At 45.7% G+C, this 69,465-nt stretch overlaps 3 protein-coding genes across 4 annotated transcripts; 2 read left to right on the forward strand and 1 right to left on the reverse strand.

Annotated features, from left to right (window-relative positions):
- Positions 1–1,185: 1,185 nt before the first annotated feature.
- LOC131281258 (ribosomal protein S6 kinase beta-2) lies at positions 1,186–30,266 on the forward strand. Its single transcript, XM_058310532.1, has 11 exons — positions 1,186–1,934; positions 27,042–27,082; positions 27,235–27,364; positions 27,454–27,585; positions 27,659–27,792; positions 27,853–28,044; positions 28,140–28,230; positions 28,306–28,554; positions 28,628–28,735; positions 28,839–29,428; positions 29,528–30,266. Coding segments are annotated over exons 1-11 (1,749 nt in total). The 5' UTR covers positions 1,186–1,853; the 3' UTR covers positions 29,529–30,266.
- Positions 30,267–33,728: 3,462 nt separating this feature from the next.
- On the forward strand, positions 33,729–35,110 carry LOC131281259 (tektin-1). Its single transcript, XM_058310533.1, has 3 exons — positions 33,729–33,874; positions 33,949–34,464; positions 34,531–35,110. Exons 1-3 carry the CDS (start codon positions 33,729–33,731, stop codon positions 35,108–35,110), a joined length of 1,242 nt encoding a protein of 413 aa, XP_058166516.1.
- A 1,039-nt stretch (positions 35,111–36,149) lies between these two features.
- Positions 36,150–40,974, reverse strand: LOC131281257 (E3 ubiquitin-protein ligase Bre1). Of its 2 annotated transcripts, XM_058310531.1 has the most exons (5): positions 40,506–40,974; positions 39,011–40,402; positions 38,437–38,953; positions 38,052–38,253; positions 36,150–37,886 (listed from the first exon to the last, which is right to left on the reverse strand). In XM_058310531.1, the coding sequence occupies exons 1-5, from the start codon at positions 40,882–40,884 to the stop codon at positions 37,314–37,316; spliced, it is 3,063 nt and encodes a 1,020-aa protein (XP_058166514.1). In that variant the 5' UTR covers positions 40,885–40,974; the 3' UTR covers positions 36,150–37,313. The 2 variants fall into 2 exon arrangements, with proteins under 2 accessions (XP_058166514.1, XP_058166513.1); XM_058310530.1 differs by having other exon boundaries at positions 38,052–38,243; positions 38,439–40,402.
- Positions 40,975–69,465: the final 28,491 nt, after the last annotated feature.

Raw genomic sequence — 69,465 nt, forward strand, 5'->3', positions numbered from 1 at the left:
ATTACCTTCTCGGAAGCCCAATTGTTACCAGAATTTAAAAAAATAATAAAGTGGGCATTTAAATGACTCACGTTGTGCATTTCTACGAAAGCATACATCTTCCCGGCGTATATTTTCATTTAACCTTGCTTTGTAGACAAAACCGAAGCGATTTTTGAATGGTGTTTGCAACGTTTGCGAAATTCCACTGCTTCTTGAGATCGTCAACTCGTCTTTCGTCTGGGAACGAGGAGGAAAGCGACAACAAGCATGACTCGAACGTACCATGTTTGTTAAACTGAAATAGCATAAACCGAGCATAGGAAGGAGAGAAAAAGCTGCTGCTAAGAAAAAGAAAAGTGGATTTCTTGGTGAAAAAAATCAGTAAATGCGTGAGCTAACGAAGGTAGCGTGGAGCAGTGTTGTTTTGACGTTTAGCTTGCGAAATACCTGACAGTTGTGTGTAGATTAAATTATTTTTATGAATAAAACGAGCGGGCTTCGGGTAGATAGTATCCGTTGTGTGGCATTTATAAGCTTCTACTAAATTAGTCAATAACTCAACGAAGATATAACTAAACAGACCGTCTCCGGAAGCGACTGTTCTGTGCTCCCATTTGAGCTAGCACTTGTGCGGTCTGTTTTGAAGTTTGACGTCATTGACGCATCATAGTGCGAAGGAAGCGCCCGCGGTATTACCTAGGCGTCCCCCCCCACGATTTACATTTCTAAATCCTGTCTAAATAACACAAATTGTACGTGCATACCGTCGAAAAAGTAACAGCAATTGAGCAATTCGATTACCTTATAAACAAGCTCGATGAAGCGGTTTCAATCTGTTATTGTTTGTGCGAGCTTTATCCTGTCGAAGCTTGGTTTGTGAAAAGCAATGGTTGTTATCGATTTTCATTTGCCACAAGTTAGTCGATTGTGAAAATAAAACATGGGTTTTATTAGGAAACAATAGGAAAAGTGTACGCTAAAATCAACCTCGTAAAGTAAATCAACACGACTGTTGTGGAAGGATTCTGTTCTGCGAAACTCCATTTTGCAAAAACAAGACCTTCATTTATGGCGTACTACGCTACTTTTGCGTGTCGGTAATATCGATAGCGTTATTGCGCGTCTTCTTCGCTACGCAGTGTTGTGGGTTCTATCTGGTGTTTGTTTTCTAAATAATTTCTCCTCATTCCAGCAGATAGCAAAATAATCCAGTAAATAATCATCGTGGCAGTCCTTCAGAGTTCAGCGAAGCCGTAGTGAAACAAAGAATAAAGCAAAACAATCGTGAGACAGGTGTCTGGGGAAAGAGGCGTCGGTGATTGCGCCTTTTAAGGCGTTATTCTTCCTCCAGCAATCCTGTGCATTAAATCCATCGTATAAAACTACCTCGCAGTGAAAAATTTCAAGTCTTTGGCCCAGTAACGGGAAACGAGTGGTACGAAGCAGAAAAGGCAACAGCCCTGTGTAAAACCTCTCCAAAGTGCAAAAGGTAGCCCGTGAAATTTATTCACTCGCCAACTGTGACAACGCATTTCCAGTGTAAGAAAAAGAAAACAACAACCAGCCGTAAACAAGTGGCGGTGTGCGAAGAAGCGAAGGAAAACGGCGAGGGTGAGGTGAAAAAATAACCCAAACAAAACAAACTGCACTGCGACGACGCACGTCCTTTCGCAGCGCGGTCCTGAAGGCGTGTGTGCGTGTTTTGAGTGTTTGCACGGGCAATAATAGTAGTAACAGTAGTGTCGTAGTAGCGGCCGGCCGTAGTAACGGTGCAGTGTACAGTTATCCCGAGTAGGCGCCGGAGACGCGAGAAGGATTCTTTTGTCCGCAGCTGGCGTCGGTCGCCACCATTGTTGCACAACATTACCACGATGGCCGGTGTTTTCGACCTGGAGCTGCCCGAGGGGGATAACGTTCGCGATTCAGACGACGACATTATCGAGATCGAGGATGTAAGTGTTTTTTTCCTCCCCATTCCGTTGTTTACTAGGTTTATGGTGGGATTTCGGGGTTTCAAACGAGCCGGAGTGGAATGAACTTATTACCGTCTCCTGTTTCGAGAATGCCCGGTTAATGAACCCTTGCATGGGTACTGGTTCTTCGACTTCTGTTCCTCCCCGAGGGGTTATGTTTGGACCGGGGAAAGAGGGAGTCTTGATGGGATCAAGACTTGTGCCCTGTCGGTCGCCAAAAAGATGCACCCATTTCGTGTCGGGTGGTTGATTCCTTCCTCGTCGCCTCCTTTACCGAACGTTCCATTCGACTGCACCCAAGACGGAGGAGTGCTGAATCGTTCATGGTGGACGGACAAGAATGGTAAATAGAGAGAAGAAATATGAAACGATTGCTAATGAATGCGTTTTGCTTGCCACTCTACCATGGTTTTATTTTTACGCCTATTTTAGCCATGTAATTGTGCCTGCATCCTTGCTGCCAAAAAGGACGCTAAGAAGACGGAGTTTGCCTGTAAAGTTCGATGTCCTTCGGAGCGAATTGTAGAACGTTTCTCGTGGAAGACCGGCGTCAACAACTCCTGCCGTCCAAGAAAACCGAAACGGGAGCAATGCCCTCTTTACGATTGTCGCGTCGCGGCCGCAGGGTGTGGTGTGCGAGTGTGTGTGTACCCTTTTTGCGGACACTTTTCGGTTCTGTTACAACCGTCTCCCCATACTTCGTTCGCAACTCGCTGGGGCGTTGTTCTTGGTGTCTGCCTCTTTGGACCGTCCCGGCATCTCCCTTCGCAACTCCTTCTCTTTCGTGTTGCCCCACCGGCAAGCTGCGTTTGTCAGTTTACCATCACCAGCGGTCAATCATCCCGCGCGAAAGTACCACCGCATGTTCTGGGGAAGAATATAAAACCCACCAAAAAAGAACGTCCGACCAAGAGTTCAACCCAAATCGGTTCGATTGTAAGGCCCGCAAAAGTAAACGCGATAACGAATTAATTTACCCAGCACACACCGGGCGTGAAGGGGAATAGGTGGAGGCCGTCGTGGTTGTTCGGTTCCTTCCATGTGAATTCGCCGTGAAGTACGCGTTGAGTTTAAGCAGTCCAAAGCAATCTCACCTGGCGGAAAAAAATTGAACCCGGACCTTAGAAAATAAAATTCACGAAACAAATTGCAGGCAAATAGAAAAAAAATGTACAAGAAAAACCCCCGAATCGAGAACCGGTCGGTTAGAAACCGGGCACGATGACGGTCCAGTCACCACCGGATAAAAAGAGTATGCCTCCCCACATCGAAAGATTTGAAGCGAAACGCAAGAACACCACCAATTGGCGTTCTTACCATCCATCGCGTAAGACCATGCGAAAGAAGTGGAAGATTGTTTTGAGACCAAGAGGTGGCACGCAGACCAACGCCTTGCGGTGGCAAAAGGGTGACGGAATGACCGGAGCAAAGTTCTTTGACACCTGACGGGGTGTACATGTGTTGTTGTTGTTGTTGTCTTTGTTGTTACTTCTTTGCGGCTCCTGAAGAACGGCTTCCAAGGAGCACCTTCCGACGAAGGAGTTGAACTTTTACATCTTCTGTTTTGACTGCCATCTTCGCCGTTTCCTTTCAGGGTCGATAGTGGTGTGTGTTTATTGATCCTCGGGCGTTATCTCCCGGTTGGCTTCATTCAGCGATATTTTTATTTTGACTTGCTTTACCTTGATGAGCTGTGTTTGTTTTCGTCCAGTTCAACATCCATTTTTTGCCGGATGATGCCACTTTTCCGGCGGCTGCATTCGTGCAAGTATATGATTCGATCTGTAACCTGCGTTGCTTTTATAAATTATTCCATTTCCTGGCTTAAATCGTGCTCGTTTACTACTTCACGATCACATTCCTAATGTCAGGTTTAATGCATTCCGATTTCTTTCCGGTTTGTGACTGCATCTATTTACCACTCGCCAGTCCGATGGAATCAAAGATACGGAATAGATTTTAACGTTTATATCTATTACAATTAATTAATTTTTAGCTTCCTTTCACGCGATACTCACCTGGAACAAATTTCGCGTGCGCTGGATGCGGATGTTCTATGGCGGATTGTTTTCTTTAGCTGTTCACCCTTCTACCACCATTTAAAGGGGATGATTCAGAAAAGTATTGCGATGTTATATTTATCCTCAGCTCCTCCGCGGGTAGACAGGGGGGTCTAAGAAGTCAGCGCCCGTCTGTGCGTGTGTGTGTGTGCGGTTGTTAACCCGGCCGGCACGATGTGTGTAGTATTGTTGTTTTGTTGTCTTAACCATTGGAAAGAAAAGCCGCGACTCATTCACGCCAGCATCAGTCATCCGATCACTGAGGCTCGGTTCTACGATATGAGATGATGTTTTCTTTATTTTCTCTCTCGTTGGCGTAGAAAAAAACGAAAAAGCAAACGGACAAAATGCATTGTTGCATACTTTGAATCTGAATTTTGTAATTGAATGAATGAAACAATTCGGTTCATTTATGTCTTTAAAAGGCCCGCCATACATTCCCGAGCTACATATTAAATACACCATTTATCATCCTTTTGAAGCATCACTCTGTTTCTGTCCGAGAGTTTCATTCATTCATATCATGTGACACTCTCGTGCGTGGGGTGTGTTCCCTCCCGATATCTTCAGATATCTCTCTTCAGATACTCCGACTTCAGTTGGCAATTTCACAACCATATAGCCAACCTGCACGCGCACGCGGGGATGCACCGGTCATCGTCATTTGCACGCATGAGATGCAACGCCTTCGATCCCGACATATCCCGTGGTCATTAAACTCTAGGTAGGCTGACGTGAAGCTGCTTACTCGGCTGACGTCACGCGTCCGATGACGTTCCGGAGCGCGCGAAGTACACGACCGACAGGGTAAACAAAGCCGGATACTCTACACGGCCCTTTGGCGACCAATGCGAACACGGGATCTCGCGCCCCCCCACACCAACATCGTCGGGCCGGGGAATCAATGACGCAGCGTCAAACGAATTGTTTCAGCGTTTCGCGAGAGCAACCAGCCTCAGAACGCACAGTAATCCGCATGGAAAACAGCCGGAGAATTCGATCCGCGAGAAAAACGGAGATCGATTTTCGGAGGAGAGAAGCCCACGGCGTACACGTGGCCTCCGGTCGATGACTGGTGGCGCTTTTTTTGTACCGCAAAGAAGCCATTTGGATGACTAACCACCTGGTACAGAGCATGAGTCAATCGAGCTGGTATGGTATACCACACAAAATCAAGCGATGAAAATCTAACCCTATCGGAGGTTGGAGAACACAGGCTCTGAGTCATGGTCACGGCCCAATAGCTTTCTGCATTTGTTATCGTACCAAAGTATGATGTTTTTAGAATAATATGAATTGTTTTTGCTTTCGAATAGATGGTGGACCCTTCTCTTTGATGATGGTTTATGTTTATAACGGTAACTAATGCAACCTTTCGAGGGGTAGGGACATGTTGAACACATTTTTGTTGTGTAGATAGAATTGCCAATTTTATAAAGATGATTTATCTGTGATTTTAGCCTTTTATACATTACACTCTTAACGAGTTTTCTAAACAGTACTATGTAAGATGTCTCACGTTATATCAACATACTTAGCTATCAAATGTTCAATATGTTGTTAGAACTAGCAGCATAGTTCAGTTCGTTTTGTCGGTTGGAAAAGTACGCACCGAAACAGCTGTTGTCTTCCATCTTTGGGGCGTCGTCGATGTTGCCGTTGTTTCCCGCACCAGCACCATAAAAGGCTACGTAAAAGCCCTCCAGCGTGTGTAGCGGTAAAGCCAAACGCCACCCGCCCCGAAAGGCGTACGGAAATTCCCAAGCAACCGGAGGAAAACGGTTTCCACACTCGAGCGAGTGCAGTACGCCGCGAGGTAACAGTAAAAGTTGGCATTTTCTTTCAGTCCGTCGTTTCGGTTCCACAGAAGAAACGCGGAAAGGGATGAAGACGGGCGAAGAACCGTCCAACAACAACCGACGAGCTTGCGTGTGCTCTGGCGTTTGTTGTCGCAAGTGGCTCACCACCGTAGCCTTTTCTTTTTCCCTTTTCTCTCACATTCGTTTGTGTACACTTCTTTGATCGGGGATGGAAAATTCCCTTTTTTAAAAGGCCACATCTTACCGGGTCGGATCGGAATAGGAAAAAGTTTCGATGATGGAATGCAGTGCTGCTGCAAATGTTACAGTTCACAAGACCTGCAGGTTGAGATTCTTCCGGTGGTGTGACCGCCGTTCACTTTCTCAGCATTCAACTCTCGCCGCCTGTTTGTTGGGTGACAAGTATGCAAATTATACCCCTTTGCTTCGTTTGCTTTGCCTTTCTGTGCGGAGCGCGTTTTCCTTGAGCTTGAACTTCCTACTTTCTTGCGTTTATTTTCCATCGTACTATATTTTTCTACAAGCCGCAAATTCCTTCCTGGGGTAAACAAGATCTACTCTAGTAAAAAAATTTGTTAATAGCTACATAAAATAAACTAACTCAGGAAAATTATTCATACTTGAATTAAATTTTATGATTATTCAAACTTGATTTAGATTATCCTCACAAATATGGCGCAATTTGCGTGACACCATTCCAATTAAAATAAGTATGAAATCGGAACATTCAACATCTTCGTGTGGCGAACGGTGAACGGAACAAAACACTAGCCAACATTCCAGCCCGGCTGCTGGGTGGTGCGATAACCCTTCCTGAGTGTGCCTCCACCGCCCTCCCGGGATCAGCTGATCGGTGCACCGATCGTACCAGCCTTTTACCCGCGACCTACTTCTTTTCGCGTCTTGAGATGGTGGTGGCCGCCTGAGCCGCTTGCCTTGGCCGGTTGTTCCCAGCTGGTCAGATGTTCTATTATCTCTTGGAAGGCGGAAAAGGGGTAGGGTGAGGGTAGGGTTTTGTGGACGCCTTACGCAAGCAAGTTTGTGTATGTGCGTTCGATGGTGGCTCGAGTGGGAAAAAATGGCGCATGAGAATGGTATTTGCAAATCGCCTACTTTCCCTTTGATCGTGCAAAGTCCACGCTATTTAACACAATTATTGTATGTGTGTGTGTTGCGTTTCTCCAGCATCGTATGTTCACTTTGCCAATCGTTATCATTCGATTCGGTTATGAACGAAGAAAGAGAGATGGAGAGAGCCGGAAGAAAGTGAATGGAACAAACTGTAGTTGATAAACCCCGAATAACCCCCGGTCGTTGTAATATAAGTCACGAAATAAATAAACTCTAGCTTTTTGGACATCTCATCAAATTGTTTGTTGAATTTCTTTAGCTTGATCGAATGAGTTCTACTGTCTTAAAATAACTATATATTGTTTACAAAAAATAGTTGGTACGATATTACTTTTCTGAAACATGTGTTCTTCAATTTTCCCATACACGTACCAGGTTTGTTTGCATATTTGCCAATATTTTATTGCTGTACACTTGCAAAATTCCGATTGTAAAGATATTTATAATAAGTAAAAAATGAGAAGATAAAGCAAACCAGGCATGGTATAAAGTTGAAGATAACCAAACTTGTCATCGATTTATCTCCGTAAGACCCCTACCAAATGTTCACCAAATCTAATGCAATTTTGGACCATGGCCAAATTGAATACATAAAGAGGGAGAGGGTTTCTCTGCCCGGTGGGTGAGAATTTGGGAACAACGTATAACCCTAACTAATGTACGTTAATTTTTCGCACGATTCGCACATCGATCGTAGCCGGCTGCTTTCCACCCACTCGGGAAAATCCTAGGTTACAGCGGGTGTCAGTTTCCTCGTGTAGCTAAATTTATTCGTAACCCACACATACACACATACACATGCAAACGCCATGCACAAATCCGATGTTCGTGCTCCCACGTACCAGGCGCCTCCATCGGGGTCGCAAGACTCGGGTTTTGAGGGTGCAATTTATTTTTTCTTCGTGGATTTTGTAGAAAATATCTCACCAGACGTGTGGCGCCAACTAATATTTTCTCGGTGATTTGTCTTTATTTTTTTTTCAAAGGGACCTTTTCCACTGGGAAAAACGTCAAATAATGCAGCTCAATTTCGATATTTTCGTGAGTTGCACCATGTGTTACAAAAAAGTTAAACTCTTTCGAACAAACCCAACCTTCTACAACTCAACGAACGTACTTTTTTCGTTCTAAAATCACTCCGCTTACTTCCGGGGGGGAAAAAAGGGAGACCAATTATTTTCGTATTACACCCGCGTTCGTACTACAACGTTACACGCGTTGGTATTTTTATTTTTCCCTCTCGCCGGCGGCCGAGACACAGTCGTCTGCCTAAATATAGTTCCGGGCGCATAAAACACATTTGTCGCTTTCCGACGTCGACGGATTTGTCTTGGTCCGACCCCCACCCCAGCCAGCCTCTCGCATTTTCCGTGCGCTTCCGCTTTTTTTCCGCGACGGAGACGGAAAACGTTTCCTTCCTCCCTCTCTGGTCGGGTGATTATTTTTAGACCATTTTCCTTTGGGCACACACCTACACCCCCGATACGGACGGGGAGAGGAAGTGGTAATGTGTCGCCCGTCAGTAGGTGGGAGGGATGGTAAGGATTTTCTTCCTTTCTTTACGCCGTCGACGCGGTTTATGTTGAAACGAAAGAAACTTTTTTTGTTTTTGGTTTTCCGATTTTCTCGAGGGTCGTTTCGCTCATGGTGTGTGTATGTGGGTGTGCTTTATTTTTCCTTGGGCCCCGTTTGGGGTCGCCGTGACTTGGTGGTTGAAACATTTAAGGAATTTTCGTCCACGACCTGCCGGCGACAGTTTTGCTCCACGTCATCCTGAGTTCCCCGTGCCGAATCGTTCGTGTGTCATTTGGAAGGGTTTTTCGCGTAGAAGCGAATGATGCTGGGAATTTTCCGAGACGCGCCCACGTGCGTTGGAAAAGTCATCCACCTGAAAAGGACGGTTTTTTTTTTGTGTTGCACTGAATTTTCCTTCGAAGTATTAAAGCTGTAACTCTCTTTTGTTTTACCGTTCGCATGATGGTTTATCTAGCGATTGTGATATTATTTTCCACTTCTTCCATACTCTTGTTTGTATCAAGGACCTCGTGCCTACATCCTACGCAATGACGCACTCGAAAAACTATCTTTTCTCTCTGACGCATAGATAAACGAACTTTTTTCAGTTTCTCTTATCCCTTGCGGATTCCCTGACTTCCTACCACGTAGATCTGAAACATAAACTAACACCATTTGGTTTGGCATTCGATCCTGGAGAATGGGATCGTGAACACAAACCCCCAACCACCACCCAAACTGTGCGGAAAGCTATTTTTATCGCCCAAACGAGTGATATCGCCGGTCTATCAATAGATTGGCCCGATTACATCACAATCTCCCTTGTGGTTCGCAAGTAAAATGGGCGCAGCGTGTTTCCTAATTTAATTAATTTAACTGATTTTTTTAAATGCATACCATTTACATCTGATGGCTACAAAGGCGTTTAAAAATTCGACGAATATATATTATAGTTTAATCACTTCAAACTGGTGCTGGGAAAACCCCTTAACTGTGCCATCGTTAGTAATCATTTTCATAATCATGCTACGTGGTGCAGTTCGGCCAAACCATTCCCTAACAACAAATACTACTGGCCTCGTGGAAAAGTAGAAAAATGCCTACGAATTGATGCAATCAAACACTGCCGGACGCTCGCAAGGTTTTGGATAAAATTAGAGTCACTTTGAACAGTGCCAGTCTTGTGTTCGTGTCCCCCGGAGAGAGGGTCTGTTATTGATGGGGTTTTTGGTTCAGCTTTTGGGACACTCCATGGGGAACACCAACACACCAACCAAAAATTCCACACAAATACCACCGAGCACCAAGCACCACATAATCATGCCGAGCCGGCACACGAAACATCATGAGAGGCAACATTAACGGTTTGAGACGAATATAAAAAAAAGGGAAACACAACACCACCACCACCACCCCCCGGCACACACCAAGAAGCAGCCCCGAAAGTAGGTCAATGACGAATGTCTGTTAGACGAACACGCGGACGAAGATAAAAGAGTGGCAGAGAAACTAGACCACCGCGCCGCGCGCCTGTTTTGCGGGGTGGAGGGGGGGGGGGGGGCACACAGTTCGGTGCTGCAAACGGCACTGCATTTAGACGGCTGGCTACAGTGTGGTACACATGTTTTGCTCGTGCTGCTTTTGCGAAAGATACGAAGGAAAAGCCTTCCCAATGTTTGATCACCGAAAATCACCGTATTTTAAAACAAAATACTCTTCATTTGGGAAGGCTTTTTTCCAACCATCACTCTTTTTCTCGTTTGTGTTGGGGTCGGTGAGCGATTGATAAGCTATTTTGGTCTTATCTCTCAAACCGAGCAGTGGCTTGAAAGTCATTGCTGCTATCTATTGCGATTCCAAATTTCCCATCATTCAGTATCATAGCTAGCAAAACATCATTTCTAACCCGTGTGGTATTACTGATTCATGAATTTTATTTTTTTCTCAAGTTTTTCTGGTCTAACGTTCAATCGTTTCCGAAGGTTTCGGCTATTCGATCACGATGATGATCGCATACCTGGGCAGTAAATAGCATTGCGGGTAATTTCTCTGAGTACACCCGGGTTGGACCACAACTACCTTCGGTTGCGAGAAGATGTTGATGGGGGAGTGGGGGGTCTGAAACTGAAAGTCAACCGAGTGGGGTCGGTCGGTCGGTTGGAATCTGTATCAGTAGGTCAAAGCGCGCAGGTTCGAGCAGACGGCGGGACGGCCGGGAGCCGGCCGGCTTGGCACAGATTTTGTCCGATGATTCCGACATTCCGACCATGCTTACCGGAAATACCCAAGCCCCAAGTGATTTATTATTAGCCGTGTTCGGGACGATTTTGTTAGGGACCAGCAAGGGTTAGCGATTTCAAAGTACAGAAAAACTCCCTGAAACGATGCAATGGCCATATCCTATCACCTCCTTTTATTAGTAAATTACATTACATTCAATTACTGTTCAGCGAAGGGCAACACTGCACAAACATAACACACCCTGACCTGACCGTTAGGGATTCCCCGAACAATTACGGGTCGACCTTTATACACGAGTCGTACCGATTCGCGGAAGTCCGAGTTACGTCAGAAGCCGGTTTTGTACGTGGGCAATACTGTATATGCCACACACATATTTTGCATAAACAAACCATCTGCGTCCCTTCCAGACGGGGGAGATTTGCGTCATGATCAAGAAAATAGTCCCAAGCCTCCAAACTCAACTATAGCGAAAATCGTCAGAGCAGACAGGAAGTTTGTGTAGAACATTTACAAAATGTGTGGCAAATGTTGTTTGCTTATCCTACAAAACGACGGGACATACCCGTGGGTAGTGTAAGGATGGAAAATATCGAAGTAAAGTGATTAGTCTTTGAAGGTCAGCAAATACTAAAGTAAATACAACAATTGCTTATATCATTTCACTGACGAATCAATGTGTCGCAGAAATCGCATAAAAGGCGGAGAAAGTAAAAGCAAAATTTGCGGGGGAATGTTGTTGGAGAAAACCAAAAAGAAAAAACACAAACACTTCCTTTCGAACGTCTCGTAAGACTGTAAGAAGGAAATATAAGACATGGGGAAAGGAAATGTCAGCTTTTATAAAATCATGTAAGCAATGGTCGATTTCAGCCGTGTAACTTCTTTCCGTTCGCAGTGAAGCTGAAGTCATACAAGTGTGGAGACAAATTGATTGCCACCGGATGATGACGTATGGCTCCGCTTGTGTTTATGTTTTTGGTGCAAATCGTTGGAGAATGTATTTGATTTTTTTTAGAACATGAACACGTTAACTTTTTACAAAAGAAAACGAACATTAAAACAACAGTTGGAAATCAAAAACTCAATGAAGGCGCGATGAAAATAGTGTGTCATTTGACATTTTGACTACCCTTTTGACATCCGGTTGATAAAACACTGTAAATCCATGTCATTCAATTAATCACCGCAATCCTTTTCGCGACCCACATTCAATTTATGTTCGTGGTCAGTCACAGTTGTCGTTTTAAAAATATTTACATGTTCGTAATCCTCTTATTAGGCCCGTCTTCCATTGAGCGCCGCCTGCTTTTGTGTTGGATGTGAAAGGAAATCAATACGCAAAGTCGTGTTGGTGTGTGTGGGTGGTTTTTTTTTCGTATCGCTTCAAACTGCATTTTCATTGCAGCATATGCATTCGTTTGTCTTGGCATGCAATCGCGGTTTGTTTCTCTCATTCTCACGCGATCCCGTGGAGTGGATGGATACACAAATGGTGTTGTTGTGTGTCGTCATAGTCGGTTGAGAATGAGGTCATCGTGGTATCCAAATATCACAAAGCGCGCGAGAGAGAGGGTTAAAGGTGAAAAAGACGTGGTTGAGCGAGTGAGAAGGCATGATTTTGTGTGGTAATCGATGACACAAAAAATACGATAGAATCAAGAGGAAAAAAATCCCCGAGCAATACTCCATCTTACGTCACCATTTCGTTTCGTGACCTTCCTGCCGTCTCTATCGTTCCCCGTCGTCCGTTTCGGCTGAACACCGATTTGTGTGTTTGTGTGTGTGTGTGCGCGTGGCCCCGATGCACCGATACTGCAGTTGTGCAGCACAAGCCATTTCTCTCTTTCTCATTCGCACTCTTTTCCACCGAGTCATGAATGAAATGTGTACCAGCCTTGTGTGCGTGTGTGTGCTAATTTTTTTCCGGATGTTTCTGCCGAATGAATTGCGCATATACTACGTGAAGCAGCACTCGCTCGTCGTCGAATGCACTCGCCCGAGCAGCGATGATGCGTAATAAAGGGGTGCGCAGGGGTGAATGATGCATTTTTTTTGCAACGTGTGTGCAACGAGAACTCGACGCCAGGGCGCGGTAGTAAAGGGGGCGAGTGGGGCTGGTGCAACGAATAATAAACAAACAAACATTGTACGACTTCGATCGGTTCTCCGCGGGCTGCTCGAGTGCACACGCGTGTGCGGCCATAAACATAAACAATTACGCAGCACAACCACACGCCGGTGAATTCCCTCGGCAAAGTTCCTTCAAATCGTCTTCGCCGGCGTGGAGCGTTGCAAATAGTTAGACGATAAAATACTGCGAAACTATGGTGGTGATCTAAGGGCTAAACAACAGCGCTTTGTTGATTTAGTCGAAAGTAATAGAACACGAGGTTTAGAGAAGGAAGAGTTCCTTCCCGATTCGCTTCAAAGTGTAAGAAATCATCAAGAGGATTGTTTAGCCAAACGCGGATGCCTTTCGATTCCACTGTAATTGTCCATGCCAGCTATGAGTTTTATACGGCACACCGGTATCGTTAAAAGTTAATGAATTATTTTATGGCTGCCATTAGTTGTTGCAGCGTTGCAACATTTTAACGCGCGTGATGGCAATAGAACTGTGGGAGGCAACAGTTGCAACAAAACGGGAAGTTTCAAGTACAGATAGTAAGTTCTGAAAGGAACTATTAAGTATTTCTATATTTCTCCAAACTTTTGTACATTTTTCATTCATACAGTTTCCTGTATCATATGCTGATATTATTGAAAATTACTTAAATTCTATTTATTTCTAAGACACGACATGACACTGATTTTATACATCCAAATTTTTGGTAGCAAATTTCCAATCAAACATTTTCCATTTATTGTAATACATTCGGTAAACTTCAACTAAACTTTTAAAAAATTATTGCATCCTCTGTTTTTGCAACTTTTCTTCAATAAAAAACACAATCGATGTCGTAAAGGAGACAAATCGATGCGTCCAAAGCGAAGAATTTGTAATTAGTGCGTCGACTAAATATAGTGCACGGATTCTTACCACTTCCTACTAACGGTTGTAAATATTAATAAGATCTTTATAAAGCTATGGAAATTATTAAAATCTAACTTGTAAAAGAAGCGTGAAAAAGGTGAAATAAAAAAATAAATTAAAACAAAGAAATGTTTCTCAAATGAATATTTACTATGGGTAATTATTCCAAGGTTGCCCGGGCCTGGGCACGTGTCTCCCTTCCGACCAGCAGCAACCTTGGCCGCCCTTGATTCCACCCGGTATCGCCAACAGTGTCTTCTGATAGCACAAGTTTGCTGCAAGTGCAGGGAGTCGGTGCGAACTCATGCCCGCAAATGATAACGCACCAGAAGTATAGAAAAAGTGCGAGGCTTCTGCAAAAACAAAACAAAAACAAGTGAGTAAAAATATACGCTGTTATTGAACGGTGTGTCTGCTACATAAACAATAACGATACCACCTGACGAGTGGGCTGCCGAGAACGTGAATCAAGCTGTTCGATTGCGGGTGCAAAACCACGGGGACAATTTGCAAAGTTGTTTTTAGTAATGTTTGCTCACGATTCAACTGATAACAACGCTTCGTTGTAGCGCCATTTTGACACGTACCTATCGTATGGCAGCTTCCTTGTCCATGCCCTCCCGCTTCGGGCTACCACAACCATTTCACTGTTGTGTCACTCACGATAAGAGTGTCGCTTGCGCATGTGCGTTTTCCGCAGGAGATGAGAAAAAGTTAGTATTTTCTTTTTCGTTTCGTTTCGTTTCCGTTTGCCCGTCAGTGGCGCTCGGTAGTCGGCTAGTACTACTTACCGCAGCACTGCTTTCACGTGTCCTTTAACACGGCCTGCTGCCACTCCCGGTTTTGTTAATGTGAATGACCTTCACATACCGTTCTTCCTCGGCAAGGCCTACTCGACTTTGTTGGCTGTTGTTTGTTGGATTGAGTGGAGATGATGTCAATTCGGGAGTGCTTTCGAGGTTGATTCAGTGATGCTGATATCACGTTTCTTGCTCATGTTTCTCCCCATGACGAATGGCGCCTTAGTGATGCCATTCGCTTTTGATAATTTTATTTAAATTCTTCGAACTTCTCGTTGCGTGTTACTTAAAATCGGAGGAACATAAAAAGTACTGGGACTTGATAAGAGTTACGCCGAACTTTTAGTGTTTGGTGTTTCATAGTTTACTCTTTTCTTGATATTTATTAATTTATTACTGACGAAGTACTCAATGTACAAAAATAGAAACAAAATAAAACTCATTTCGAGATGAAAAGTTTAGTGGAATTTTCTTCCCTACTTAAGGTTTTGTACGGTAACTTGCACGATGGAAATTGAGCTGTTCCTTCGGCCTGACTTGAAAGAAATATCACGGATAATGCGTGAAAAACTCCGCTAATTGGTGGCAATGACAGCAGCAACAAAAAAAACGGGGGCTAGTTATAAAACACATTTAATATTATTCTGGGTGCAGTCGGGCGTACGTGTGTGCTGTGTGTGTGTGTGTGTGTGTGTGTATGGTTGCGATTCACCGGGTCTCGTCCGTCCCATAAATTCGTTCTGTGCCCCGTTCGTCGTCCTGCTTCACAGCATAAGAGCTCGCCCCAAACCAAGACCAGTTTTCGGCCAAGAAATGGGTTTAAGAAAATGTGTCTTCCATTCGCATTCGGATCTCTGGGGGGTTTGTTTTGTTTTTGCTCCTCTCCCGCCCGCCCACCCGGTCCCGCCTCGATCCGAGCTACGCGGCTCCTAAACGCCGGGTCCAATATGGCCGACGCCAACAAGTCGACGTGTTTGTGCGGTGTTTCCGTCGTTCATCGAACGATAACGAAACCGCCGGTCCGCGAGTGCGAGTTCAAGGTAGTGCACGATTGGAATATATTTTGACGCAGTCCAAAAATTTATCGCCTCTAGGAAGGGGGGAGGGGAAGGCGGGAAGCGTCGTCACGAGGGAGGTGAGGGAAGGGAGGGTAGAAGCTTCGCGGTTCGTGACGCCCGTTTGTGCCGTTTTGTGGTCGCTGAGAGCTTGAGAGATAGAGCTCCGTGGCTCGCGTAAGACACTGGGCGGAAGGGGAAGCCTAAGCAGGGTGGCGAACGGGTGGGCCGACAGATTGTGCAAATAGTAATCGTCGCTCTAAGTGTACGCGAGCAGTGACACTAGGGCGTCGGCACACACAGACAACACAGTAGAAGCTAGGAGACGAAATGTTCGCTCTGAAAAAGGGTTCCTTCTGCTCTCGGCCTGCACATTTCGAGGAAAATCGGCATCATGTAAGAGGATGTCCTTGGTGTGTCAGACGTTCAGTCCCGTCCCTCAGCCAAAATCCCGGAAGCAAAAGCCGCGGTGTCCCGGTTTGAAGTTCGCTCCAGTTTCTTCAGCGGACGAAATTTCTTGTCGAGTTTGGTAGTCCGCCCCTGAAAGTCCGCTGTCCTAACAAGCGGCTGACTGGCCGAGGAACGTACACGAAATTGATTCATGACAGCGTACTTTCGGCCTTTACCGATAAGATGGAGGCAACATTAATTAATTACATTAACTGACAACTCGACGTTCAATTGGGGTGAACGTTATGGATTGTCTGTCCAGTGATAAGCGTACCTTACTTTCACATTTTAAATGTTTTACGTCCCTTACTTTGAACACCAAACAAAAATAATTAATATTTTTGACAATCAGGTGTATTCAGGTTGCTTGAACTTTTCAATGTTCATAAAATTTTATCAGAACAAAAAATGGAAGTTTCAGGGGAAACGTTTTCAGAAGCGTATTGTTATAAACTTTGTTGATTAATGTTACCCACAAGAGCGATGTTTTTGTTTCATGAGGTGATAGTAGTGTTGTGCATAATGAATCTTTTGGTGAGATTCATTCATAAGAATCTTTTGGCGAGATTCATTCATAACTCGGGGTCCACACTACAGCGTGACGTCGCCTGACAGGAGCTGAACTCCATATAAAAAAAAAAACCTTGCGCGATGTCGCGCGGATCACGCTAGGTTTTTTTTGCATGGAGTTCAGCGCCTGTCAGGCGACGTCGCGTTACGCGACGGTGCAGTCTGGAAAGCGTGTAAGAATCTTTCACCTAAGATTCATTCAGATGGATTCATGAATCTTTTGGGATTCGAATCTTCAAACCTTAATGAATCTTTCAAAGCCTTAATGAATTTTTATGAATCTTTCATGGATCTCCCCGATTCATTCATTGGCGTGAATCATGAGACCAAAAAAAATAACAAAACGGGTGGGGTCCCTCTACTCACTTTTGGCCCATCATTTTTCATCAGTTGATGCATCTTTGGGATTCATGAATCTCTCATCCAAAGATTAATGACTCTCTAAAACACAAAGAATCAATTGGATTCATGAATCTGAATATAAATTACACAACTCTAGTTGATAGTAATTTAGCTTAAGAAACGAAATAATTAATACCCTTAATAGAACGTACATTTGCGATGGTTTTGGTAGCTTAAATAACCGCAGTTTAGTTGGTTTATCGTGAGAAGAAGAATTTGCAATCTCACCAAAAGTGATACACCAATGTGTGTGGCGTAGTATCCACGATGAATGCGCATCTGTCACGCAAAGGGAATGGGAAGCGAAATTCTGCTATCTTTGGTTACGTATAAGCACGCCTGTCCTACCCACTCAAGCGATGTAATCCATTTCTTTTCCATTTTGCCATCGTTATTACGTGAAGACGCTACCGATGCTTCCGTCCCTTCATTCACTCACCCATGCGATAACACTCGCCTATCGTTATCGTGACGTTTCCGAAACGGGGATATCGAATAGAAGTAACACCAAATATCAAACGTATACAGTCAACCGTGCGCCTCCATTTTTGTTTGGTGTTGTATGCTTTTTTTCTGCTTGTGATGTAAAACCATTCCATGGGCGAATTTTTATTTCACGACCTAAATACTGTCGATGTGGTTCGGAAGGGTTGTGTTTTGATTGGTATTCCATTAAGAACCAAGACCGGTGCTACTAGAAGTACATTACTACCACCACTACTACTACTAACACCCGATCGAGTAATTTAGCTCCCCTTTTGTTTTCCTCCCGCGAGAAACCGGACCGAAAAGTAAAGTTGGGGCAAGACGAAGGGGGCCCCATCCTCCCGCCCCGATCCGATGGGTAGCGCTGGGCGTGTGGGGTGTTGCCGTTGTTTCGGAAGTGATGTCAATAACCTTACAAGGTTTTTCTCCTAGACGGGGTCGCGTTTGCTCTGTGTGATGTTTTTTGCGCGCGCGTGTAGCGTTCTCGTTTTGTCCTCATCGTCTTCCTGGTTGGTCGTTTCGAATTTTCATGAAGTTCGCAACATTGGGGAGACATTATTAAAGACTCATGTCATCATGGTTGTAGGTGGAAAACAAAGGAATAGGATCTTATCTATGATGGATTGACTGTTTATCAGTAGTTTTCCGGGTCAACACCGCCAGTGGGGAGCGGGAAAAAGGATGGGATCGATTGTTCATTAAGGTATTATTTATTTTCGGTTGGTGTAGGTTACATTGAGGGTAATTCTTTTGGCAATTGGGGCGCAATAAAACCCGTTTTCTTTTTCCCTAACCATAAACAATAAAACCAAAACAGGTTACCAAGTTTCCTCCACAATTGGTTCCAGTGAATCTTCCACTTCAAAGAACGATAACAAGTTTTCCCTTCCATAGGATCGATAAGCGGCTCGAACGGCGAAGCAATTTTGTCAAATTGAAGTGATTACGACACTTCAATTAATTGAGATGCCTTTTCAATTCTTTGTCTCTGTCGGAAGGAGTTCTTGGCTCGTGGTGATGATGTGTGGTACTCGACTCCACTCGAACAGCGAACGTGTATGTGTGGAGGGCCTGTTTTTCTATCCCTCAGCGAGTCAGACATTTTCTACAACTTACGGTTCGACCGAATGGGCCACCACGATCGGCACTTGCCATCGGGAAGCGATTAGATAACTTCAGGGTCAAACCATCGACGGCCCGCGTGTTGTGCGTCGTGTCCGCTGGCCAGACTTACACTTCTTGTCCAGCAGCTGACGTAGAACCTTTTTAAAAAAAAGCGGTGTGACCGGCGGGCGGAATAATGTCCTGTATAAATAGCCATCGGGGAGGGAGGATTTCGAGTTCGTTCCATCATATTACGGCGTTACCGGGGGAGGTTTGCTTGCGTTTGGACTTCCCATTACCACCCGGGCGAAGGTTGTCCCCCCGTTGGCACGTTGCGCCATTTCACAAACACACTCGAACTGGACTGGTTTGCTTTTGCCGGTTCATCCCCCATGTCGCCCTCTCCCCCGGCCCTGATAACAGAGATGATCATCTTTTTTCGCGTGGCGGCCGCACAAAGTGTTAATCTTGTCCACCATTAATTCAATACACCAGCACTAATTCAATACATCGGGCTTACCGTTTTTCGTACCAGCATCCCTTTCCAACTCCCCAGATGATTGATGTTGATTTTTTCACTTCACTCGTCATACGACAAAAAAAAATAAGCCGAAGAATCTTATGACCAGTTTCCAATTGCTTCACTTTTTCGCCCGAGCCTGATAATCGCGGTTTAAGGTGTCGAATTTTGCCACAGCGGAAAAGAGCGTGACGGTGAAGCAGTGACTTCCGCTGGCGCCTTCCCGGGACGTGATTATGGATGCGCTAATCTCGGAGGGAAAAAGGAGCGATCGAGAAAAATAAGAAACGGACAAAGTTTGCATAAGCAATTCGAGTGTGCAACGGCTCTCCGTTATCATCTCCGAAGGTGGTGCTGCTTACGGAAGATTTCTACGTGCGCTTTTAAGCTGCTTGTTGATGCTGCATCCGACTTCCTCCCGCCGTAGCAGTAAAAGTTTATTTTACTGCAGCCATGAAGATGAATCCGAGAATACCAACCAGCCGGGCAATGTGCGAGCGATAAGTTTGGTCCGAGGGATTCCGTTTCGCTGATTGTGTGATGACCTTTGCGGCATAAAAAATCAATGCAAACGCAAATGGAAGGAATTGGAATGATTTTTGAGGTCTAGAATGGGTGGCTAAAAATAGTTCACATTTGATTTGTACGCTATAAAAGAATGGCCGTCAAACGCCTCTCTTGAACCCTAAACGTTGCGAAGAAGGAAATAAACACAAATAAAAATCATGTTCAAATATAGATTTTATATTTCTGACGATCAAGCATTCGTTTAGAAGTTAAACTATTGAGAAAAATGCGAGAAAAAAAAATTAGAATTTAATTCATTGTTACATAAAAAAATGGTTTAAAAAAATAATCATACTAGGTTTTTTCTTGCTTGAAAATTCCAATCATGATAAACAAGTTGAGCACGCATTTTTTTTACCACAATTCGGTTATGGTTTGTATGTTTTTTTTTTTATAAAACATAAACTATTTATTTTATAAATAGATAAGGTGTACAAACAAAATTTTCTTATACTCTATAATCACAAATACAGTGCACACTTAAGGACATTTACATCGATCGCAGCATCATTGTTTCCAATGATGTGGATGATGTAGTTTGCAAACAAACGAAGGACAACCTTCCGCTGCGCAATGCTTATCTTCCCAAGCACTGGGAATCGGAGACACTCGAAGGACGACTGACACCCTGGAGCTTCATTCCTGATGCACTGCTGCAGCAGGTCCCAGGCGGCAATAACGCGAGTGCAGGAGGTGAACATGTGTTCCAGGGTGTCACACTCAACACAGAACATGCAGGAAGCCGAAGACGTGCGTCCCATACGCATAAGCAGCTCTCCGTGCGGGATCTTGCCATTCGCGAGCAAATATAAGGTGGATCTTTGCTCCGCTGTTAGTTTGCTTCGGTGTATGTTGTTCCACACCTTTTTCCAGGTTGCCTTCGGATGGGACTGAATCTTGGCTGGGGGTAGTCTGTTCACTTGCAACCTGCGGAGGGCCTTGGTGGATAGCTGTTTTTTTACCGCCGATGGAGTGTACGCCAGTTGCTGGATAACACTGCGAAGGCACGGATACGTAGATGGTATCGGTGAAATATCTGGGGGGTTTCCCGCACACAAGATGTGTTGGGCTCCAAATGGGAGGCTTTGATGTTCTACAACATAGCGGTTTGTAAGTAGGGCTGCTGTCATCACGGCTGGGATGTGGAGGTTTAAGCCCCCACGGTCTCGTGGCAGGGCCAGCTGCTGGAGCGAGACACGTATACCCCCAGATCCGTTCCATAGGAGAGATCCGATCAAACTTGTCACCTTGGCTATGTCCATTGCGCGAGGGCCACAGACTGACGCAACAAACCATAGCTTAGGGAGCAAGAATGAGTTGAGCAGCGTTACCTTTTGCAGCAGGTTTAGATCTCTCACCCTGTGCAGCCATACCAACTGACGAAAGTGATTGATAACAGTATCCCAATTGTGGCCCGCTGTTTCCCGGATACTGTTAGAGAACAGAATTCCAAGTAAACGGAGCCGTTCTACGGTGTGCAGCCATGGCAGGCTGATTCTGTTCTCGGTTGTCACCATTCCGATGTCCAGAGCCGTGGTTTTAAGGACGTTTAACCTCGCTCCAGAAGTGACTCCAAAGGCCTCAATTTCTGCTCTCACCCGCTCGATTGTGGAAGGGGAAGTACTCACCACGGAGACGTCGTCAGCATACGCGTTGATCAGGTCGTCCTGATCGCAGCATATATCTTCGAGTCTCTTGATGAGGGGGTGAAGGTAGAGGATGAACAGGTGCATTGACAAGGGATCTCCTTGTCGCACGGAACGTTGGATGGGAAAGGCAGGTGATAGGGATCCATTTACAATGACACGGGACGAAGATTGCTCACCAATTTTCCTCAAAAGCCGCACTAGTGCGGGATTAAACCCTAATGAATCCATCGTTCCAAACAGGAAGCCCCTGTCAACACGGTCAAACGCCTGCGAGAGATCAAAAGAGACGAGTTTTGCACACTTCTTCTTCCGTTTAAGTTCGAATATTCTCTCCTTAACAGAGAGTACAGCCTGGAAGATATTGCAGGGTTTATTGCTACACTTCTGCGACGGTGAAATGATTTGCCACCTAGCAATAATCTTCTCGAGCCGCAGCTTCAGAATTCTGGAAAGCAGCTTGTAGTCAGTGTTAAGCAGAGAGATCGGACGGTACGAAGATAGTTTGCACCCATCTCCCTTTTTCCTCGCAAGCACTATGACCCCATCGACAAAGGCCGCCGGGAAACGACCGTTGAGAGCCTCGTTGAGAATCAATATGATTTCTCTCCAAATTATCCCAAACGTTCGCTGATAAAATTCAATCGGAATTCCATCCGGCCCAGGAGACTTTCGAGGTTTCGATTTTTCAATTGCATGAAGGACATCACCGTAGGTGATCTCATCCATGCAATCGTTGTTGATTTCGCAATCTTCGGGGATTACACGATGACAGGCAAAAGTATCGTCAACGTTCGTTGTCTCGTCGGTGTATAACTCCCTGTAGTACGTATGTATATAGTCTGTCAGTTGTTTAGGAGAGTCCAAAACAACGTTGTTGTCACACGTAAGTCTGGTGATCACGGTGCGCTCCCGCCTTCGTTTCTCAAGCTGAAAGGTGGAGAGGTTTTCCCCACACACCCTTGTTTCGTTAATCCGTGTAAAGTCCTCAGAGAAACGCCTCTGAAGGAGTAGCATTTCTCCTTTTATACGGTTGATATTGACCAACTCGATCGGATTGGAAAGATACCGACCGTATGAGGACTCTAACTTCGCATAGAGAATGTTATGCTGCAAGCGGAACATGGAGTATTTTTCATTCGTTTTCCATCGGAAGAACGATTTTATTTTTGGTTTGGCGAAATGAATCCACCATTCCATCCAGGAGCCAAAGCTCCTTCGCTGTTTTGTCCAATAGTTCCACTTACATCTAAACTCCTCCAAGTTTTCGGCTGTCAAGATATGTGGCCGAAGTTGCCAGTATCCATTTTGCCGTAACCGAGGTATGTTTGGAAGGCAGATGCGCACCGTGAGCGCCTTATGGTCCGAGAAAGACAATACGTGCATGTCTGTTGCACGCAGTTGATCCTTCATGTCCTTAGAGACGTAGCAGCGATCGATGCGAGAGCCCGAACCACGTGTGATGTGAGAGAACTCTACAAAGTTTCCTTTGAGAGCCTCCCAGCTGTCACACAACTGCATACTGTCAACAAAGTTTTGCAAAGTGAGACTCGTATTCCCCATACCCGTCGCGTCCTTGGACTTCAGCACGCAGTTGAAGTCCCCTGCAAGGATGACCGGTCCCGGTGCATTCCGCAGGTAGTACGCCAACGAGCGGTTGAAAAAGAGTTCCCGCTCAGCTCTGTTTTGACTTCCCGAAGGAGCGTAAATGTTGCATAGCGTGGAAGAATTCTCAAGCCGGACGCAGATTAGTCGTGAGTCCAAGCTACGCTCGACGTGAGAAAATTTTAGGTTCACCCGCAAGGCGATCGCTGTACCTCTCCTTGTGTGGTCAATGTTTGTTACAACATTGTACCCAGGGAGCACTAAGTCTTTGACAGAAACTTCTTGTAGGAAGATTATGTCTGTGTCAAGAGTACGTATGAAAGTTCGTAGTGCATCTAGTTTGGTGGAATTGGATATCGCATTGATGTTTATCGATGCGATCGTCACTGATGTCATCAACTCATCCATTTCCACCAAACCACTATGCGTCCACTTCCATTACCCCAGTCGGTTTCGCTGCCGTGGCATTGGTCTTTTTGGGAGGACGACCTGGCTTACGCTTGATCGGTTCCTCCCCAGACTTGCACGACACGTCGCTGTCCGTCTGTTCGTCCGTCTTTCTCTTACCTGCCACTGTTTGCCAGGAAAGGGATGAAGATGTAGCGGAAGGTGAAGGGACACGAGGGGCTTTGAACGTCGATGAGGTATCGGCGTCCACCTGAAGTCCGGCGTTGTCCATCTTGGTGCTGGTCGATGCTGCCGGTACGGTCAACGCACTTGCCCGGATGAAAGATGCTACTGCCGGGACGGTCCGTGTACTAGCCGCAACGCTAGTGGCCTGCATCGGGATGATCGTTGCTGGTGCGCCTATTGTCAGACTCGAAGCACCGGCCGGTGCGCTCGCCGCGACGGTCGATGTGCTCGCCGCGACGGTCGATGTGCTCGTCGGGACTGTCGGTGCGCGGACGGCCGGTGCGCTCTCCGGGACGGTCGATGCGGGCGCCGGGATGATCGGTGTGCTCGATGGGATGAGCATTGTGTTTGCCGGAACGGTCGGTGTGCTCACCGGGTCGGTCGGTGCACGGACGGTTTGTGTGCTCGCCCGGGGGACTGTTGCTGGAGCAGGGTTTTCGGTGCCATTCTGCACCGCTGAGGCATACGACAGCCTCTCGTTGACGCTCGTCTTCTGAGCCACCAGTTTCCTGCCTTGGGTGCAGGTCATCCCATGGTGTGCAGCAAGACGGCATGTTCGACACGTTTGCTGCTGTCCCCAGTATGTTATCAGCGTCTCTTCCCCTCCAATCGAGACGTATGACGGCACCGGCTTAGACAAGACCGCTGTGACGTAGCGGTATCCGTCAGGGATTCCGGCACACGGGTATGGCTTCGCCCATACTCCGGCTCGGATTGACCGGACTTCTCCGTAGCGAGCAAAGAAATCCGTAATGCATCTGTCCGTGATGTCCTCGGACAGGTCGTGGATTTTGATGACCACGGAATTGTCGACCATTGCGATCGGAATCGGGAATTTCTTCCCGTCGCATTCGAGAGAATGCTTGCCGTCGTTCTCCTCGACGGTTCTTAGAGCAAGGCTCTGGTCCTTCACTCGGATGTGAAGGAAGTGGGATGCCGGCTTCGTCCGGATTGATAGGATAGAAGAGCTGCTTAGACCCAGCTTGGTCATGGCGAGGGTTGTGGCCTCCATCAAGGACGGCCTTTTGGGGAGCTTCGAGAAATCCACCCGCAGGGTGCTTCTCGAAGCAGCCATGATGTGGCTTGCTCTTGCACGTTTTTTAACACTCTGCTCTGTAAAAAGTGCGTCCGATCGCAACGAGTCTCGGAGAGGAACTGACGCCTCTCTTGAACCCTAAACGTTGCGAAGAAGGAAATAAACACAAATAAAAATCATGTTCAAATATAGATTTTATATTTCTGACGATCAAGCATTCGTTTAGAAGTTAAACTATTGAGAAAAATGCGAGAAAAAAAAATTAGAATTTAATTCATTGTTACATAAAAAAATGGTTTAAAAAAATAATCATACTAGGTTTTTTCTTGCTTGAAAATTCCAATCATGATAAACAAGTTGAGCACGCATTTTTTTTACCACAATTCGGTTATGGTTTGTATGTTTAAATAGGAAACAAACAAAAATAAAACTCAAGTTCAAATGTACGCGTTATGTAGATTTTATATTTCTGATTATCCAGCATTCATTTAGAAGTTTTTGCAAAATTTTGACTGGTTAGGACTATTGAGAAAAACCTAGAAATCAGAATTCAATTCATTCGAACATTCTTAATTAAAAATATAACTGATAAAAACTTATCAAACTACGTTTTTCCTTGCTTAAAAATTCCAAGCAATATACAACAACGTACATGATCAGCAAGTCGATCAGGCATATTTTTACCACAATTATATTATCTTTTATCTGTACAGCAAATTTAACGAAACGATTCGTTATGGCTAAACATTCAAAACGAGCTCTGGAACGCTTGGAGGTTTACCTAACAGAATGTAAATGTCTCTCCTTACTCAATTGATAGAAAAATTTAATAACCCGATCATAAAACGCTACAAACCATTTGCCAAAGAAGTGCCGTCAAATGAAAAGAATATTTTGAAAAATACCTCTGTTCCGTTTTTGTTTCGTTTGTAGAATTTCGTTAATTGATTTTTCCATCCCGAAACACGAAACAATGCACCATGATCTCCTCCGGAACGGTCTAAACGTTTCATCGTTTATCCCCGTTTTCCGATGGGCCCCGACACTCATAAGCACTAAATTAGGATGGACTGGAACATCGACAAGCGATGCGGGGGAACCGGCTGTCACACGCTGTTGAACACGGCACACCGCCCAAAAAGGGGGAAAAACAGCTGACAAATGATGCTGGTAGGGCCTTTCGAAATGCGTTCGTCGGGTGCATCGTATCGGTGTCCTTAAAAACGAACCGTAAAAGCGCCCCTTCGCTCGCAATTCCTTCGAAAAGGCGAGTCGTTGTACTTTGGTCCGACTGAATGGTTGTGTCCTCGCGCCAGAGGAAGAAGAGAAGCGGTTGCCCTGCCACAGCTGGCACAATCCGTGAAACCAAGAACCGCCGGGTGAAGAAAAACGGCCAAGGCAAGACGTTCGGGGCGTGCAACAGGGGACAACCATGTATGGTTTATGTCATCGTCTCTTCCCTCTCTCGGTGACGGGGTGTGGGGTGTCTGCCGACCAAAGTTCAACGACATCCCGGCGGCGCAGACAGTTCGTCTTCTTCGTTCCGTTCTTTGGATGAGGATGAGGATCATGATGATGATGATCGTCTGCATCTGCTCGCTACCACTCATTCCTCGCCTCGCGCCTGTGTTCCCTGTGTGTGCCTCTTTGGGGTGGGTACTACGGCTTCCGGATGTCGGTTTTCCCCCTTGCGGAAAATGTAATGCGATACACAGAGTGCGCACGGACCAAGAAGGGGCCCACTACGACTTCGACGCCTGTGACATTCTATGTTTAGCGTGCATGATGCGGATTTGGGTTGTTCGATGTGTGCATTTTCGTGTTTCACCTCCACCACGGAACACGGCGTTGAGGATGTTTTTCATTCTGTTTTGACGGCGTCGCCAGCTTTTGCCATTCTATGCATGATTGAGCCGTTGGATGCAATGATTGAAGCGGTCTGGTCTTGGCACGGAAGGAAATGAAACGCGGAAGAAGCCGATGCTGACCGGCGAATTTTCACGAAGGAAAGAGAAACTTGGAACCTCCAATTTTTTTGTTATGATTGCAAAAGCAGTCTAAAATATTCACCCTAATTTTGAAAAAAAGGAATATAATCTCAGAGAAGAGACCATGCCTGAAACCTCACGATGTTTCTGTATGATCGACATAATAATTTATCTTCCTTCATCTAAATTTTTGTTGGTTAGAAAATGTTAAATGCAATTAAAATGTTTAAGGCATTTTAATTTATGTACGGGACATTTTTTGCTTTGCCTTGTCAAAAGGCTGTTCGCTGTCAAAGGGTCATCTTGTTGAAACAGCTTCAATATTCACTGGTTAATAAATGATCGATCGATCATAAATATTAGCATCGTACTAATGTTGCGCTATTTTTTTTTCTCTTCCGTTCCATTTTATTTCTACAGGTCGACCTGGAACCGGAACTATACATCAACAAAAATCTAGAGTAAGTGAGCTTAAAGCGCAATAATAGTGGATCATTTCTTCTGGACCTGGACTCTGGATTCGAATTCAAAACGAGCGATAGATTTCCATCATATAACGTTGGTTCTTGTAAATGGATCGTCTGATCGTTGCTTTTGTTTCTCATTCGCACAGAACCGAGGGTTCGGAAACGATACCACTGTCGGAGGACATCATAAATCCGGGCGGCCGGATAAAGCTCGGACCGCAGGACTTTGAGCTGAAGAAAGTATTAGGCAAGGGTGGATACGGCAAAGTCTTCCAAGTAAGTGCGCCCCCACCCCATTGCGGGATAAAGTCGGTGTTGGAGCGGTCCCATATTTAACACGCCCGCGTTCGGTTCTCTACTTGCAGGTCAGAAAAACCACTGGTGCTGATGCAAATTCATACTTCGCAATGAAGGTTTTAAAGAAAGCTTCGATAGTTAGAAATCAAAAAGACACCGCCCACACACGCGCGGAGCGGAATATATTAGAAGCGGTTAGGGTGAGTATTAAACGTTTAACATTCACGTTCTGCGTCATCCTAATGAGTTTTCCTTCCTTCTTTCCATCGGCAGCATCCATTTATAGTAGAACTAGTATACGCCTTCCAGACCGGCGGCAAGCTGTATTTAATCCTAGAATATTTGAGTGGCGGCGAGCTGTTCATGCATTTAGAGCGTGAGGGAATATTCCTGGAGGACACGGCGTGGTAAGTTGATGGAAGGAGTTTTCCGGGAGGAATATATTAATGAGGTTCTTTCACTTTTAGCTTTTACCTATGTGAAATTATTCTCGCCCTGGAGCATCTGCACAATCTGGGCATCATCTATCGCGATCTGAAGCCGGAGAATGTGCTGCTCGATGCGCAGGGTCACGTGAAGCTGACCGATTTCGGGCTCTGCAAGGAACACATCCAGGAGGGCATCGTGACGCACACGTTCTGCGGTACGATCGAGTACATGTGAGTGGACATTTTCATTCGACCCGTGGCATTCCCGTGCGTTTGTTTTACTGACTCGCTGCCATTTCTCTCCCGGCTCGTTTCGCTTTATCCAGGGCTCCGGAAATTCTGATGCGTAGTGGACACGGTAAGGCCGTGGATTGGTGGTCCCTCGGTGCCCTCATGTACGACATGCTGACGGGAATGGTAAGCAAAAAAAAATGAGCGCCGGACGAGTGACACAAAAAACAACCGGAACCCCTTTTCCTTCCCCTCGTGCAGCCACCGTTCTGTGCGGACAATCGAAAGAAAACGGTCGATGCCATCCTGAAGGATAAGCTCAACATCCCCGGCTACCTGACGCCGGACTCGCGCGATCTAATCCGACGGCTGATGAAGCGGCAGGTCTCGCAGCGTCTCGGCAGCGGACCGACCGATGGGCAGGCCGTCCGGGCGCATCCATTCTTCAAGAACGTCAACTGGGAGGATGTGGTGGCGAGACGATTGGAACCACCGATCAAACCAGTGCTGGTGAGTTGCAAATGTCTTTCGCGGAAACTTTGGACACACTGATTGAACCCGGCTTTTTTTTCGCGCTTCACAGGCCAGCGAGGACGATGTGTCACAGTTTGACACCAAATTCACCAAGGAGATTCCGGTCGATTCGCCCGACGAGACAACGCTGAGTGAGAGTGCCAACCTAATCTTCCAGGTGAGGGAAAGTGGGAGATGATTTTCCGGAAATGTTTCAACATTGGCATGCTTCCGGTTGATTTATGTGATGTTTCTAAAACGATGGTTTGATTTGTTTGTAGGGTTTCACATACGTCGCTCCGTCGGTGCTAGAAGAGATGCAGACACGCGTGACGACGCCACGATCACCTCGCCGGATGCCACGCCACCATCACCACCACGGTCACCATCTGCATCACCACAACCACCATCTTGGCGGCAGTTCTACCTCGTCCGGCCCAAACAGCCTCAGCAGTGGTGGCCGCATGATGCCCGGCGGTGCGGCAGGCGGGTCGGGAATGGAAAATGGCAACATACCGCCCCACCATCTGCTGCACCATCCGCACAATCACCACCCCCATCAGCAGCACCATCCACAGAATCCACTTTCACACCATCATCCGGGCCAAGGGGTCCAACCTCATCCAGCGCAACCGCAAACCAGTGCCACCCCGGCCGGGATGCGGGCGTTTGGTGCCGCGTCGCATCATCCGGGCCAAGGGGTCCAACCTCATCCAGCGCAACCGCAAACCAGTGCCAACCCGGCCGGGATGCGGGCGTTTGGTGCCGCTTCCATTGCGCGGCGAACGCCACCGCATTTGCAACCGTTCGCACCGAGACCGTCGCCCCAGGACGAAATGATGGACGTATATCCGGAAATGTCCATTTCTTAGTGAGTATCTCTTTAGTATGCCCGATGGGAGGGAACCAAACGAAAAGGCAGTTCTAACGGTTTCGATTCTCCTCTTCTTCTTCTTCTTCTTCAACACAGGCCAATGTTGGTGGACTATAGCAGTTTTAGAAAATTTGTCACCTAAGCAGCGCATGTTTGTCGCATGCTCTACCCAGCGGTGCATGGAACCAGGAAAATGAAAACCTTCAAACTAATTAAACCGTAGTCTAGCGTAAACAAAACAATATATAAGCAAGGCAAGGCAGAGATCGAACTATGAGAACGAGTGGAGGTATCAAGAAAAAAAATAGAATAACGAATTACACCCCCCCATCACCGTCGCCGGCTTTACGCCCAAATTGCTTTCCCGCCGTCACCGACATCGTCCCCTCGGTGCCCCCAATGATCAGGCCATCGCAATCGTAACAACATCGTTTGAGAATCAGGAACAAGGATCGTGTTATTGAATTGTGTTTTTTTTCTACATCAGCTTCTTCACTATTTTATACATTTTACAAATTACTGGCAAGAAACCGTAGGTTGTTTTATAACAATTTCTTTTCATGTAAACTGTTCGGCCTGTGCAAAAATGTATAGATTTTAGTTGTATAATAGCGTACCTAATTGAAAGGAATGGAATAATTGTGAGCTAAAAAACATTTTTGGAAGAAAAGAAACTGCGCACAGAGGTAACGATGGAATAGGAACCGTTTTCCGTTTGCGTTCTTGTTTGGGAAGACTTTTTTTATCGATTAGATTTTTTGTTTTTCTATACGAATACGTTTGGGATGGATATACATATTTTCGATGTTTTGATGTGAAACTTTTATTATTAGTCTTTTTTATATTTTGTAAATTTGCCCACCATTTCGACAGCACGGGGTTCAGGGATACTGCTCATCATGTTTATTGTAAATGTGCGCGATTTCATAACGCTAGACGCCGCTAGCAATAAAAAACATTGAAAAATTTGCACACTTTTGAAAACATTCAAACACCACAGTTATGTGTCTTTAGCTATTGATTAAATTGCTTCAGGGAATGGCTCAAGTAGGGGATAAACATGAAAACTATTAGAAACTTAATGGTTTATTCTATCCTGAATTTGAGGTAACAAGTAAAACAATCAGGTATTACATTCTTTCGCTGGTAAAATATAAAAAAAATGGACATGTTTATCAGCTCCTGCTGATTGTAGCTGGGGAATAACTTTTTTCTCAATAAATAGTCCACCCGTTGGCAAAATCTGCCACCGGAAATAAATTGGATAGCAAAGAAGAGAAATGTTCCTCCAAGCGCGGGCAGTAAAATAAATGGACCGAAACAGTGTTCATTGATTGCCACTAAAGTTAGGCTCGGAGAATCCTCGCTAGATAAAAGAAGTATAAATATATATGTGCACGAGGTGCGTACTATCCCTCCAAGCAAGAAATCACAAATAACACAAAATCAATCTTATGGAGAGCTAAAGAAAATGCCAACTTTAAAATCAACAAGTGAAGACGAGTTACTCTAAAATGAACACTAACTTACACAATAAGACAAAAAAACTATACTGTGAAATCATGTTTATATTTTTTTGTAAAACTATTAGAATATAAATGTGTATACTTCATTACCAGCTCACGACCGTTACTTTATATGTTTTGGGAGAAATTTCGTTCTTCCCAATTGTCCCTTAAGCTCCACGTTGCGTTATTTTGAATGGGAAGGTAAATACGCGCATCAAGAATGTGCGAAGTTATTTCCAATCATCATGCAGTTTAATTTAGATTTCCATGCCATGCTAGACAATTGCTTCACTTAGGAGACAGAAAGTCTTGTCGTGGAACTTACACTTGCCTGAGTGGTAGATTACCCCGTGTATAGAGATTTTACCTGCAAAAACTGAGCGACTTCACTGCAAAGGCAACAGGAAAACGCGTAAGCAAGCAAACAAACACACAACAAGCAAACCAAAAAACCAAACTGTTAACGAAAACTACCATTTGCAATAGTCTGAAAAATAGTGAAAGATACAATGTGACTAACGGAACACTTGTGGAAAGAGGGGCGCAACGGATATCCCTAGGCGCTAGCGAGCATATAAAATAAATCGAAGCATTAAAAAGATAATAGCGAATTGGGTCTTGCGTGGACCGAATGTTATAAAGATATAAAAAGGTAAAATAAAAAACTAAATACAGTGTAGTGTAAAGACGAAACCAAAATGACTGATTTTTATCGGAAAAAGAAGGAGTAAATGCAAAAGTAAAAAATCCCACATAATATACCAAGCAAACAACACAACAAGTAAACCCAACTTTGCAATCAGCCAATGAACGAGTTTTGCTTGAACCTACCAAAAGAATCACCATAGAAACGAAAACCATGCGAACGCGACGAACGGGAGAAAGAAAACTAAGATGTGAGTGAAGAAAGAAAGTTGTAAGAAAACGGTGGTAAATGGGAAGAATTTTTTCTAGCTAAATATACTGAACGTGTCTGTAGAGCGCTAGTGGATGGTTAGATTACACAAGAGTAATACATTAATATTTTAATATAAATGTTTTTTTCCTTTACAATATGTTTTTAAGAGGTCTTTAGTTTCGCTGTAATGGAATGATAACGATATTGAGGATGATGATGATGATGACGATAGCGAAGCAAATAGGTATAATAATGGTTGAAGAGCAACCAATGTTTAACAATTCAACTGTTCCCGCAGTATCTTCATTCTTATAAGTTAGTTCAATTGGAAGTGTGTGTAGTTTATTGTGATTTTTGACGATGTTGTGAAGACAACAAAGAACTAAGGGGTGGATGAGTAATCGCAAACGAGAAAGCAGATAGTACCAGAGAGGGGCACACAAATTTATAAACAATCACTTTATTAGTATGAAGGCAAATATTATTATGCTACTACGCGGTAACATTTACATTTACAAATACAAATCAGCCTTAAGTAAATTTTCTCGGCGCGGGGGTTGGAGTGAATGAAACCGATAGGAAAGCTCAATTCATAGGGAATGGGTTTTGGGGATTTCCTTTTTGTTTTTACCATGATGGGTCTCACGAGGACATTTTTGAGATTTGCGCTCCAAAGCTGGACGGACAGATGTCTTTTTGTTTAATATCTGGAAACACAGTTAGATACGCACCCCCCGTCTAACAGGTCGGTGATGCACTCTAGGAAGGAATATTCTTAATAAGGATAATAATAAATCTTACAAACTGTTCTAGCTTTTTGATATATTGGTTCTATATCCCCTATGTACGTAGCTCAATTCTAGACGATTCCTAATGGTCCGTTTTTATTTGGGTAAACGCATTTTCTTGAGTCTTGTTTCCTTTTCATGCGACACGCAGAGTAACGAATATAAGTAAAGCAATGGAATACGACGAGCATAGGGAAATGTCAGCGGGCAGATGGAAGAATCGAAAGGACATAATAAGATTCTGCTGAATAGCGTAAAACGTAGCTTAGGAAATAGATTCCACTACACCAGAAAAAGCATATAAGAAACGCAACTGTGTGTAAGGCTTGAGAAAATAACGTAAGATTAGGTGCTACCAGGAAGAAATTAGACATGAAAGCGAGGTCGAACCCCAAACCAAGAAAGCAACGATCAGAATAAAGGCGAATCGATGGTATCACACACGAGTGAGGAAATTAAAACAATAGTTTATAGCAAATCAAACCACCCTTCCGGGCAGATCGGATGTCGTCTCCCGCCAGTGCTGGGGTTTTTCGTACGGAGAAAATATTACCAAACCGAAAAGAAAAAGATAACCCAACGCTAGGAAACCTGTGAATAGACAAGCCAAGAGATGAATCAAGCAACAATCGAAAGCAATTGAATGTAATGCCAGCAGCAGTTGTTGGCAGGATGGTAGAGGTACCGCAAGGATTTGATTTGTTTGAAAGGGTGTGTTTTGTTTTGAGAAAATATACTTCAAAAAATGGACTCGATGGTGAACAGAAAAGAAATAAAAGTAAAAAAATCTAATTCTGTACAGGAACAAATGGCGGAAAGGCATTTTTTAATGTGTATTTACAGTAGAATGTGGAGTTGCAGAAAGAAAGGAAGGGTTCGAAAAATCCACCATTGTGAGAACCACTGTTCGGGTGGAGTAAACAACATCATAGCAACCGTCGCATTCGGGGGCTTTGCGTTTGGAAAATTCTACTTTTCCACACAACACGAGCTCAGCAACCCGTGATTTGCCCCAGTAATTGGTTGACTGGCTGGTGCGTCACGATCACGGGCCCGTTTTGGATTCTTTTTAACTCAGTTGTCGTGCACGGCCGCTTTGGGAAATGTCGGAAAAATACATACGCCAGCAAAATCTGGTCATTCTGCCACCAGAGCAGCCGAAACACCGGCCGTACGATTGGCATGCGAACAACAGGGCACAAAATGTGTTCTCTCTCGACCAGCAAGCGTTGGCGGATCGCGTGATAAGGTAAGACAGAGTGAGTTGGTTCCGTTTCGACGGTGTGTTGATTTCGTGCTGTTCGGGTTTTGTGCGTTCCGCAGTGAAAGCGATCGTGTGATCGACGAAACAAAGCACACTACGGAGGAGAGCAAGAGTGAGGTCGACTTCCGGCTGCAGGAGCGCATCGAGGACATCCGGTTCCGGCGGGACGAGCTGCAGCAGCAGAAGAAGGAGGCGCACATCGAAGAGGAAGCGCTGAAGGTGTACAAACGACGCACGATCGATGCAATCAACACGCTGCGGGAAATAGCGGTTCCACTGTGCCAGAAGTGTATCGTCCTGCGGGAAGGACGCCAGGGAACGGACCTGGTGAATGACGGTGTCGACCGGGAGCTGCGCAAGGAGCTGGACGTGACGGAGGGTGGTATCGCGCTGCTGGAGAAGGTGCTGGAGCAGTGCGTGGAGCAGATCCGGCGGCTGCGGGCCACCATCTATCTGCTCGATCGCGACCTGGCCGACAAGGACCGCTCAATACGGATCGACGAGAAGAACCTGGAGTTGCGCCCGAACCAGATGGAGATGAAGGTCTACGCCGGAAGGGTGCCACTTGATCCCTAGTACGGCTGCGGTCCCGTTGGAAATGTGACTGAAACGATTTAAAAAGCCCTTTTTACCTGTTTCAGCAACTCCACCGATGAAGAGTGGATCATGGTGACGAACAAAAACATCGAGGCGACGGCAAAGGAGATCAACTCGGCCCAACCCTTGCGCTCCTACATCGATCAGCTGCTGAAGCAGGTGGCCGAGGACATTCGCACGCAGGTGGAGCGCACGAACGCCGCCTTCCGGCAGCGCACGGCCGAGCTTCGCTACACGAAGGTGAAGCTGGAGAACGTGCACAAGGAAACGGTGCGCCAGGTGAACGAGCTAACGCGCACCGTGACCCGGCTGGAGCGGGAGATCGCGGAAAAGGAAGGCTACGTGGCGTTGGCCCAAACGCGCCTGGCCAACCGCTCCCAGCGACCGGGGATCGAGCTGTGCCGCGACAACGTGTACGAGGGGCTGAAGAGGGAACTGGCAGCGCTGCGAGAAACCATCGCCAAGCTAGACGGCAGTCTGGTGAAGTCGAAGGCAACCCTGCGCTACCTTCTCAACACGCAAGTCATGCAGGAGGAGGAAATCAATCTCAAGACGCAGTCGCTACGCATCGACGAGGTGGACTGCATGACGATGCGGGAGAGTTTCAAATTCCAAGATTTCTAAAACCTATTCCAAGTTGCACGTGTGCAGGAGGATGACGCACCATTAAACAACACACCTGGAGTCAACTACTTTATCATGATTGGCTTTTTATTTACGATTCTGTGTTCGGTCATATGATCACTATTTTATTACCTCCTTCCGATCTACTATTAATTTTGTTTTATAGACGAGAGTAGTTTCATGCAATTGATCGAGAATTTCCAGTTTGTTAGAGTTTGGTTTTGTTGTTGCGTTCTTTTCTTTGCACATTCCGGATTTTTTAACATGCAGAGGCGGGTGTGCATCTTTGAGTACGGTTAGTTACTTGCGTTCGCATTCAGTTAATCATTTTCACGCTTTTGGGTATGGCGGTCGTTCCCTCTCGCGTGGCGTGGGACACGTTTCCGATCGATCTCCGACTGGAAGAATCAGACTTTCAAAGGAAAATTATCGACCCTTCCTAGATGGTCCCCCTAGCAACGTATGCTCGTTAGGGGTAGTGAAATCTCCTATTTTTTGCCTACTGAGGTTTTTTCCTTCTAGCCTACTAAGTCCTACCCCAAACCGATTTCACGGAATGATAATAACAGAAATGATCAACATGTTGAAAGTATTAGCAGAGAAATAGTGCTATCTTGTAATTTACCGATAAAAGTAAGTGAGAAATCAAATAACAAGTATTCTACGCTGCCTCTAACGATCATAAATATTGACTTTTGTGTGCCATCGATGCAACATGCAGACGAATGGTTTACAATCTAGAGTTTGATGAAAGTACTGCGTGTACTCGTTGCTCATTGTCTTGTTTTAGTTTCAATTTGCGCAAAAGTGCGATACTTTCGATAGCGCTTGTGACACATTCGTTATACATATAAATACATCATTTTTTATTTGTAAAATATGGATACGTTTCTAGCTTTCCTAACATACTTAAGGATAGGCGGCTTTTAACTGTTGATTTGTTTGGCTTGTTGAGTTGACTTGGGCTGACTAAACGATTGTAAGCTGAGCGAATTCTCCGTAAGCCGATTCGGCTGATGAAACAAATCCCCGCACACTTCATTCAACTTCGGACCACCTAGAGAGTGTACGGAAACGAATGCACACGCACGCGGGAGAGAACATCCTGACCTAGAAACTCAGGCTAGCTACATGATGCATAATAATGCACGTACTTCTTCGTTTATCTTCTCCTTGGGGAAACCTTCGCGATGCGGGGCTACTAAGGGTGGGGGGAGGAGGACAAACAAGAGCTAATAACAGTCAACGAGGGAAAGATGGCGAGAAGGAAAGAGGGAAAGGCTAATGAAGCTAATCCGAAAAATGATACATTTTTATAAATCTCGCGATTAGAGGGATCGACCTTACGTCTGCTTATAAAACTTCTACTAACTGTTAAATAGAATTTGTTTGTTTTTTTTGTTTTTTTTCCTTTTATATTCGGAAAATGGTGTGTTTTCCGTTTTTTCGCTATATCATCTACATCAATGCCACTTAGAATAAACGTGGCAGTATAAAATACCGCTTCATAGCAGCGATATGACGGTAGGAGAATGTCGATGCATCAGTCGCACCAGTGGAGACAGAAACAGCCTGTGTTGTCGTGTGTTGTATGTGTACAAAAAGATACTTACACAATGGGGCAATAGTACGTAACGCAATAGTAGGCTGTGGACGGTGGTAGCATACGTCTCAACCGTGTGATTCGACCGATACCGATGACGACGTCATACCTCTGCTATAAAGATTCCACCAACTAGTTTTCTCGGACGAGCGACTAGCAGCATACAAGATTATCTTCCAGGGAACCGTGTAGTGCGTTACTGTCCCCGCATGCGGTTTCATATGACTGATTAGTTAGAAGCAGTAAAAGTTTTGTATGATTTGGTTTCCATCGTTAGCGGGAACACACTGTACAATGTTATCACATACGTTGACACGTGCCGAGGAGACAGGCGATGATTGGAAGGGGGGGAGAGGGTGAGTGTTTCCAACCACCTCCGGGGCCTGAAGATGGTGAAGATAACCTTGCATGCCGGAATGGGTGGAATGACTGTTCCGGCATTAGATATTTGTCATTTGCTCAAGCAACTCGAGCAGGCGAAGTCTGACTTTCCAGGGTTAAGAAGCGAGTGGGAGGGGGGTTGCGGGAACAACGGGGACCGGATCTGGCCACTACAGTACATAACTTACGATGCGTGTGTGTGGGGGGCAGAGTGAGGGCTTACGTCGAGAGGTACAACCGATGGTAGTCATTGGCACCGAACGCACAGTTGCACTTGGGGCACTTCCGCTGGCGCGTCTCGTACCGCGTCCGCAGACAGTCGTAGCAAAACACGTGGAAACACTTGGACAGGACCGCGTCCTTCCGTTTCACCTTGCAGGACGGGCAGGTGAGCGTCTCCTTGTATTCGCGGATCTCCTCCAGCATCACCTCGTCGATCGTGGTGCCGGACATTTCGATCTTCTTCATGCGCTCCGCCTTGCGCTTGAACTGCGCCAGCTCTTCCTGCAGCCGCTTCGTCTTGTACGCTTCCGCCTCGAGCGAGCTCGTCTTTTCCGCCACCACCTGCTGGGCCTCCTTCATCTGGGCGTGGTACTTCTCGAGGTGCAGCTTCAGGTCGGCGGCCGACTGAGCCGACTCGATCGCCTTACGCTTGTGCATCTCCATCGCCTGCTGGCGCGCGACCAGCTCCTTCTCGATCGTCGTTACCGTGTTCTGCAAGATGCGTTCCTTTTCCTCCAGCTTCCGCAGCACCACGTGCATCGCCTCGATCTGGCTGTCGCGTGTTTTGACCTAAAACAGACATCAAAAGCGACGTTGGTGTTAAATCCGTAATTTGTATTATTTGTTGACTCTTTGCTTTAGTGTTTTTTTGTTGCATTTTTGGTTTAATGATGCACCTTTATTGAGGAAAAAGCCCCATAAGGAGTTCAAAGCGTGTCCTGGGGGTCAACTTACCTGGTCTTCCAGCGTCTTTTTCTCCTCCCTGAGCAGTTTGTGCATCTGGTTGGCCTTGATTCGGTCGGACATGAGCTTAAAGTTGGCATCGTCCTTCTCGCGCAATTGCTGGATCAGTCTTGAGTTTTGTTCCTGCATGTCCTCGAAAGCCTGCCCGGTCACTTCCATTTCGTTCAGCAGTGCTTCCTCCTCCTGGAAAAAGGTGGACGAAAATCCGTTAGCGCCTTACGTTTACTATTATCGAGCGTTTTTCTATGTCTAGGCCACTCCCCCCTTTCTCCCTGTCTCTCGAAAAGCGAAATGGAAGAACGCAAAAAAAAAGAGGAGTTCGAGAAGGTATGTGTCAAACTACAAAAGGTCGAGGGTTAGAAAGAGTAGAGTCCATACAAATGGTCGATAGCCGCTGCTCCAGCTGCTGTCCGGCGGTTGCTTCTGGTTTGCCACTTGCTTCTGCAGCTCGTACTTTTGCTCCTCCAGCTGCTTGATCTTGCGCAGGGCCTCCTCGTCCGCCAGCTTCTTCCGGTCCTCCCGCTTGCTCTCCTGCAGCTTCTTCATCTGACACTTGAGGTCCTCGATTTCGGCGCACTTTTTCTTCTCCGACGCCATCAGCTGTACCTTATCCCGCTGCTCCTTGGGGACGCCCTTGTACATGTCCAGCAGCAGCTTCATCTCCTTTTGATCGTTTAAAGCTTTCTTCAGCTGATTGCGCAGATCGCGCACCAGGTCCGACTCGATGCACTTGGCCCGTTGTTGTTGTTGCTGCTGCTGCTGGTCGGGTCCGTTCGCCTTCCCGTCCATACCGGCCTGTCCGGTGCCCGCCGCGCCCTCCTTCTTCACCACCACCGTTCCGTCGGGGCCGATGATCTCTTCGCGCTTGATACCGTTGGCGTCCACGTCGCCCTCTTCGCCCGAGTCGGACCTCGTCAAGCCTCCCGCGCTGCCCGTGCCAGCTCCACCACCGCCGCAGGAATTGCCGTGAGTCCCGTTCGGGTCCTCCTCCTTGATCATCCCGCAATGACCGTCTCGATCGTGTGTCATGCCGCCCGACTCTTCCTTCACATTCGCGCCACCACCGCTCGCATTCATTGCGAGACAGTTCTCCTGTTTGATCGTTTCCGCCATCAACTGTGCTTCCTGCAGGGCCGTCAGCTTCGCCGACATTTCCTCCAGGTCCTTCCGAAGCTTGGCGTTGTCCGCCGAGACGTCTTTGTACTTTTTCTTATACCGCAGCCCCTCGCCCTTCAGCTGGCCGTTGTGGTTCTGCAGTGAGAGGATGAGATGCCGCATCTCGTGATTGATCGGGGCCGTCTGTTCGTTCGCCGCCATGTTCTGCTCGAACTCGATCCGCAGCACCTCGTACTCCTTGCGGATCTGTGACATTACGTCCTCCATCTGTATCATATCGCTGCGCACGCGTTTCTGCGCGTTCAGCTCTTCGCTCTCCATCATCTCGATCTGGCGTAAGTGTTGGTTTTTGCTCGACTGCAGCTGGTTGCGACTCTCGTCCAGCAGTGTCTTGATCTGCATCGACTCGTTGTACAGCACGGAGAACTGCGACTGCAAGCACTTGTACTCGGTCGTCTCGACGATCACCGACTCGGGCAGCTGCCGGATGTCCATCTTCAATTTTTCCACCTCCTTCAGGGCCTCCCGGTGCTGCAGGTGCAGTTTGTCCAGCTCCTGCAACCGATTGTTGGATAGCTCCTTGTACTCTTCCAGCTCCTTCTGCAGGTCTTCTAGGTGTTGCGCGGCTACACTCGTCATTGAACCGGAACCGCGGGACGCCCCGCTACTAGACGCAGTGTGCCGTTCCGAGCCGGCCGCAGCGTTCCCACTACTGAGCGGATCGCCACCGTGCAGCTGATGGTATGCTTTCAGTTTTTCAATTGCCTCTGCAAGATGATTTTCCAGCTTGTCGTTCCGACAGCGAACCTTCTCCAGCTCGTACTGCAAATCGTCGATCTGATTTCGAAGCTCGGCCGCTTCCGTTTCCTTGCCGTTCAGCATGTCCTGGTACTCGCTCATCTTGAGCGATATCGTGTGAAACTTTTCGTGCAGAAGTGTGTTTTGGGTTTGCAGGTTCCGATTTTCCGCCATCACGTCGATGTACGTCTGGCGTAGCGATTCGTCCAGATCGGGTGGTGCCACGGCCGGTGATTTGCCGTCCTCCGATTCGCCCTTCATAGCCAGCATGAGCTTTTCGTTGCGCTGCATCAGCCGATCGAACACTTGCACTATCTTTGCGACCGCCCGTTTCGAGACCTGCACCCGGTTGGCGAGCTTATCGTCCAGCTCCTCCTTGTCCCAGGTAGACAGCTGCATTAGGAAGGATGTCGTTACCTCGTTCTCGTCTGGTATCGGTGGAGAAACACCATCATGCAATGAAATAATGCGGGAAATAAACGATTATTTTTATCCCGATCCAAGGCACCTATGCTTGGGAGACGTGCTTACTTTTGTTTTCCGATTCATCGGCCGTTTCCGCGTCGAATCGTTGCAGCAGTACGCGAATGTCCTCGTTCAGCTGGTTCCAGTACCGGTTGACGACGTTCAGCACGGCGTCGTCCTGCGTTTGGCGCTTTTCGAGCTGCTCGATGCGTGACCGTAGCTCCGACTCGCACCGTATCCGCTGTTCGATGCGCTGGGCAAGCTTTTTGTTCTGAAACTGCAGCACTTTGATGTCCATCTCCTCCAACGTCGATATCGGCCCGATCAGATGCGGTTCGAAGTGGACCTTCTTGATCGGCGGCTGCAAACCACCGCCCGCAGCGCCCGATCCGCTGGTGGGCGTGCCACCTCCGCTGGAGGCTTCCTCCGCCGAGCGCTTCGACATCGTTCGTCCTCGGGATGCTTGGCAGGCAGCTTGCTAGCGGGCGGGACGTTCGCGCTGCCCGAGGTAGTAAGATGACCTAGTGAACCGTGCTGGCGTGCCTGTGAATCGCAAGGATCGGTGCATGGCAGGGAAAAGACAGGAAAAACGTATCGTTAGCTGATCGGCTGATTATCGATTTTTCCTATGGCAACCAGCAAACCACCGTCGGGCGGCTGCAAGGATTCCGGATTGTGCAAAAGCTTCTAAAAAGTGGTTCTCCTGTGGTCCTGACACCTTTTGCCATTGATACTAATGGTGGCAAAGAAACACCGCGCTCAACCCGCAGGACAAGAAGCGGTGGTTTTCCAATCGCGCTTGGCTTCACGGTGGTTTTGCCCGCTGGACGGTCGCTCGAAGCGGCTGGCAAACGGGTACTACCAACAGTGGTGGCCACATACGTACCTTAGCGAGCGCATAAATTAGGTATGGCTTACTATTTCTTTCAACAATTACGCGAGAAAAAACGAAACGTACTACAAATTGATCTTTCCCTGCTGCTGCTGCTGCTGCTCCTCGCACACCGACACATCAACAAAGCGGCCCGGTGAAAATAGAAGCTCTTCTCGCGCGTCATCCTGGTGGAAAAAAATATCGCTGCTCCTAGCGTGACAGAAGTAACGCTTTGGTTGTTTTCACCGGACAATTAGGGTTTTTTGAGGTTCTACGTTAAATTATTATTCCATCAGTTATAATCACTAGAACATTTAGGCTGCAAGTTAGTTCACTAACAGGATACTGCTAAATGTGTGAAGATCATAGAAGCGATACAAAAGTGGTCAAATTGAATGGTCGGTTGGTGGAGCAACTGTCAAACAACAGGCATTCGTGATTTCTTGTGAAATGTTTTGTCACTTTTGCGGTACGTGGAAATTTGATAAACTTCATGAATGGATTGATCATTCGATGATGAAGATGAAAGTTTGCATCGAATGGTTATTCATCAATTATTCTAAATTTTCATCAAAGGTGTTGTTCAACAAACCTTGATTATAAGGTTGTTTTAATCTTTGCAGTTGACCAAGATCAAATAAAAGACAGGTCGGGTCAAACTTAATTTTTGCTCTGCCATTGTTGTGGCAGTTGTATTGTAAAAGTATTTATGTACTAAAATTTCTTTCATACTTGTGGGAGATTTTCGCAAAAATCTTCACAGTATCAATAGTCTCGCGGATAGAAACTGCTCTTCTGTGTGAAGTCTTGGGTTATGGATCCTTTGTGCATCGTGATTGCTGAAATTAAGTGTGTTGGTCTGACTTAAACGTCCTCAATTCCTTGTTCTGTTGAACATACCAAATTTGCAGTTTTACTTCACTTTCCTGGCTGCTCGTGAGAGGTAAACAATATTTCAACCAACTGTCAAAAATTTTCCCACGAGTTTTCTCTCGTTACATGGTATGCTGCGACCTCTTTTTCATTGACTTTGCTCGCAACACTACTCGCATTGACACTCATCGAGTGTCAGTCGATTGAAGGCTTTCAAGAGAAACGGTTGCCGGTGTTTGTCGGGCATTCGTTGGTGGGCTTGGTTGCGCGTTTTTCCTTCCCGTCTTTTTTTCTGTTTATTAGTTACAACATTTCCAATCGAAAAGGTACGTTAGTTACGGTGCAAGTGAAAGGCAAATACGATGCATTAGAATCTACGAAGCAAACTTCTGCATAAAGATTGTGTGCCTGTGAAGTTATAAGTTGTGCTGTGTGAAAGAGTGTGGCCTTTTTTTTATTCGATACAACTCCGACCCTTCAACCCTAGGCGTTTGGGAATGGAAAAACCTACGTTCGTCAATGAGATGATGCAGTGGAATATGTTTGTGTGATTTTTTTGTGCTGTTGCTTTAAACGAATATTTCTTTTCGGAAAAGCCTCTGTCACGTTGTGAAATCACTCCACCTCTGTGAAGTAAAGTTCGTCGTTCGTCTCGTGCGGCGGAGTCAAAGAAAGGGGCGTCTGTTAGGAAATGCAACGAAAATTGTGTCGAGTTTGCACAATTTTCTGGTGAATGTCGATTGCAGTGGCGCTGCAATGGTTGCTAGTAATTGGAGTGAATAAGTGTTAAATCGTTCCGTGCACGGGGAGTTAACCTTGCACTGAAGGTGGCAAGGATAATCAGGATACATTCGATCCCGGAGGTTTCAATTGTTTCGACAGAACCAAACGTACGTCATCGGACGCTGAAGGTCGTGCCAAATTCCTTTTTTTTTTTAAACCGAAAGGACTTACGGCTTCCCTCAGCCCGTTGAAGGTAGGTATCTTTATTTTTTTTCGGTGTAAAACCAATTTTCCTCACCTTTGCACAACAACAACCGTTCGTTTTGCTTCGCTAACTTTGTCCGTGCTGCCATGGTTACCGAGGCGCTCTTGGTAAAGTAGGGAAACTGGGCGGATAAAGGAGCGAAGGATGTGCGAAGGGTGGTGCGTGTGTGTGTGTGTGTATGCGTGCCTGGCCCGGTGCTGGAGTTTTCCCCTTCTAGCTTTTTCTCTTCGCTGGCTGGCCGATATCGCGAACATCGTTTCAAGGTGGTTCGCCTTCTCTTGAACAAACAAGCCAAAAAGGAAAAGGGCCAAAAGTGCTTCAGCCCGGCCAGCTGTGAAATTGTTCTGCCGTATTTCACTGGCAGCCCAAGGGGCCGGGGCAAGGACGATGCTTCCTTGTGAAGGACGTTTGAATCTGGCAGGAGAGAAAGAGTAAAAGTTGAAAGGAGCAGCTTTCCTTTGTGAGATATTTCGAATGGATTTTCTTTATTAACTATTTATCAGAATGTTGGATTCAGGTTTTTTGAATAAAAATATGTGCATATAAATTATGGTTAAGTCAACCGGAACCGTATATCAACCATATTAGATTTTATTTAAAGAATTGTCACATCTCTCTTTTTTATTTTAATTGACATTTTCCTACTCTCACCGTCTGGCCAAGTAATTTTTTTTCCTCCCTCATATTGTGGCGCTAGGTCGATAATTTGAAACTTGATGATTACTCCCTTGATTCATCCCTTGCGAGGAGTTTTCCCAAACCAACCCTAATGATAATGGACGACATTTTGTAACGAAGGTAAAACAGTCGTTAAAACAGTCCGATCGATAAAACGTGTCGGAAATTTAGCTCCCCAGGTGCAAGTCCTTAGTTCCTGCGAAAACGGGTCCGGCTCCTACGGGTGATGATATTCAAGGAAGTGCTGAAGGTTGTAAAATTTATTAGCTTAAGAGAAGGGTAAGAAAAACTTTATATAATACAAGTAAAGCAGAGAAAACATTTTTCAAGCTTTCCATCCATCCATGTTGCAGTGCGAAGGGCCGGTTCCGTAATCAACCAGCCATGTCCAGGCTCGGAACCGGGCGATCGTGCGCTTCACGAGTCACGCGCACCGGAGAGTGCACACAGAATAAATAAAACCGGGCGGAGAAAATCAATGAGTCGAACTGCAACCTTCCGTGGTAGGCCACGTGTGCCGTGCAGTGGTTCGCTTCCGGTTTTTTCATCGGAAGGCAAACGGTTTTGGAATTCTCCCCCTGGGACGTGGCCCGACTCGCCTTTTTGTCCACGGAACACAGACCAATAAGATGCTTAATAGAATCGAAGCCGATTAGAAGCAGTGACCACGAAGGGACGGTTCGATTTTGAGCTGACCGAATCGATCGCCAAGCCACGCGAAGGTGCCGGAAGAGCCCTCACGGGAAAGCCGCCACTCTGGGCTCACGTTGGTCGGACAATTGGAAGGAAAGAGAATGGAAGCAACGGTTTATTTCTCCATCCGCTGCGAACGCGCCACGAACAGTGCAGCTACGTTAACGTTGGACGGACTTTGTGCGAGGTCCGTTTTGCGTTTCCGGCAGTTTTCCGGAAGACTGTTGCGCCCGCGCCGCCCAGCTGTGCCGGACAGCTGTGGAAGGGGGGAGGCCGTTGTTTTCCCTCCCCCCATGGTTTTTGCTCTCTTTCGGGAAGCTGCAGTTAATTTCGATCGATTGATCGATCAATTGATTGTGTGCTGTTGTTGTTTTGGTTTCGAAGTTCCTCTTCGACCCGGCGCGATCCCGGTGAGTTCGATGATTGCGCAGAACACCCGCGCTACCGTTAGCGACGAACCGGTATTCTGGTATTTTTATCTTTTCGGCAAGCGCGCACCATTTGTATGGTTTTTCCTCTCTCTGTGCTTCTAGCCACCTGCTGCAAAGGTCGGGAAAACGGACGCTGGTGCTGGGTCACTTGCAGGCAACCCGCAGCTAGTTTTAAGGGAAAAGCGGACGTCACTGTCAGCTGGAGCGGTTTCATGTTTCACGTGGCTCGACCTTCTCTCCACCTTGATGCTGTGAGGGAGGATAATAGTTAAAAAAGGGGTTGGCGCTTCAGCAGGGTTCCCGTGTGTGTGTGCTCAGAGTTTTACCATGAACGACGACATCTGATCTGATGCTAGTGGTTTACGTTACCAAACAAAACCGCATACCAGCACTTGTCGCATATTGTTGTTTACTTGCTTGGAAAGGACTTTTACATGCATATCGCATACTTGCATTTCACCAAACGCATATTTATACCCATATTGCACGTTTTCCATTGTTTGTACACTTTATGTCTTCATTGGCTCACCGAAGTTGAACGAAGATAAATTTTCGATTACGCTTTTATTCTTGCCACCAGCAAGAAAAATGGTATGAAAATATACCCGGTTGAAAGTAAAATTAAAAAAGAAAACGATTTCAAAAGAATGGAAAGATCTGAAAGTTCTGGAGTTCGAGTGTTTCGAGCAGATGTGATAAGTTTTGATTGGACAACTTTCGTGAAACATGATGAACTTTTATTTTTTACTTTCTGTTTGCTTTCGTGCTTTGGAAATGGAAGGTTTTAAACGGGTTGAAAAAGATGAACTAAATAATATGGATTGTGTCGGACAGCTTATAAACGCTTGCAAGTTGTTTTGCCTTTGATGTTAAACATTTACTTACATTTGGATGGGTTTTTGTAAATTTCACTGTTTCTTTACATGAGGAAATTGTTTGCAAACTTCCTATTGAAACGAAAGAAATTTCACGAACTTAGCAAGCAAAATCCTACCGTTATGTAAAGTCCAATTTTCCACCGAACGAAAAGAAAACATCTATTTGTTATAAACCTTCGTGAGGCCGCGGGCTGTGACGACAGCATAAAATACAATTTAGTGTCGCACAACGATAAACGGTTTCTCCTTCGCAAGTTCCTTTCCACAGTTTTCCCTTTTCCGCGGTAGACGAAGGCACGCTGGCGAAACAAAGTTATGAGGCTTTGTGTACTATAAATACCCGACGACGGCTACATTTTGTCCCACCGTAAGGACACGGATGTGCTTCGGGGTAGTTGGCTAGACTTCCGGCCGTATGTGCGACCCGAAAGGATTAGCAGTGTTACGGAGGGAATGTGCGGAAGACCGCGGGGCTAACAAAATGTGACATAATGTCCTATGCAGAGACTTATGCTAAAGGATTCGTATGTTGAACGGTGGGAGGAACATGTTTTGACACTTTCCATGAGGATCTCTTTATGTTGCTCAATATATACGAAGAAGACAACTTTATGTCATTCTGGTCACGGTCAGTGAATGCCAAGGTCGGTGAATTGAGATACAAAGTTTTGGTATTTTCATGAATTTATGCACGAATCGTAAACATACAGCTTAGGCTTCCGTTGGTTTTTCATAATTGAATTGATATATTCTATTTTTTACACTTCTACAATGTTTGAAAAATAACATGTCCGAAGTCACGCAATTTGCACCTAATGTCTAAAAAAGCCTTTGCTTGATATGAAATAGCTTTGTCAATTTTTCATGAGCCAACGTCGCTCGGGGAGAACCTAAATTCTGTTAGCCTTTTTTCGGGATCGAACATAAACTGCAATAAATGGGAAAAGCTGTTCGCCTTCGGCCGGGTGCGAAATTATTCATCCAACTCGAGCATCGTTTAGTCCGGCACGTTAGTATCCGAACCGAGATCGAACAACAACTGGTTTGATACCAAAGTTGTTTTGGTTGGAGAGCGCTCCAAGAGAGACTGGAAGGCGAGAGTACTATCGAACCGATTTGTGGTTCTAATGGGTTGGGAAAAGTTTTTCCCATCCCACCGGCGCTATCTCGAAAACAAACTTTTTGGTCGAAGTTCTGTTTTGATGGGTTTGTTTTTATCTTGAGTTTTGAACATCTATTTTTATCGATATTTCTGCAAACGTCAGAGCCATATGAAGTCTTTTGTTTTTTGTTGTGTTTGCAAGGTCACGCTGGCTCGCGGAATTAATTCCAAATTGAGCTGCAGCTTAAGGTGGCTCTGCAGCCGAGAGACGCTTCTTAAACCTTGCCGTGGTTTGTTACCCTCGATTTCGTGGCGTGTAAGGCATTAGGAAGTGTTAAGTGTCTTCTAATTATCTTACGACGCTCGTGAAGTACACTCCGTTAACAACGGAACCATCGCTTACCGTTTATTTGTCTATAGACAATTTATTTGACTATCCGACCGTAACATTGTCCAACGTTTGCTCTGGAAGGAACATCGTAATCAAATCGATGTCACCTGCCTTCAAAACGTCCCGAGTCCACGTTGGTCCCCGATCCTATGGCTTAGCGATGTTCCGAGGATAAAAATAAACCATCTACACGCAAAGCAGAGTTCCTTGTTGGGAGTCGTCGGGTCGCGCGAGCTATTCCATAAATGGCAAGTCCGTTTCTGGGCCGCTAGGAGGGGAGTCTCTAGATTTACGGACCCTGTCGTCGTTGGCCAAGTTTAACGTTTTGTCTGCTATCGAAGTGATTTGTGCGCCTGTCTTTAGCTTGGTCTTGTTGGGGGAAAACCTCTGGTGGCCTTTGGCCTCCGTACCTTCTTCGAACGTGGCGCAACGTTGTTTCACCGTAATCGCCAACATTTGTCTGCACGGTTCGTTTGGGAACCGTTGCAGAATGATAAATTCATGTTTTGTTGTCTTTAATTTCTGTGTCAGTTTATCAAATTCCCGAATTAAGTAATCCCACGGAAAGGTAACCGTTGGCCCGTTGCAACCGAGAAGCTAAATGTCTTCGTGGTGAAGGAAGGACCGTAACACATCCGTTGATTATGCTCGCACATGTTTGACTTCCGTAGAGGTCGACCGAAACAGCGATGACACACGCTGCTACCAGATGGAATTGAATCGTCCTCCAATCGGACCCCGTTGGTTATGCCCGGCTGGGTCCTTATCAAGTGCGTCTATTTCTTACATTTCGCTGCTTCATTCAGAGATCTCCGTACATGCGAGCATCGTCGCTAACATGGTATATTTTCTACAAATGCTATCAGCATATGGGCATGGTAATCAGGCCGTGTCAGTATCACTCGTCGATGGCGACCAGCAAGCAGCAAGCCTTCGAATCGCTCGGCCTAGCGGATGTGCAGTTGAACAGAAAATAGTCTCTAATGAGTCATGCCACCCGGCCCGATTCTAGACGTCACATGGCGACGAAGGACGTTCACAATGGTTGGAGGGAAACAGAGTTGTACAGACTCTGAAAAAAACGGCACAAACTACCTTCGTCTCAGCTCGTTTCGCCGATGCTTCCCTTGAAGCCTTTGCCGAGTGGTGGGATTCGTTTCTTCCGGAATCATCGACCGTTAGAGCGCACCGCTCGCTCGCTGGTTGTGCCTGCGAGACCTTAACGTTTTCGCCATTTAAAGAAACAGGTTCCTCCGGACCTAAGCGAAAGATGGAGATTCAATGTGGCAAACCGACCAACGTCTGGTCTCGGCGTTTCCCCTGTTTCCCCAAGGCAGAACCTCCAAAACACGATACTCGAAGTCACGTTTCTGCATGTCGGCATGAGACCTTTATGGTCAACGGTCATCGTGGGTTGAACTGGTGCACCAGGGTGTCGTGCTTTTCCGCTTCTGCTGACATTCTATTCACCAACCAGAGTTGCTCCAGAGTTCAGCTGCAATGACTAGGACACTGGTTGGTGGGAGAAAGTCTTATGGACTGAAGATGGAACAGAATGATGATGGCATTAAACTTACACAACCAACCATATCCCAGATAGGGATCGTTCTGTTTCCCTTTCCTTTGGTGAGATTTCAAACCTGGTACATATACTCCCAAAATTGTTTGTGTTATGCATTCGGTGGCCCAAAGCCGACGAAGAAGTCTCCGTTGACATCGGATATACTTTAATAAATTCTTAAATATAAACGTCGACTGGATGCAGTTAAGAACTGCTTCAAACCTTCTCGACATACCGTTGGAGTTTCGGATGCCGCAAACGTTCAACCTCAATATCCGGCAGTGTCCAATCTGATCTCTTTTTTCCGTACCATTCACGGGCGGAAGAAGCGCGACCGCGTAACGCAGAAGCATAACTTTTCTCTCCTTCCAATAAAACCATTCCCGAAGCAACAGAAACATAAATCAGCCTGGGTCTGCTCTGATATGCTCTCATCCTTCCGCTCCCGCAGAGGCCCACGGTGTGGAGTTGGGTGGCGTCTTTCGGGGAAGTGCGTTGATGTCTCTGGTTCCAACCGATTTTATGTATCCGAGCGCTCCAACACAAATGCCGTTGGATCAGGAGGAAACGGATTGAACTTGGGAGTCCACACTGGGTTGTGTGTTGTGTTTATTTCCCGAGCGCCATTAAATTGAGGTTCCGGAGAAGTCGACGGAACGGAAGACATATTTTTTTAAATGGCTCATCTTTTCTATGATTCCCAAAGCCGAATGGAACTATGGTCCAAAAACCTTGGGAAGATGAGCGCAGGCTCTACCGGCTTGTAAGTTCCACCGAAAAAGAACGAAATGTTCTTTTGGGACTTTGATGTGACGATGCTAACGAATGATGACAGTTCCTAAGTTTATTTGAAATTCTGTGGAACAATGAAATGTTTTCAAACCATAATTTGGAGCATCCTCAGGAGGAAAATGTGGACTACTCCACGACAAACTATTTCGAAATCAACACAGAATGTCCGGCTATATCGATTGACGTTGAGTGCAATGCGGAAAGGAACTAAGAGTTTTGCCCACTCTTTTTTCCATCGTAAATTGCCTCTTGAAACCGTACTTTCCGATGGGATGGCTGGAGTACTTCAGCGTTAATTATGTCACCTGAGAGCGCATGGAGTTGCAATGTACAAAAAAAGAACCAGTGGGCAAAGGGGGTTGCAAAGATGGAAGAGAATTTATCATTATTTGTTGACCAACTATTTTTAGTTTTTAATGAACGATAGAAGTAGCAATTCTCGTTATCGCAACACGGGCTCGATTGTCGGTGGTCTAACCGTGGTCCGTTCCATTTCCAACTTTGCCTGACTGACAGCGATCGGTAAATCAATTATTGCTGACCGCTAGTTATCTTTTTATTCCAGTTGAAGAAAATGTCCATTATTTTCCCATTTGCCCTGCGGAATGCTGGCGGATGTTGTCATTCATCTCTCCTTTATTTTTCCAAAACTCTTTCGCTCGCTAGGGTAGCGTTATCCCCGCGTTCGTAGGGGTTTACCCATTCCTTACTGACGATCGATTGTAGGGTTGAAAGTGGGAAAATAGGGGACAAGATGCTTTGTGTCATTGTTTCCATCCATCTGTCATTCGGGGTTTGGATCAGAGTAAACTGATGGGACATAGTGCCGCCCCAATTAATGCACTATCAATTGCAATTAGGTCGAGGGAGGTGAGTATATGTATGGGAGTTGTTAGTCTATCTCCCGGTATCAGCGTACTATCCTCATCAGTTTGAGCAACCAAGAGTCGTATTTGTGTGTTCAGTGAGAGATGTTTATCGTAAATTGAAATCAAATCGTTTAAATGTTTCACTTGATTAAAGCAGCGATCTATATCCGATAATAATTTGTTCTATTTTCTCTTCTCCCTTTTTCTCTTTTTAGGTGAGCGAAAACCCGTTTATGACACATCATGGAACCGAATGCAATGCAAACTCATGTGCCCGGAAACACATCACGCTTCCTCATTGGCCGAGAAAAGGGCCAGGTTGCCGCTAATTGTAGCCAGCACGTACTCGGACTCGAGGTTTCGAATGTAACGCCCCAAAGGAGGCCGAAACGACGGCTGTTTATGTTTATGCTAGACCTGCTGGATTGCCTGTTCTCAATGAGCCGATGTGTGTTTCTAACGTGTGCCTATTGCTTCATCTTCACGGCAGGAGAGGACTTTCGATTTCGCACCGAACTGAAACCGTTGAAACCATATCGTGGAGAGAAGCAAGCTCGTTGGGGGGGCGAGGGGGTTGGGTTTAAGCTTGCATAATAATGACCCAAACCCATCTATCACTCTTGCGGTAGCCCGCAAACAGCACGCAACGATCGATCGATCCGAAGCAATCGCGCTTCACCGTACCGAGGGGGGAGGTATTTTCTTTCGACTTTGCTATTTATTGCCCTCTCCGTGGGGAAATGCGTTTATTTTTATCGATAGCATTATGGTCCGATGTGTATATTTGTTTTTTTTTTTCCAAAATACTTTTTCCGCTGGTAAAGGATATCGGTTACCCTGTCGTCGTTGCCGGCTTTTTCCGATGAAAGCTTTTCTAATGGAGAGTGGACCGTGCTATCATCGTGATGGGGTCAGTCCGTTTGGGGTGGTTCAATTTCACCTTTCTTTATCCTCCCCACCCACAAGGGGTGGAGACGACGGGGTGTTTGGAAAATGGTGCTCACGGCGCGTTTTTGATTGCAGTTGGAAGTTATGCAACCCCCATTCAGCTTCGCCGCGTTGCACCGCATACGCCTCGGCTAGCGATACGTGGCGATGGAAAAGTTTGTGCATCCAAAACCAGCCCATTCTTCTTCTCTTCGCTCGCCGATCGTGACGACGGGAGGAAAGTTTGGAAGAATAATATTGATGGCGTGATGAAGACGACGATGACCATCGGTTGTGTGTGATTTTCTTTTTCTCCTTCTCGCATGCACACAAACACATCTTTCTTCGCTTCCGCATTTTCCTTTTCCTCCTGTGAGGCACATTTAAACTACCGCTAAACGCGGAGATCCATGGCGGATTTCGGTGCTTTTGTGATGCCCCAAATTTGTGCCCCGGCGATGGCTTCCGCTGGCGGTGGAAAACGGTGACCAACTCGTGTACCACCACTACTGTGGCTTTGGGGCCGGTTTTGCCGGGTCGATTTTCCACGATGCGATGCCACCGCCCTCCTCCTCCAACGGCAGGGGACGGTTTTGTGTCACGGAAAAGCTGGCTTCCAAACGTTACCGGCGAGCCGTAACGGGTGATAATGATGAACCGACCACCTGGGGAGGGGGAAAATGGTTTTTGCGAAACACCAAGCATGTTGCGATGTGGTGTGGTGGATCGCCCCGACACCCCCACGAGACGTGATTGATGCGCTCCCGCCATTTGGGACCCCGCTTTTCGGCCGTTGTTTTCCTCCAATAGAGTAAAGGTCTCCGCTTTGCTTAAAGCGCGACGTTGTGATGCAATTGGTGCGTCGTCTGTAATCGGAAAAAAGGTGTGAAAATCTGGCTCGTCTTTTTCTTACGGGTCTGCAAGTCACCCCCCCCTCATTTGTCGTGGCAGATGATGGCATGATGGAAAGATTATGCATGTTTATTTATTTTTATTGTACCGAATGTGGTTGGGAAATTGAAAAACATAAATAAACTATCCGCTTTATGCTCCATTGAGGCCGTGGACTTTTTGTTTTTGGTGTTGCCGGATGCCTGCAACGAAAAAATGCTTTCAGCGCCAAAAACAGAGGTGTGAAAATTGGTTGCACCAAGAGAGCTATTGCTGTTAGTCTATTGTTTTTTTAAATTTTGAACGAAATAATCATTTTAACACAGTGTGACTTTTCTCATTCGATTTTTATTGTGTTTCAGAAAAGCAAAATTTGTTTTGCCAAATGGAATAAATTGCTTTTCAAACGTTTGTTCATCAGCACTAGCGATTGATGAAATAACTGAAAACGCTATCGTGAAAGATAATTTCGAAACGAAAAAGATCTTACTATGCAGCTGTTTCCCTAACGAAAGGTAAACACTATATCATCAATCCAGCGTAGAACTTGCCAACTCCGTGTAATCGACTCGGTGTTGTTCTCCTGAGTTTCGCGTTGTAGGGCGTATTAAGTGGGGGTCCCATTATCCACTTAAACGGCACGGCAACATTGGCGGCGCGTGGTTTAGTCGGCATCCTCCGCTTCGGCATCGGGAGCGTTCAGAATCTCATTCCCGAAGCCATGCCGCGAGCGATGGTGTTTTTATGCTTTATTTATGGCGTGAATCGGCTTTCGCATTATTCGTGGTGGTGGTGTATGCGTGATGATCTGTCTGCTGCACGTTCTATGCGCGCCAGATTATACTTAGCCAGATTTCACCGTGTATGTGTGTTGTTTTCGATCAAAACATTTTTTGGAGGGCCCAACATTGCCTCTCTTCGAATGATGTTTGGTGCAAAATACCCCCTGAATAATATTGCAGGTCTCATATATATTTTCTAAAGTGGTTCTAAAGTAAAGACTATCATACTCTAACACTGGTAATCAGTTCCGTGATTCCAACTGACGGTTGTTGTTACAGTCTGTGTCTTGCTGCTCCAGAAGAACTGCTGTTGTTTGCTAGCAATAACTGCTTAAACTCGCCGTTCTAACTCAACGCCTAATGGTTAACACGCTTTATGCACTGTCTGCAACCATTGTTCCCTCCCGTTTTTTAGGATGCTGGAGCAGAAAAGGCAGAGCAAGGAGGGCGTGCGCATATTATTTATAAATATTCATGTTTACGTTGCGCTTGCTGCACGCCAGCCTTCTGGCCATCGGATGCACCTCAACTCCATCATCGACACTCATACACACACGCACATATGGTAGCGCGTGAGTCCTCACTCTGGCTTGCGTCTCGGGTGAAGTTGCGGATAAAGAAGATGGACCTACTTGGTTCGGGGGTTCTTCTTGCCTATGTTTGTTCTTTAAAGCCCATTCGTCTGATTGGACAGGCGAAAACATGGGGCCCGACGATGTTGCATGCGAAGATAATCATGCTCTCGTGAGGCGCGTAATGTTCGTAATGATGGTGCAGTTTATGCTGGAGCTGCTTCTGCATGATTGATGTAATCTTCGTACGGCGGTGTTGCTCCGCCTGACGGGAGAGGCGGAAAAAGAACCGCGTGATGTGTCTGTGCGAGCTCACGCGACCAGACGACCACCCTCCCAGGGCGTTCCTTAAAGCCGTCACAACCGTCCGGTTTGAAGCTATAAATGAATCTTTAATTTAATTAGTTCGAAGCTAAAGAGATGTGCATGCGGCTTTTGGAGCAAAGCGAATGCGCCTCCCGAATGGTTGTGTTATTTTCAAAGGTTATGATGTCGGTGCCGTTGGAAGACGCGTAGTTTGGATGGGACAATTTAAAGCAATAGGCAGTGCGGCGCTGCTATTATTAGGCCACGGGAGCTTAGGCCAGTTGGTAGGTCAACGTTAAAGGCTGGGTTGCACTTACTTACTACTTGAGTCGAAGCCGGAATCGCGTTGGAAAGGGAACACACACGGGGCAGGCGGTCCTAACTCGGGAAGGGTTTGATTGGACCCTTCCTCTCGGGGATGGGATTATTTTTTCACTTCCAAATCGAACTTCTCTAAAGTGTTCCAAAGTGTCGTGGGAGTGTACGTCGGTGGGCGATGGTCGTTTGGTACTCCCATAATTGATATGAGTTACGATAGCTACGAACTCCAGATTGGGGTCATTGGTTTTAACTTTTCTTCCCTTGTGTCCCTTTTAATAGTATGTGGTCCTCTCATTTCCCAGTGGATTAACTCTTCTGCGTGCTCTGGGAAGTGTTCCTCTCCGACCGTCTCCAGGTTAACGTCTGGTCTGTTTGATTTTTTAAGAACCATTCCTAGCTTCTGCTTTCACATTCTCTCCGCTTCGAGTGGCAGTTGCACTTGTTGAGGTTCATCTTTGATTTATCGGCGCCCCATTAGGTTTGAATGGGTGGTATGATAATGCCAAATGGTTTATTTTATCGTCAGGGAAGACGGTTTTGCGCCGGAGAGAAATAAAACATAAGTGACCGACGGATAGTTTTGGTCGTTAGCGCAGGGCAGCTTCTATAATACCTGAGAATTCTCCGACTTCTGGTTGTATTGAGATTTACGACTTACGCTGTAAAGTGGGTAACGATAAGGCAGTTGGGATTAGGTTTTATCTAATTGGAGCGTTAATAATGATACGCTCGAGGGAAGGATGAAAGTTAATTAGATGTAAATAGAATTGGCACAGTTAACATTTGATAAACATTCAAAAAAGTTTACAACAAAAAAAACTGTTTACATAAAATTTAGCAAATTCATGAAAAAGCAACTGTCAAACAATAAAAGCTAACTGGGTGAGATTTTTAATGTTATTCAACAGGAAAAAAGATTATCCCGCTAGTGAAAGTTTCATTCGAATTTTTGATAAGGCCTTAGCAACATAGATAAATCCACCCGCGGATGTTCACTCGTTTCTTCCGTGAACTCTTTCACTGTAATCTAGTTTATTTCCCACAACATTTTCTTCCTTCCTTCGGCCAGTCTCACTCTTATGCTGGTGGTAAAACGATTCGGTCACAAAAAAGAAAAAAGAAATACCTTCAACTACTTCACGCTCTGTTTTTTTTGTGTTCGATGCTTTTTAATACTTCTTATTGGTATCAGTTTCACTTTTTCCACGTGTTGCATGTGCTTTTTTCACGCATCCACGAACCGACGGCGTGTCCCCCCCATTTCCGCCGAAAGAGTAAACACTTGTTTTTTTGCTGTTGTTTTATTTCGGTGATATGCCAAAGGCGAACCCTGTCCGGCAACGTCGGTTTTTGCGAAAGTCAAGCCATCTCAAGCCATCTATCACACACACACACGTGATACGATCGTATAAGGCTGCACTTGATTTAATCAACCGACCATAAATTAGCACGCGCACCGGTCGCATCATGTTGGCCGGCGACGGGACGGATTGATGGCCGGTAGCATACGCACGATGTCGGCTGAGCTTCCGAGACACCCGACCACCGATCACCACCTTTGACCTTCGCCGGGCGGTGAACCGCTTCCGAACGAGTTCCTTCTAAAAAAGGCCCGATTAGGGGGCACCCGGCAGATCAAACAGATATAATGAGGTGAGAAACCGAACACGGTCGTCTTTGAACACTCTATTTTAGGAAATCCTTTTCGTTGTAGTTTATTTTGGATCCCCCCACCCCTCCCCCCCCAAAAAGGGTTGAAGGACGAGCGCGAATTTATTCTGTTTACGTTGCTGAAATGGTGTTTGCTGTAATGCCCATCCTACTATAAGGGTCGAAACATGTTTGGCTTCAGCGTGGCTGTTTACTACGCACTTCTCCAAGGCCTGAGGTTGTTGTTGCCCGAAAGGGAACGGTCGAGAAAGGCACGAAGATGTGGTAAATAAAAACTGGTGAAAACGTATCGATTTACGACGTCTCCGGCGTACGTGACAGGGCAGCCCAAGTGGGTCAGTCGGAGACGCTTGTCTTGTCTTGGAGCCGAACCTACCTCAACCCGTCCATCGGGGGGTCGTTCCCGGAACCGATCGGCGGTTTTGTTTGGGTTCGGGCCGGTTGGTTGGCGTCCTGCTGGTTGGTTGCGGAGGAAAGGTTGCGTCGGGTGCGAAATCAATTATCACAACGGCGCGATTCGTGATTGAAATACTTTCCGCGGTCTCTCGGTGGTCTTGCCCACAATCGCCAAGATAAACGCCATTTTCCTCCGGAACAAACACACACACACGGTCTTCGTCAACTCGCTCTTCTATCGAAAGTCATCTTGGCGCGGGCTTGGTCTGGTGGCACTTGTGTACTTCTTCACTTCAATTTTTTTTTCTTGCTCGAAACTTTTACCTCTTCCGAAAGGCCAGCTCACATCAGGCCTGCGGGGAAGCGGGGTATGCTGGCCTTGTTTTTATTTTCTTTGTCAGCTGCCTCTCTAACCGCCCGGCGAGTGCGTTTCTTTCCTGAGGATTGATTAACACACGCGGCGGAGGAAAGTGTTGCACACGAAAATAGTTCATGTTCCGAGAGTGGGCTTCTGTCGTCGGTAGAAAAAAAGAAGTTCCGCGTCCCCGGGTCCGCCTAAACGAGCGCAAGAATGTTGTCTCTGTGTCGTCTCTGTTGCAGTCGAGTTGAGGCATCCTGTGCGTTTCCAAAGAGGTGCTTCATGTGGGAAAGTTTTTAACTGGTTGCGTCGCAATTGCAAAAAAGGGAAAGATGTAGAATTCTCTGGTCAATGTCTCATCCTCTTAGTGGCTTGGTGAAGGTCTTGATCGACGACGCCAGGACGTCCTGGGAAGGTGATGATGCTATAGAGTGCCTACTTTCGTTCGATTGAATGTATACACTTAGAAAATTGTGTTCTGTATTAATGAAACAAAATCTTGGGTTTATTTTTCTTAAGTTACAAGAATATCTTCACTTCTTCTGCATAGTTAGCATCTTAGGAGTCAGCAAGAGTATCTAGTCTTGATGCTCCTATCTGATTCGACACCATTGATATGCCAATTTGCTACACTTTCAGATTCAGATTCCGTCGGATGGCAAGAGTTTTTCTTTGTGTTGATACTTGAACTCGTGGTAAACTTGCCTTGCAAAGGCTAGGGATTTGTATTTAGGTCACATACGTTCCTTCTGTTCCCGTTTTCTTGTTGGCTGTTGGAAAGAAGGACTATCTGCTAAGAACTTATATATTGAGTGCTGTTGAAGTTGATTTACCGAGATGATTTGCAGGGCCATTCGATTAGATTTACAGCGAAAGTTTATTACTATTTTATTTCCCACAAAACTTTCCTCTGTTTGACGACATGTGTCTGGCATTTACGTTTATGCACCGTCAAATGACGTAGCATACATATCTTTCGTATCGGGAAACGTGTCCCACAGCAATTTTCTTTTTGATGTCCACCATCTTGAAACTCCCACACCCTCCTTGTGTTGACATTTTTCGGCCGGCGTGTGTAAAAGTTAATGCACTCGCCAAACCGCCAAAACTTTTCGCCCCATTTCGGCATTCCGTTCGCATTCCAGGGCGGAGTTGCAGAAGAGCAAAAATAACAGCACCTCCTCCTCCTTCTCCCGTGCACCGAAGCCCCCGAAAGCTAGCGCAGGGAGTGTATATTTTTATAGCTCGTGTAACGTGCGCCACTTGCCCCAAAACACAGCATCATCCTCATCATCATCATCATTTCCATCGCTTGCAGGATGCACGTTTTTGCGTTCGTCGGCTCACGGGAACGTGGTGCGTGTACGAGATGATGATGCTGCACACACCGTGTCCGCCAACATTACGGGACGGCACAGATTTATGCTGCGGTGGCATTTTTCGGCTGTTTGTTGCTGCGTGAAATCGTGTCGCGCGGTTGTGTGAGCCGAGCGTGCGGAAAATCGGCCGCGTGTTGGATGGATTTGGGTTTTTCTTGGGGTGTGCGACCGTGTTCTGGCATCGTTCCATCGGCAGCACTCGAATGTTGCGAGTTTCGAATCTCGTCGAGGAAGGAGGAGAAAAACACGTTGGGAAGGGAAGAAATATTCGGCCACAAGAAAAACTGTTTCCACTATATGTTGATGAGTTTATCATGAGAGTTTTCGTTGTCTCGAAAAAGAAAATCAAGCTTTTAAATAATTTAAATGTTGGAAAACAACAAAACTGTCAATCAATGTTTGCCGTATGGTTTTTAAAATACTGTATTTGCTCTAGTAAAATATAGAAGCATAAAATTGTTTAACTTCATGGTATCCAACAATAAGGCGTATTTTATCCAGGTTCTTTTTTTCCCTCCACAACACACGGTTCCTTCGCTCAATGATCAAGCTATCGCCAAATTCAACTAACCTTCATCACTGACCTGCGGCTTCGCGCCATAAAGTGTGTCCGATAATGAACCACGTCGTTCGGACTTGTTTTTTTTTTTTGTTGATTCCTCCGCTCGTTTGTAAGCCGTTCTCCTTAGATGAATTTATTCGATCACTTTACTCGTGGTGATGAATCTTTATGCTTATTTTATTGCCATAAAATTCTGTCCTTACGAGTGGATTCTATTGTGATTGATTTCATGCAGTCCGTTGCCTTTTGACGGTGGCAAAGTGTGGTGATAAAAATTTGTCCGTCAAAATGCTCCTGCATAAACATACCGCAACCAACTTGTGCCACCTCTGTGTTGCATTCGAAGCGGCAAGTGTGTGAAAGTGAACAAATTGGCAGCTTGATAGAATGTTTGGCACGGCAAGTGCTCAATGGGTATGCAAATAATGTTGCTATGCTTCGTTTGGTTTGCCTTAAACAATGTGTAGTGAAGGTTTTCGGGTTCCTTTCTCTAATTGAATAATGTTATAATTTCCTAGGTAAGCTACTTTCATCCACTGTCCTGTTTGGTTGCTCAAACGACGTGCCTGAACCAACATAGATTCGAAGCGATAATGCTTATTGTTATTGGATTATGTCGCGTCTAAGGCCGGCAGTCCGTATCGAGCTCCCGTTTTGCACTAAAGTGTCGCCGAAGAAAGGAGATATCTTCCTCGATAGCTGCTCGACGACCAATTGTGATGCAATTAGAGTAGCGTTTCCCTGTTTTATTTCGTCTACAATTAGTCACGGAACGGAGCTGCAGCTATGCACATCACCGAGAGATAAATTGATTTGTCCATGCAGTATGCCCAACCAATTACGCTAGGAAAAAGGGCGGTCCAGAGAACCAATAGACGATGACATTTGGAGCACCCGGGCGGCGTTCGAAAGTGGCGTGTGCACCCCTCCAACTCCAAGCCGTCTCGGTCCGCTATGAGGGTGAAGGGGCTTAAAGCCGTAAAGCGCAGGGGCACCGGTTGTTTTTCCGTTTTCCACCTGTAACACAATTAAATGTGGTTCCGTTCCACCGGTTTCACGTGGCGGGCTTCCTTCAAGAGAGCGTGCGGGGGTGGCGTGGGTAGGAAAGGGGTAGTAAAAGTGGCGGGGTGTGTATGCACTGCACTAAAGCGATTGGTCATTATTGAGGCTTTTTTGTTCCTAAATCTTGCCACACCACGGCTAAAACAGTCAACCGCGTAACTATTGGCCGGTTTAATTGCTGACTCTTTCTCCGTTTCCTCGCAGGCTTTTACCTTTTTCCTGGCCCGAGTGGAAAACCACTCGTCTTTTGATTTTTTTTTGTTTTAGACAACCCAACCGTTTTTTAATCTTTCTATGACTATTTCTACACCCGGTGATCATCTCTCTTCGAAAGCTGCGCTGTGTAAAGTGGTCAGTAGTAGTCGGGAAAACCGCCCACACTGGCCCCGCGGAAAAGTGGCCTTCCCAACGATATATCTTTTTGGTAAAAAAATGTGGCGAATTAAGTACGATTAATTCGTGTCTGCTGTTTTGTTTTTTGTTTGGTGGTTCATTTTTTGTTTTTCAAAACTTCTTTCAATGAAACGAGCGAGTTGAGTTGAGGTTTGCCGATTCATAGTGTTTCGTGGCTCCAGTTTCATCGTTTTTTTCATGCGTTTCGTGACTAAACGGTTGACTGATTTGGCTTTCGATGCAAACATAACCCTCCCACCCTATGGGGTTTGAGTGTCATTCACAAAAAAAAAGAAGTTTCACACACCAAAGTTGGACGCATTTCACAGCGGGTTTGTAATGGGTTTTACTAAAACCGCACTAAATGAGTGATATGTCTACGACGAAATAGTGTATGTATCCAGAACTCGATTATTCGAGACATTGATGGAATGGTTTTGGTTCCGTCATCTTTTATTTTTTCGTGTCCGTATGTTTTGCTCTAAAAAACTAAAAAAAAAACGGCCTAGGTGCTAATAGTTTTGGGGACTTTACAATTCGGCAAGATTGACTTTACGATGTTCACGCAAGAGTAAATAACAGATTTAATGGAGGTTGATGAAGTGTGAAATAAAGTTAATGTGTGAGGTTTGCAGACAAACTTAATTTGTTGTTGTGCTGTTGTTGTTTTCTTAGGTCTAAACGTCTAGAACGTCTTCTAGGATTTTTATTTAGTATTCAGTAAAAAAAGATATAAAAATAACTTAAAAGGTTAATAAAGATAGTTTTTAATTGCTTGTAAACACGCGTGTCCAGCAGGGGAAAAAACGAGTCACAACCTGACTTCCTTCGTTATCATGCGGCGAGACACGATGGCGTGGGCTAAACTTAGACGAAAAAGAACGAGTTACAGCAAATTACATTTGCGATATTAGGCACAGGAGGCAAACAAAGCTTTTTCGGAAAAAAATCCTTATGAAAGTTTATCATCGTAAGCACCGACGACGCCTTGGAGTGCGTGTGCAATGCGAAACGGCTGTGGCGAAAGACGTAATCTTTTCGACAAAGAAATGTATTCTCGATGAACTCAGCACTTCCATCCGCTTGCGCCGGAACGATTTGTTTATGCAATCGCACCATTTTTGCGCGCACTTCCCGCGTCGCCACGGAAAACCGTACCCAGTTACCCGATCATGCGTCGAAAATTAATCAGCTAAAGTGTGTCTTCTCGCGGGCCACTCGCGGCTTTTCCTGTTTATGTTTATGTTCCTGTTCTTCGAGTTCAGCAGAAGTAAACTCTCCACTTAGCCATGGCACCGCAGGCTGAGCTCTGGAGTGGTTGTGGCCAGCCGAAGGGAGGTCTCATTTGTTTGAAATACACACCGGAACGCACCACCGTCAAACGCCAATTGTCTGGTGACAAAGACCATTGACACATGCTTGAATGAAGCGCGCGGTTAGCGAACCCTTCGAATGGGGGGGAGGGAGAGGGTTGCAGTAGGGAGTACTGGGGAATTGCAATTTCCATCAACCGGTCTTCAACCGGAAGGAAGCTCCGTGCAGCTGCAGGCTGCAAATGAAGAAGTCTTCCCGCAGAAGCATAATGGCATAGCCTTGAGAGTTGTGGTATCCGTTCCCTACGGAAAATTCCACTACGATGAGATGTTGGAAAAGAAGGCGGTTGCATATATTGCTTTCAAGTCATCTTTTTTCCATAAAGACATTTACTTTTTTCTACAAATATGAGTCGGTTTAAGTTTTCTGCAGCAATACGTCCGAGTGGAGCATTAGGAGAAAATAGGGCTCGATAACTCTTTTGCATAGTTTTTCGAAACTATTTCTTAGTGCAAACTTTTTGTTCATTTTGAACTTCTGTTTCTACTGAAAATGTTTTAAATGTTTCTGCACAAAGTGCATCTTTAATTCTTTCTTTCATGTTAGACTTTCATTAGTATTAATTGGTACATACTAAAACATTGAGTAGCAAGCTGACCCGTCTTCCCTTACCATGTACTTTGTTTTCTCTTCTCATCTTGAATTTGGCTGTGTCCGTTATTACCTCTTCTTCATGTTTACCCACTGTTGGAAGTGGAACGAAATCTGTATGAATTGCGGGCTGCAAACTTTTATGCATCCGGCGGGACATGACTCCGAAGCAAAACATTAAATCCAATGCATCGGCCGATTCAGACCGACGTTGGGCTGCAGCTGCAGTTTAGTTGCAGTTGCCGCTCTTCAATTCGTTTCGCTTACTGTATCTGTGTCTTCTGCGCCGCTATGTTTGATGTTTTTGTCACGCTGCGATGTTACCCTTGGAGGCAAAAATGTCTGGTTCCACTGGTAACGGCCATTTGTTTCATGTTACCATTTGTTTTTTTTTGTTTTCGCCACAAAAAAGTGGGAAAATTTGCAACCATGGGAAAACGTGTCGAAGCGGGTAGAGGTAGATGAAACATGAAAAAAAAACATAACAAAAACAAAACTATGCCACGGAAAAGCTGCACGTCGGAAAACACCGACCAAATGCCGGGGACAACACTTTTCATTCCACTCGACGCTACCGTGTGCATTTTGCATCTGCATCCCGTTGCATCCAACTCGCTGTGGACACCGCTTTACGGTTTATGGAATGGAAAAAAGCAGCTTAACTTTTGCGCGGGATCATTATGAAAAGAAGAACAAGTGTTTTTTTTTGTTTGTGGTGTTGGAAAATGGGAAAAATGTGACTACAATTAGCGAACGATTTGCGTCGGTGTAGCTTTTGTAGTCGCTTGGGTTTTACGTTCGTTCTCGTCGCAAGTGGTTCAGTGGTTCGGATTGTATTTCCCCGATCGCCTTGTTGTTTCTGCTGCGGGAAAACGTTGTCAATTCGTTTATGGTGTTCACGTGTTTTTGTTTTCCTTTTGCACGGCCATGTTTATTTGATTTACTTGCATGTTTCCATCCTGTTACAATAAGAGTATTATTTGCATGTGTGTTGTTACATGCTACTTGTTTAATGTTAGAATTCGTAAGCATTTGTCATATTTTTACATTACATTCACAGTTCAGCAATATATTAAGTACTAACAAATATTTTCTAATCACCAGCTAACGAAACTTTGTTTCTTTCATCAAGAACATTAAGCAACGAAAGGCAATAGTGAAAGTTAAAGTTCACGTCATTGCTATCGACTACCAAACATGGGCATACACAATTTACCGTCACACCGAGTTAGCATAGTCGAGCACGTTGGCTAGTTTCTTTTTACATAATCGAACCCATCGATGCATGCTTTTCCCACGAAAGGTAAATGCAAACCAGGTGTGTGGTTAATGCAACAGGGCTGAACAATGGTGGTGACTATACAAACCCTTCGCTCATGGATCGTTAAGTCGCCTTAGAACCCTGGAATGGTAGAGAAATGGTAGAGTAAGCCGACTCAGAAGCCTCTCTCTCAGCACCGGAAGTGGCAACATGTGGATGCTGGCGGTCGACCAACTCTCAATAGGAAAGCTTTCCAACATGAACTTTATTGAGATCATGAACAAAAACTATACTCCATTGAAATGTATCCCCTGTTACAATGTCACTAAGCTTCGTTTGTTCCATATGACGCTTTTTTTTATCCTTCCATCGTTTGGCAACTCTGTGGTGTAAAAGAATTATAAAGACTAAGTACATGCAGTTGGGGGTGTATTGTAATGGGCAAGCGTAGCTAAACCGATCAGCTCGCACAACATCGTTTACATGATGTCGGTACTAAACGTGTGTTGTTGTTGTCGGCGAATGGTTTACAGTTTGAAAGGTGTCCATTTTGCCATATTTCTACCGGCACGAGCTATGTTGGGGAGGTGCATAGTCGGACCCCCCTCCTCCCCACACGTCTCTCTCGTTCACTGTTTTGCAGTATGTTTTTCCTTCCGTCATGGAGTGGGAAACGGCAGCCGGCATGGCGACGGACAGTGGTTAGATAAATATTCAATTTGAACCATCGATCCGTGAAATTATAATCCTCCGACGATCGGAACGTTGTTTGTGGATGCGTGATGTATGCTAATCGTGCGAGGGGGTGGTTTTTTTAAGCCTCCCCCCGTTCGCCTTCTTTGGCTAACGTTTTTCCGGCCCGATCGCGGAATCGCGGAAGTTTAGTGAAAGAAGCGAAACTTTGCACGCGCCCAACTCTCTTCCGTGGGCCTTGGGCGAAGCCTGCGGGCGGGATGCGGGAAACTGGCTGGAGGGTTGAGGTTGCGGTGAAAACAGAAATAATAAACCACCGCCGGACATATCCATCCGGGAGAACGGTCGTGTCCCGTCTGACCGTCGAGAGTCGTAAAACAGTCGTTGTGTCGTTCGGTTTGTTGATAGTTTTTTATCTTCATACGAGTTTTTATGCCGACACGTCGTGAGTAAAGCCAATTGGGTGCGTTTATGTTGGAAATCTGCGAATTGAACCTGCCCTGTTGAACGATCGCTCTTGAACTCCCGCTTTGCATGGACCCCAGGGGGAGGGGGGAATATTGAACCGAGCGAATATTTATCGCATCAAAATCCTTGACAGCAGAATTAAAGATTCTGTTATAAATCCCTGTTCCGTGTATGGGGTTTTTAAATCATAAAACGATAAACTTCCCCATCATAGCTGCATCATGTTCACGAAAGCTCTCTGTGAAGAAGTTTAAAAGAAATGGTGTTGATTTTTTTTATTTTTCTTATGCAAATCGGTGGAATTTATTATTTATTAAATCTTTTTTATTTCATTTTTACCTTTTTCTAGAACCTGTATGTGCGTCTCTTGATTGTATTCACCAAACCTGGGATAAATATATTGTAAGTAACTGTTAAACTTATTGTTTTAATCATGAAGAGATGAAATCGATATAGTTTTATTGAAGTAACTATTAAACTATAAAATTTTCTCAGTGAATTTTCAAAGTTAAGTTAACCCTTTCAGGACCCTAAGCTGTTCAAAACTAAAATTGGCAATAAAACATAATATTTTGGCTATTTGGGGTGTAATATAAGAGAATATCACGAGAAAAACCTAGCAGTATGTGTAGGTTTTTTTTTATAATTTCTTGGGAAATATTTTTCCCTATGAACCATAAAAGTAAATAAATAACCAGTATAGTTATGATATCGGAATTTCTTTTATTAGCTATCCCCCACAAATTATATAATAAAAATTCTAAAAAATGATCTTATCCATAAAAAAAATTATAAATTCATCAACTTGCCAAATACAAAGTTTTTGTTGTTGGTTAAACGCACGAATGGTTTGGTTTTGGAGCAATAAATTTTGATAGTTTTTTTTTGTTTATTCGTTCAGAAAGACGTTTGCCGCCTTTGACATAATGTTTTCTTTTATGTTTCGTTTCAAAAGTATCGTTTTGATAATAGTTGAACTAACAGTAACGAATTTTGTAGATGGGAAAAATACTTTAAACAATTCATACAAAATATAGCATTTCAATGTAAATGATTGATATAAAACTTTGTACTTTAGTTGTTTTTGCATTGTGTTCGTGATGATAAATGTTGTTCCGTGATAGTTGATTAATACGAAAAAAGTACTCGGCGCCAACAGAAGATCAATGTGTCATTTTCCATAACCACATCAACCATCGGAGGAACTTCTGGAGTGACCCTTAGGATTTCCCGGTGTCCGGTTGCACTTTTCCACTGCCACTTATCCATCGCTTCGTGTTGCATTTTCTTCTACTGACCGACTTTCTCTTTGCGCTCCTGGACAAATCTGTTTGTACAGCTGCCCATTGCTCTTCCAGTGCGTGTTCGTTATCCTTCGAGGAGTCGGCCCCTCAGCTGCTTTGCATGCACTGCGAAGCGTTGACCTGATTTACCAGCAGTCGACATAAATGTTCGCCCTCGCTAAGGAGTGCTGTCTGCTTCCTTTCTTGTTTTCCTGTGTCTGCTCCAAATCGGACCACATCGGGGTTGGAAATTGTGTCAAACTCCTGCCGGCAATGGTTTCGATGCAAAAATTGAACTAAATATCAAAACACACCACAAACCCACAACATCTCGCACCCCGGAGAGAGAGAGGGAGAGAGGTGGTTACTTTTCACTGCAGCTCGTTGCAGTTGGAGTGTTTCTTTTCCAGGTTCTTATTGTGGACTCACCTTATCTGCCAGCCAGTATCTTCCCTTCGGCACTCTCGTTCGAGTCGGTTCGATTTGCGTGCCCCGTTTCGATAAGAGAGGAGTCGTTTTACTTTCATCCACTTCTTTCTATGCGCGTTGCATTCCCACGCGATGCACGATGCAAGCGCACCCGGAGGAGAGACCCGGCTAATAAATCAATAACGCCTTGCGTGAAGCACGCGTTCGGTACCGCCATCCCAAATGGCGGTGTCACGTGTACTGGTCGTTTTTATTTCATCCGGGGAAGTGAAAACATCCACAAATACTCGCGCGCTATCTGAAAAGCCCCCCCGATTTGTGGGTCTTCCGCCAGAGCTTTGCGTCATGATTTGCGGTTGTTTAGAAAGTTGTTCCAATCCCGTCCTTTGGGTGACTTACCGGTTCGCTCGTGGGGTTCCTTTAAAAGGCTTCGACGTGCTGAGCCGGTCCCGGGCGGAGGTGGGAGGTTCTTCGGAGGGAAACATAAATGCATCCATCCCCCTGCGCTCCCCTTCCGAACCCCCGGGGGTTTGTGCTGGGAGTCCCGTTTTCGCGCCGCAGTTCAAATTGGAACAACATTTCGCCCAACCGAACAGCATAAATCAATCGCGTTGGGCTTTGCACGGGGGAGAACTGAGGAGCTAGACGCAATAGACGAGGAGTTGGTCGTTATGAGGCTTGATGCAAATGTATATTGTATCGGTTTTCGGCAGAGCACCCATCGGAGTTTGACTCGGGTTTCCGGTGGTTTCCTCGTTTTTCATGATCGTCGCCAATGGTCTTCGCCGTCATTGTTCGCCTTATTTTCCAAACCAGCAAACGGACCGGAGGGCAAGCAAGATAAATTGTGCCATAGACGCCCGGTCCAAGATAAATGGGCCAACGTAATCCATCTTGCTCAGGGCGCCCTTACCGTTGTCTGGCGGAAATACGGAGCACGTTTCCGATTGGCTTTTCTTCGATCTGCCTTCACGAGAACTCGTAGGACACGCCGTTCGTGATGGATGCAGTTATGCCGGGCGTGTCGTGTATGTTTGTTTGTCTTATTGTGTTTTCTTTTTCGTGCATATTTTCCGAACAACGCCGGCGTGAATGGTGACACGCGCGGAGCATTTCTCGTGAGCACAATTCGTGTGCGGCTTATTTATGTTCGGCCAGAGCGTGCGCGACATACATAGCTCGAAATACCTGGGATTTTAGAAGCGTATGAGATGAACACATCATAGGAGATGTGTTTTGAAAGCCCCCCCTCTTGACGTTGTAGGGAAGTTTGAGGAAATAACTTTGAACGGTTCGTGGGAATTAAGAAGAACAATTTATTGTTCTAGAACATCCCAGAAGTTGCTCCTAAAGATGTTCCGCATTAATCTATAAGAGTTACGGATGATCCCAACGAGTTTGGATATTTAATCCAAGGGTTATCGACATCTCGCTCGACTTACGAGTCTGTGAGCCACGAAAGTCCTTGAGAATGTGTGAAGTTCTCGGTAAAATCCGGTTCGGAGATCCAAAGCAAGGCAATAGGTCAAGCCATCCAAGCCATCCCACTTGCGTATGCAGGCCATGCACTGACGCTTATGGTGAATAATTTGCATGCAGAAAACACCTTGCATCGTCCAACGCGTTCGTTTTCTCCCCTTTCGGAAATACATTGCAGAAGAAAAAATGTAGGACAGAAAAGGAGAGTATGTGGAGTTTTAAAATTTCATATTTTCCCTTTTACGAGCGGACCTTCGTGGGTACGTGGGACTCACCAGAGTAGCCCACGGGGCCAATCGTTCGGGGTCTTAAAATAAAGTTGGACGGTTTGCAAGGTCCAGTTGTGACGCTAATGGACGCGATAGTGAGAGAGAGTTCATTGGCCAGAACTGTTCGACACCTTTTGCTGGACAGGTTGATAAATTGGTGTCCGTTTTTTTCCGTCCGGAAGCGACGACTCTTCCGACAGGTCCTGTCACGAAGTTCGCTACAGGGAACATGTAGCGCCTATAGCCTTGCCTGAAACAGTAGGCGAACCTGCAGAAGTAAAGAGGTTACCCAGAAACACACCTGGGTTGGTTGGGTACTTTAAAGCCAATCAGCATCGTATGTCCTCGAATTATTACTCACGCCATACACAAAACACTGAGTGTGCTGCGCCACTCGAGTAGTAGACAGAAAGCGCGAACTAACTCCACACGCCGTACGGCCGTTCGAAGGTGAGCCTTACTCCATTTAAGGAACGATTCAATTAAACTGGATCCAGCATCGGATCAGGAGGAGGAGGATGTGAGTCCGGAGACCTATCCGAGGGGACATAATATCGCTTGTTCTCGTTTCGCTCGGGGTAACTCTGTAGGTGAAGGACGTACCGGATGGACGGAATCGCGATATGATCATCGATTAAGTGATCGATTTTTGGTCCGACTTTAGCTCCATGATGAAGTTATCAGGTGGCGGAGTGGAGTGGAGCTATAATTGCCGAGCATCGGTGTGTCTTGTTTTGTTCCTTCTTCCAATCACTTCCCTTACACTTTGTGGAGTCCGAAGTCAATCTGTGGTCGGTACCTTTTTCTTGTCGGCAATATCTGCACAACTTTTCTTGCCGCGGGGAAAAAAAGGCTAGCCAAAGCACGCGCCTACCACCTGTCGCTGTTTACGACTAAGCTCAGCCCATTGACGGTCGAATTACAAGCATCAGATTGCTAACGACAAATCGTACCGGGTAATTTGACTTTAGTGTCTCCTCCGGGGCACCGTTGAGACTCTCCACGCCAAAAAGGTCAAGATGAGAAGGAGAAGAAGCAGAAGAAGAAAAAGAAGTATAAGTCCATGTTGCTTGTTATGGTTCCCGGCCTTCACTGGTCGCGTCAGTAGATGCAGATGAGTCTCATCTCTGGATGGTGACGCTATCGACAGCGTTTCTGGATTCCCGGTAGCTGCTATCAGCACCATAATTATGCACCGGACGTTGTCACATCGCGTGCCGGAATAAGCAGACACCGAAGGGCGGGCTTGGTAGATGAGAGGGAAGGCAATCTGCAAGTGTGCGCCGAGTGTGCGTTCTTTTGTTATTGCGCTAAGAATGGGGCTTAATCACGTGCTATATCTCACAAGAACTGCGCTCGTTAGCAGCTAACGTAATGATGTATACCTTTTACTTAGTTTGTTATTTATGCAAGGAGTCTCCATTCGCTT

The sequence above is a fragment of the Anopheles ziemanni genome, chromosome 2, assembly GCF_943734765.1.
Source record: "Anopheles ziemanni chromosome 2, idAnoZiCoDA_A2_x.2, whole genome shotgun sequence".
Taxonomy (NCBI): domain Eukaryota; kingdom Metazoa; phylum Arthropoda; class Insecta; order Diptera; family Culicidae; genus Anopheles; species Anopheles ziemanni.

Excerpts from the sequence above, each read along its gene's own strand:
- LOC131281258 (XM_058310532.1), top strand. The coding sequence starts at position 1,854 with ATGGCCGGTGTTTTCGACCTGGAGCTGCCCGAGGGGGATAACGTTCGC. Across the intron at positions 27,365-27,453 it reads GATACGGCAAAGTCTTCCAA|GTCAGAAAAACCACTGGTGC; the intron begins GTAAGTGCGCCC and ends CTCTACTTGCAG. Across the intron at positions 27,793-27,852 it reads TTCCTGGAGGACACGGCGTG|CTTTTACCTATGTGAAATTA; the intron begins GTAAGTTGATGG and ends TTTCACTTTTAG.
- LOC131281259 (XM_058310533.1), top strand. The coding sequence starts at position 33,729 with ATGTCGGAAAAATACATACGCCAGCAAAATCTGGTCATTCTGCCACCA. Across the intron at positions 33,875-33,948 it reads TTGGCGGATCGCGTGATAAG|TGAAAGCGATCGTGTGATCG; the intron begins GTAAGACAGAGT and ends TGCGTTCCGCAG. Across the intron at positions 34,465-34,530 it reads AGGGTGCCACTTGATCCCTA|CAACTCCACCGATGAAGAGT; the intron begins GTACGGCTGCGG and ends TACCTGTTTCAG.
- LOC131281257 (XM_058310530.1), bottom strand. The coding sequence starts at position 40,884 with ATGTCGAAGCGCTCGGCGGAGGAAGCCTCCAGCGGAGGTGGCACGCCC. Across the intron at positions 40,403-40,505 it reads CGATGAATCGGAAAACAAAA|ACGAGAACGAGGTAACGACA; the intron begins GTAAGCACGTCT and ends CACCGATACCAG. Across the intron at positions 37,887-38,051 it reads AAAAGACGCTGGAAGACCAG|GTCAAAACACGCGACAGCCA; the intron begins GTAAGTTGACCC and ends TGTCTGTTTTAG.